Here is a 61,131-nt window from a genome sequence, read left to right on the forward strand (position 1 = left end):
TTGGTCCCCTATATAATATATTTCAAGCAGGAATGGCCATGATATTTACAACAGATGCTGAATTATTCTGCCTTCATAGCAAGATCATATCATTGAGTTTTGGTAATACCAGCTAGCCTTGCTTTAAGCAGCTGTTTCCATGTCTTGGTGAAAAGCTTAGGTATGTTACCAAAGCTAGAAATAAAAAAGAGAACCAGCAGAGCTTGTTTAAACATCTAATAAATAAATAAATAAATAAATATGAATGGTTGGAGACATATATGAATATGGTTGAAACTACTTTTAGCTCTGTTTCCTTTTCTGTTGTTTTTTAATTTCATGATTTTAATTTCTTTGGCTTACTGTTTCTTGCTTACCTTGGAAGGGAGTAATGTGTGTGTGTGTGTGTGTGTGTGTGTAAATATGTGTTTCTGAAAAATGATGTTGATAATCTAGGATTAGTTATTAATTCTCATTTGAACAGTCAATAGTGAATCAGTAAGCTGAAGTCTTTGCTTTAAAATGCCAGTTATGTTCCGCAAAATGCTGCAGGTTTGACTATTTTTGGATTATAATTATTCCCTCCGCTAGCCACAGCCAATTTCATATGAAATGCCATGAAATCAGAGAAACCTTAAGGCACATACTTAAAACAACTCAAGCTGCCTGCTAATGTGTGATATTTTTGGTTCAGTGCTTTGGATTTGAGCACTATGAGAAAAGCAGCCCTGAAGCCAGTGGAAGTTTTATCGAAATGAGAATTGCTGGATTAGATCAGTGTTTACCATTAAATTTGTCCCCCCCCAAAAAAACTTGTGTGTGTGTGTGTGTGTGTATATAATGAATAGAACCTTTTCACATTAAAAAATTGATATGGACCACAAGGTTTAGATTTAGCCTTACAGTGCTGTATTAATCTAATGTTCTGTTTATAAAAGGAATCGAATAGGATAACATGCAAGTAATTTATGTTGACTAAATTCCCTTCTACTGACAATATTTTATTCTGTGGGATTGGGAAACATCCCATTTAAGATCCCACCAATCTGCAGACAGAGAAATTGGCCCCTGGATCTATAAGCAGAGAAAATATAAAAATATGATACGGAAAAAGCAGAAGGAGGATGTTAAAGCTAAAGGTAAAATCTGAGGGCAGACTTAATCAAAGCATTAAAAAGGCAAACAACTCCTTAACTGCCCTCTTGAGGCATATCCTGAATCTGAGCCACAAAATGGCTAAGGTTAAGATGGAATACAATTTCCATCAGTCAAATCTTGGCTTAGGTGAAGTAGTGGCAATGTGGAAGACCACTGTTGTTTTGAGGAGTTTAGTGACATATTTTGATTTCTCCTTCATATTAAGAAAAGTTAAATTCTGAGCTAAGCTTGTTTTTTGTCTCTGTTTACTGAATAAAATGAGGGACACGATGGCTTAGTGGCTAAGATGTTGAGCTTGTCGATCAGAAAGGTCAGCAGTTTGGTGGTTCAAATCCCTAGCACTGCGTAATGGAGTGAACTCCTATTACTTGTCCCAGCTTCTGCCAACTTAGCAGTTCTGGAAACGACAGCACGTATGTGTGAGGGGAACTTTTACCTTATTGAATAAAGGACAATGGGTCAGTGGTGGAGGAATCTTCACATAGCTTTCTTGCTGTGAAAGAGACTTTCAACTGTCATTCCAGTCATGTGCAATCCAGTGAAGGTCAGGTCTTGTAGCCTGTTGATCATAGCAGGGCCATGAAGTCACGGAGCCACATTTTTATAAAAAAAACCTTGGGGTTATTGTTTGTTAGAAACTTCTGCGTGGAACCTAGTACTGCGTACTGTGGAAATTGGCCACTTTTGAGGTATCTTTGCTGTCATTATTAAGGAGATCCTGGCAGTTTGTAAGAGACTTGGGTATTATCTTGCTTGGTATGTATGCTTTTTATATTACCCTTTTAACTTTGTTTACTTGAACTAATAATAACACTTAGAGCCCCTTTATTTACTGACGTGCTTATTGTCTCTGGATCCAAAAGAACCAATTGCCTGGGCACCTGAGCACTTCCTTGACACTTGGCAGAGCAGGTGGCATCAGTCCATTCTGGCTAATTAATATTGAGCTGTTATTAGTAATAACGTTAGTTCTATTTTAGTTATTTCTTTCTCAAGTTTCTACACTGCCTATCTCACCTAAGTGGCTCTGGGTGCTTAAACAACACCATAAATTAATATAAAAATGTGACTAAAGCACAATTAAAAGAAGAGTTCCAAACAAAGTTAACATTTACAAGTTAAAAAATAAAAGCCAAAGTTAAAATGTTAACAAGGCTAAAAAATTAACAAGGTGGAGGGAACTCCTTCCAGGCTTCAGCCATTCCCAAGGTTGCATAACACTCTTGGATTCCCTTTGCCCCAAGCTAATTGGTAGAGTCTGAATACTTTTCCTGAAGACCAGGAAGGGCGGGGTTGTGATGACCCGGGGTGTGGCACAAAGGCAACACAGTCACATAAGCAAGAAGAGTCTCTTTAGTACCTCCAACAGTTGCCCCCAATGACCAGGTTTCCTTCGGCTGGAGAAAAAAACTCTTCCAAGAACAGTCTTTAAGTGGAGGAAATTCAGTCCAAAAACAAAGTACATACAAATCCAGTACCTGTCAATAGTGGTGTCCCTCAGGGCAGTGTTCTAGGACCAATTCTCTTCATACTCTACATAAACGACCTCTGTGATCATATTAAGAGCAATTGCGTTCTCTTCGCTGATGATGTAAAGCTGTTCAATACCACAGACAATACTGCTACCCTACAAAAAGATCTTGACTATGTATCTGAATGGTCAAACAAATGGCAACTTCAAATCTCAACAAATAAATGCTCTGTCTTACATATTGGCAAAAAAAATCAGAAAATAAAATACAAGCTGAATAGTCAAGATCTTGTTGATGACCCAAGCTCTGTAAAGGACCTTGGAATACTCACCTCTAATGATCTAAGTGCTAGAGCTCACTGCAACTACATAGCCAAAAAGGCATTAAGAGTTGTTAACCTAATCCTACGTAGCTTTTTCTCTGGTAATATCACACTACTAACCAGAGCATACAAAACATTTGCTAGACCAATACTCGAATACAGTTCATCAGTCTGGAACCCTCATTATGTATCTGATATTAGCACAATTGAGAAAGTCCAGAAATATTTCACAAGAAGAGTTCTCCACTCTTCTACTCGTTGTAGAATACCTTATTTATTTATTTATTTATTTATTTATTTATTTATTTATTTGATTTGCCAATTGTTTACAAGATAATAAGTATAAATGTATACATAGTTGTGAATACATGAAATGGTTACATATAAGAAAAATAAAAGAATAAGAGAAACAATAGGACAGGGACGGTGAGGCACGTTGGTGCGCTTATGCACGCCCCTACAGACCTCTTAGGAAAGGGGTGAGGTCAATAGTAGACAGTCTAAGGTTAAAGTTTTTGGGGTTTGGGGAAGAAACTACAGAGTCGGGTAGAGTATTCCAGACATTGACCACTCTATTGCTGAAGTCGTATTTCCTGCAATCAAGTTTGGTGCGGTTTACTTTGAGTTTGTATCTATTGTGTGCTCTTGTGTTGTTATGGTTGAAGCTGAAGTATTCATTGACAGGTAGGACATTGCAATGTATGATTTTGTATACCATGCTTAAGTCAGACCGAAGACGGCGTAATTCAAGGTTTTCTAGTTCTAGAATTTCAAGTCTGGTGGCATAAGGTATTCTACAGCGAGTAGAGGAGTGGAGAACTCTTCTTGTGAAATATTTCTGGACTTTCTCAATTGTGCTAATATCAGATACGTAGTGTGGGTTCCAGACTGATGAACTGTATTCGAGTATTGGTCTAGCAAATGTTTTGTATGCTCTGGTTAGTAGTGTGATATTACCAGAGAAAAAGCTACGTAGGATTAGGTTAACAACTCTTAATGCCTTTTTGGCTATGTAGTTGCAGTGTGCTCTAGCACTTAGATCATTAGAGGTGAGTATTCCAAGGTCCTTTACAGAGCTTGGGTCATCAACAAGATCTTGACTATTCAGCTTGTATTTTATTTTCTGATTTTTTTGCCAATATGTAAGACAGAGCATTTATTTGTTGATATTTGAAGTTGCCATTTGTTTGACCATTCTTATGCCACCAGACTTGAAATTCTAGAACTAGAAAACCTTGAATTACGCCGTCTTCGGTCTGACTTAAGCATGGTATATAAAATCATACATTGCAATGTCCTACCTGTCAATGAATACTTCAGCTTCAACCATAACAACACAAGAGCACACAATAGATACAAACTCAAAGTAAACCGCACCAAACTTGATTGCAGGAAATACGACTTCAACAATAGAGTGGTCAATGTCTGGAATACTCTACCCGACTCTGTAGTCTCTTCCCAAACCACAAAAACTTTAACCTTAGACTGTCTACTATTGACCTCACCCTTTCCTAAGAGGTCTGTAGGGGGCGTGATAAGCGCACCAACGTGCCTACCGTCCCTGTCCTATTGTTTCTCTTATTCTTTTATTTTTTCTTATATGTACCCATTTCATGTATTCACAACCATGTATACACTTATACTTATTATCTTGTAAACAATTGGCAAATCAAATAAATAAATAAAATAAATAAATAAAAATCCACACAAACCATGCTGCAGCAATTAACTTGACAGGGCAGGAGAAGGAATTCCACACTTGAAATCAGATTCTGACAGGGGCATGACAGGGGGTTTGCCTCAAATTTTAATCGAAGTACCCTGGAATATCACTTAAGGTAATTTCTGAACAGTGACTTATAGCATCTTCCTTGTATCACCTAACTAGTATTGAAGTGGTTAAAAACCTGTCGGCATTACTATATTACTCACACATTCCTAAATTATCCAATACACAAGGGAGAGCGAATTGAATAAACTTTATCATATCTTTGTTCCCCAGTACACATTCAGAACTGAAGCCCTTTGGTAGAATGGCTTGTCCAGGTATAATTTTGCAATTAAAAAGAAAGGTTAATAGATCTGTCTTTTGTCATTAAGCAATTTTCTGGTTTGCTGACTCAATCTATGGGCAGAGACATTATTTCTAAATGTTCTAACCTAAAGGATGAAAAAGACAGAAAGAGAAAAGAGAAAAAAAAAAGAGAAAAAAACCCCAAAGCTGTGATTTATGGAAGGCACCTCCAATTTATCAAATTAAATTGAGAATTATGATGTTCAGAAAAGTACACATCTGCCTTCCTGAACGATTTGTTCTCTCAGAGATGATAAAGAGACCAAAAGGATATTATCAGATGTTATCACATATCCCAGAGTTCCAGATAATTTTGCTAAAACAGATTTATAAATAATAATAAGCAGCAATCATAATTTTGTTTCTCATGCACGATGGTAAACATGAACATATGTAGGTGTGTACCAATCTCACCAGGATTTACTTTTACACCGAGATGTATGCAATGCAGCAGTATTGATTTAACAAGTCCTTTGAACCTGTTGTAGTCATTGCCAATGTTGATAATTCAAGGCAGCCAAAGTCTCCTATCCCTTGGAATTGTCTTACCCTGGGAAATTCATAAGATGCACTCCTTTTTTGTTGTTTAGGAAGATGATGAAAATGAATATTTTTCGTAGTCTTTTAATTCACAGTCTGCAGGTGTTCATGGTGGGTACATTCAAGATCTTTTGGACTATAACTTCCAGAATATCACCTCTATTGGTTGCAATTAAGGAATTAGGGAATTATATCAGCCTATCTCAAAGGCAGTAGGTTGGGAATACATACTCTAGTCAAAGCCACCTGTTCAGTGAGATGTCAAAGAAGTGCCCTTGCACAAGAAGGCTTCTATGACTGTGTTTTGTTGTAGAAAACCCATTCATAAATTAGTTCATTTGCTTCTACTATTTTAAACCATCAGATGTACTGTAACGTTGGACGACTTACTGTCTAGTAAGGTGTTGATGACAAAATCTTCTGCCTTAAGTAGGTATTTGCAAATTATAACAAGTAGGGTGTATTTGCATCTCACTTGAAGAGAAACAAAGCATGCTTTATCTTCAAGTATAATGGGAAAAGTAGTCGTCAGAGGTTATTTTTATATTTGGTAAACCAGCGGGTCATTCCTTCTTTCTGCTTCCTTTTAATAACCTTGGTTGCTGGGAATTAGTCTCTGAGTAAACCAGATGAGATTTTGCAAAATAAGCTTGAATGGTCAGTCTGCAGTAAGAATTTTAAAAAATTGAAAGTGGAGATTAAACAAATACACAAATTATGCTAAGTGTACATTGTATAATAAAGTTTGTGTGCACACAAGTGTGTGTGTATGTGTGTGTGAAGCTACAATGTTGGAACGTAGCATTGGTTCTATTTCCTCTGCATTTCTGTATTTATTATTTTATTTATTAAATTTATATGCCACCCATCTTGCCGAGGCGGCTCTCTCTGAGCTGTCCCTAACACGATCACCATAAACCATTTGCCACAGTTGTTTAAATGGAAAACATAGGAAAACTGAAATGTAAGTTTTATATTAGTCTTAACACATTAAAGCAAAGAGAATGATCTGAAGATCTGGCTCTTTTCCACCGCCTTTGGTGTGGATGCCTGAAGCTGCATTTTAATCTAGATTGTTTTCTCTTGTTCCACCCAGCTGTATTCTGCCATCATTACCCATTTTTCCTTTTTTTTTTTTTGGCTTGTTGTTTTTGGTGTCTTATTTTCATGTTCCAAATCATTTGTAAACCACTCAGAGTCACTGGAAGTTGAGCATCATACTGTACAAATTTAGTAAATCTTCATCTTATCAACCAGGATAATATTGTGCATTTTGGCCTCACGCATGTGATATTCACAGCTCTAGCTATATAATATCACCAATCCATTACAACACTCTTTCTGCACAGATTTACACTGGTGTGACACAGGTTCACATTGGTATAATAGAAATTTACAGTTCATGTGTAGGAATCAGACTGAGATTTTTAAAAAAATGCTGCATTTCAAAAACTTAACCTTCAATGGCTCTGTACATGTCACAAAGACACTTTGGAGGATGCTATGACAAGCCAAATAGCTTGGTGACATCTTTCCAGCAAGATGGCCAGTTCAGTTATCATCAGCTGCTTTCTTTTAGCCACTCTGGCCTTGCGGCAGCTGCTTTTGCTGCCTAAGAAGCATGTAAACAGGATCGCAAGCTATTTCCTCACTTAATAAGTTATGACTTCCTCCAGCCACTAGTGGGACAGTGTGACCTCTGTTTTCACTATTGCTATATTGGCACAGGGATAGTTGGATGGCACCTTGAGATACTATAAATTGCCAGTGAGGAAATGGCCCAATCATTCCATTATATTTGGCATGATCAGCTTTTTAAAAATTTACTACAGAGGCCTTCAATTGGTTTTGGTTGATAGACATACCTGAAATGTTGAGAGTATATTGTGGGCTTTTTCACAAAATGATTGGGTATGGGTAGCATGACTTGTCCCAATCTGATGTTCAACTCATGAGGAAGCTTCCTCTCCTGCTATCTAGATTCGGATCTAGACATAATCCTGTCTTTCTTGTCCTGTGCTTAACCCCAGCTTTTTTTTTCTCTTCAATTCAATTGTGTCCAATATTCAGGGACTATCTGGAATAGTCCCTGGAGTTTTCTTGGCAAGGTTTTTCAGAAAAGATTTGCCCTTGCCTCCTTCCTAGGGCAGAGAGAACATGACTGGCCCAAGGTCACCCAGCTGGGTTTAGGCAAGAAGCAGACCAATTCTGGAAAACTGGTAGTGGAAATTTTGAATAGTTTGGAGAACTGGAAAATACCACCTCTGACTAGCCCTGCCCCCATCTATTCTCTGCCTCCTGTGTCCCAGCTGATCGGCTGGGTCTTCTTTTGTTGCCTTGCACAGGAGAACGGAGCTGGAAAGCTGGTTAGTTGGGTGGGGAGGGAATGGGATTTTGCAGTAACCATCCCCAGCCAGGCCCACCAAGCCACACCACGCCCACCAAGCCATGCCCACAGAACCAGTAGTAAAAATATTTGAATCCCACCACTCGCTAGAAGTCACAGTTTATTTATTTATTTATTTATTTGATTTGTCAATTGTTTACAAGATAATAAGTACAAGTGTATACATAGTTGTTAATATATGAAATGGGTACATATAAGAAAAATAAAAGAATAAGAGAAACAATAGGACAGGGACGGTAGGCACGATGGTGCGCTTATGCACGCCCCTACAGACATCTTAGGAAAGGGGTGAGGTCAATAGTAGACAGTCTAAGGTTAAAGTTTTTGGGGTTTGGGGAAGAGACTACAGAGTCGGGTAGAGTATTCCAGACATTGACCACTCTATTGCTGAAGTCGTATTTCCTGCAATCAAGTTTGGTGCGGTTTACTTTGAGTTTGTATCTGTTGTGTGCTCTTGTGTTGTTATGGTTAAAGCTGAAGTATTCATTGACAGGTAGGACATTGCAATGTATGATTTTATATACCATGCTTAAGTCGGACCGAAGACGGCGTAATTCAAGGTTTTCTAGTTTTAGAATTTCGAGTCTGGTGGCATAAGGTATTCTACAACGAGTAGAAGAGTGGAGAACTCTTCTTGTGAAATACTTCTGGACTTTCTCAATTGTGCTAATATCACATACGTAATGTGGATTCCAGACTGATGAACTGTATTCGAGTATTGGTCTAGCAAATGTTTTGTATGCTCTGGTTAGTAGTGAGATATTACCAGAGAAAAAGCAACGTAGGATTAGGTTAACAACACTTAATGCCTTTTTGGCTATGTAGTTGCAGTGGGCTCTAGCACTTAGATCATTAGAGGTGAGTATTCCCAGGTCCTTTACAGAGCTTGGGTCGTCAACAAGATCTTGACTATTCAGTTTGTATTTTATTTTCTGATTTTTTTACCAATATGTAAGACAGAGCATTTATTTGTTGAGATTTGAAGTTGCCATATGTTAGACCATTCAGATACATAGTCTAGGTCTTTTGAAGGGTAGTAGTATTGTCTGTGGTATTGAACAGCTTTACATCATCAGCGAAGAGAACGCAATTGCTCTTGATATGATCACAAAGGTCGTTTATGTAGATTATGAAGAGAGTTGGTCCTAGAACACTGCCTTGGGGAACACCACTATTGACAGGTACTGGATTTGATAGGCGTTCCCGATTTTGACCATTTGTTGTCTGTTTGACAGGAATGCTTCTATCCAGTTATTTAGTTGTCCAGAGATACCATAAGATTTTATTTTTAGGAGTAGTTTGTCGTGTACCACTGAATCGAAGGCTTTACAGAAGTCTATGTAGATTGCGTCTATTGCTTTGCCCTGGTCGAGTTGTGTAGTCCATATGTTTTTGCAGTGTAAGAGTTGCAGATTACAGGATAGTTTTTTTCTGAAACCAAATTGTTTATTGGAGAGTAGGTTGTTTGTCTCTAAATGGAGGATGATGGATTGGTTAATAATTGATTCCATGACTTTACAGGTGACGCAGCATAAGGAGATTGGTCTGTAATTTTCAACTAGGCTTGGGTCTCCTTTTTGAAGATAGGGATGACTGTGGCTTGTAACCATAGGTTAGGCAAGGAGCTGGTCCTGAAAGATTTTTCAAAGATTATGCTTAGAGGTTTGGCTATGGCAGTGGATAAACTTTCTTAAGAAGTAGGCACATATTCCATCCGGTCCAATAGATAGAGATGGTTTTAGGTTGCGTAGTGCTTTTTCAACGTTGTCTATTGTAAAATCGATATGTATTAGATCATTGTTGTTATCTGTGGTATGGCTAGGAAACATTGGGCATGATCCATTACTGTTTACAAACACTGAGCCGAAGAATGTGTTAAAGATGTTGGCTTTAATGGTGTCGTCGCTGCAGTCTTTACCATCGGGTCCTATCAAGGGAGGGATGGACCTTGAGTCTTTTAGTTTGTTGTTTACAAAATTGTAAAAAGCACGGTGGAATTGGTGCTTAGAAGGTTTTCCTCTTGTTTAATGTGATAATTGGTGCATTCGGTCTTTATCTGGTGGCATAAATTTTTGTATCGGTTTTTGAAATTAGCAACGTGACCAGATTTGTTTTTCCGCCAGAGTGATCTCTTTTTGGATTGAAACCAGTCTCCTGGTTTCTAGCCAGGTGCTTTAACCACTACACCAAACTGGCTCTCAGCCCCAATTTACATTTTTCTTTATTTCTGGGCATAGCATATATCCCAACAAAGCACCAGCTCACTTTTATTTTTTCAAGAAATGTATACAGGAGCCGAATATTTTGCAGTAAATAAATACCAATGTTTACCAATAAATAAATAAACAAGCCTTTGTTACTGGAGGCTGCTTTAAAAACTGGTTTCTGGTTTGCTTTTTTAAAAAAATTAAAATTAAACAACAAACATGTAATTTTGTGTTGGATAATGTAGGAACCTTTATAGATGCCATAGATAATGTTATAGGACCCCAATCTATCAGATGGACCTCTTTTTATTTTTTTAAGAGCTGGGAAAACAGCTTTTAAAACTTTACATCAAACCGTCATGTATCAATTATCTTTGCTAATTTCTCAATTCTGCATTTGGACATTAGTTTGAGTTTAAAAAAATACATTGTGTGTAACTGGGGACTCTAGTGCACTTTATCTCACCAAACCCATACAATACGTGATCAACCTCAACCTATACTCCAAAGTATCTGAAGGCAGGATAAGAACCAATGGATGGAAACTAAGAAGGAGAGAGCCAACCTAAAATTAAGAATAAATTTCCTGACAGTTACCCTAGAACAATTAATCAGTGGAATAGCTTGCCTTCAGAAGTTGTGAATGCTCCAGTACTGGAAGTTTTTAAAGTAGTGATTGGACAACCACTTGTCTGAAATGGTATAGGGTCTCCAGAAGTGACTTCATTAAACCCATGGTCCATGTATTTAGTTATTGGTGACACTAAATGTGACAGAAACCGAGATTAAATTCAGTGGAATAAGCAGCTCTTTGATCAATTCAAAGGTGTCTGCAGAGTAGGATACAAAAAGTCAAGATGATGGCTTGACACGATCAAATTGCTGCTGTTTTTATGCACAACCCAGAGGTTTATCACTATGATGTGGTCACCATGCTTGACTTTTTTGACCATATATTTGTCTCTTGGCTGCTGAGAAGATGAAATAAGAGCCTCGATAGCACAGTGATTAGCGTGTTGTACTGCAGGCTGCAGTTCAAATCCCACCAGGCTCAAGGTTGACTGTGTTATGTATTAACATACTTACCTGCAATTGGTCGGTCCATGGCAGCGGGAGATTTGAAGAGCCGTCACTGGACACAGCCGCGAGCAGCCCAACTATAAAAAGGGCTGCCGCGGTTTCTTCGGCACTCAGTCCTAGACAGAAGTAAAACAATTGACAATCATGCTGGTGTCCTGAGTCTCATTCCCGCAACCTAACAGCCTCAGCCTTCCATCTTTCTGAGGTGGGTAAAATGAAGACCCAGATTGTTGGGGGCAATAGGCTGACTCTATAAAACTGCTTAGAGGGCTGTAAAGCAGTATATAAGTCTAAGTGCTATTGCTATTGCAAGTGCTATTCCAGTTATGCTCACGTGTTGGAAAGACAGCATATGAAGGAGTAAGCCAACAAGAAGGGACGAACACTTACCATATTGGGGAAGAAGAAAACAACAGCATTCATAATTTCAAAATCTCTTGATATATCTATCTCTCTATTTATGCCCATTATAGCTTTGTGAATAAATGTTTTTCCTCTCCAGATAAAATTATATGACTAAGAAGGAAGAATATTTTAAGACGTGTAAACCACATGTTTTGTGTTTTTTGGGGGGTTGATTTAGGCAGTTATTTATAGGATCGTGGCTCAATTAATTATTTTGTTCAGAGCAGCCCACAAGTGACATTAATTATCTTTCTAACAGGGTTTTTTTGTCCACTTGCAGTGTATACATCCTCATCTCGCTTGTGCAAAGAAGAGTGTAGGTATATGGGCATGGTGTTACTTATTTTGATTTGTTTGTTTTGATACCCTGGTGCAGTAAGGACTTTGGAGAGCGTGTGGAGAAAACCAGAGGGTGAAAATACAAATGCATCCATGACAAGAGGAAAACAAGTGTGTGTATATGCGGACGATGGACGACGGTGTGTCAGTGGGAAATAAAACAGCTCTTTAGATCAGGAACTTGGCTTCTGCCTTGTGAAGCGTCTAAATTATGTATCTATCCATCTCTGTGACTAGCAACGAGCAGGCAAGATTAGGCCTCCAGGAAAACTAAACAGGCTTAGTGGGGAAGAATCTGCCAGGATGATACAGATGGCATTTCTGAATCCTTTCCCTTTTCTGAGGGTGTCTTTTTCCTGTTTCTTCTGGAGTTTGAGCTGTCTTGGTGAAGTGTCCCAGAGTTGGTAATGGTTTGTTCCCTGAGCTTGTTGTTTAGTTTCTGAATGTTTTATCACCAGGCTAGGTAACAAATGAATAAGTGTCTTATTTCAGTTCTCTTCTGTTTTTAGTAGCAGTATCCCAGTAATAGAAAAGAGCAACTCATCCATGCCAAAATATACCATTTAGTTTCCCTCCCACCATGCAGCTACTTCCTCTAAAAATGCTGTCCTTGATTATCATGAGATCGTGGCCCTTCCCTCTATCTGAGTGCAGGCTTGGATGATGTGAGGGAGACAGCAAAAATAAAAATACATCCATTGTCCAGTAAAAGAATGCCCATGCCTTGGTTGGATCCATTATGTTTTCCTCCTTTGCCCCAAAGTGGTTAGTTTTTCATCTATCAACATTTGAGGAGAAAAAGAAGAACATTCCTCTACCTAATCATATAATGACCCCCCTGGTTCCTGAAGAGCATTTTGGAATAAATTCAGTCTTCACTGAGGGAAGGATTTTACAAGGGAAAACAATCATGGGTGAGATTCTACTGGTTCGGACTGTAGTTCATGAACCAGAGCATCTGGTCATCATTTGGCCCTGCCCACCTGTCCCTGCCCTTTTCCTGTGCTTTATTTCCTTGTTTTTGAGCACAGCTGATTCGCGCGGCAGAGCAGTTTGCCGCGCATCAGCTGTTTTACTCACTGGAGCTGCAGCAGAAAGTAAGTATTATAGCTAAAAATAGTCTTTTCTAAATGCTGGAGGCACACACACACGCTCTCACCAAACCGGTTGTTACACTGATTGAATCGCACCACTGAAAACAATCTCTAGTCCTAGAATAAATTTGTGTCCCTTTTGATAATTCTTAGACTCTGCTGACTCTAAGAGTTGAAAACAAATAGCAGTTCCCTGTATTATCAGGCAGGGAACATAACAACCTCATGAGAAACATGTACGGAGACTTACCACAGTCTAAGCCAGCTCCCAAAATTATTCCTCCCTAAAACACAGCTTCACCCACATATTACTATGATGGTGCTATTCTGGATCACCTTAAATTTCTTCTCTATAATAACAGGAATTCACAATCAAACTTCTTATCCATCGCCACTCCTTTGAAAGGCATGTGGAAGAAACCTTGATTCGGTGTCCAACACAATATTTCACAGAAAATCAGTTTTGTAACCATATCCAAACCCTTCTGAAGTCTTCCTTCCTCTTGCAGCAGTCTAGGCCAGATGTCTGCACAAGGGTGCCATAATGGGAGATATACTTTGGGATCTCACATTGTGTGAAGCCTTGGTTTGTTTTAATTTGTTGAAAATGGTATAGTGCAATAGTCTATATAGAATGCTATATAAAAGTCTATATAAAATGTAAAACAGCAGACACGAACTGCTATTCATATAGTATATCTGGAGGTAAACATCACTGGAATTTAATGAGCTCTTAAGTTTTGCATTTTCTCAATCAATGTCATTGTTGAGATTTCATTATAAAGGCACATTTACTGTAAGTGCACAAATGTTATCACTAATTACTCGTAATTGAGCTAGAGATCAGTCTGTATGCATGCACACATAAGTTACATTTTTGGTTCATTGGATATAAACACAGATAGCCAAGAATGGGTCATGTTCTTCTTTGAATTAACTACCCAAAACAAATTTTGAGTAGCAAAAATCAGTAGTCTGGTACCAGCCTTTTTCTGATACATGTTTTTTTAAAATTAAAATGCATACATTTTCATGAGCTCATTTCATCGGTTATATAGATGTTTAGCAAAACAGATTTATTAGAACCAGAAAAGAAACAGTTCAAATGCACTGCAAGGGATGTGAGAACTCACCTGGAGAACACAATACATTAAAATTGTGTCATGCATGATAAGTGTAGCCTCCTGCAGCGTAATGATAGTTTGTGGGTTTTAAACAACTCCTCTCCATTCGACAATGATTCCAAAAGAAGCTAAGAGTGTCATCTTGGGACCTGTCAATTCTAACTGCATAAGTAAAGACCAATGAAATTGCCCATTTAATTAAGGTATTGCAAATTAGTTCATCAAGGCAGTAAAATCAACATAAGGGAGTTAGATCGTGCATGAGGCGAACTGAAGTTAGGATTGTGACTAGGCTCAAATGGTAGGTGATTGCTTTGCTCACACCAGGACACGGGGAAATGCTCTTCTCCCTTCCTTAAGATAGTCATTGTGCCTATGGACTGGCACTGGGGAAGGCATATTAATCCCCCCCCCCCCCCATTATGTCACATATAATAAGCAGTAATGTTTTCCTTTTAAACAGCCCTTTTTTCTCCAGCTTCAGTTTCTTCCAGCCTCAGAGATAAATGCCAGTCGTTTAAGACCCTTCAATCTATCCGGATATTAGCCAGATCCGATTGTGTTTTTCCCCAGATCTTGAAAGAAAAGATCATGAAGTAGAAAACTGTGCTGTCGATGCTTTTCATTTGCAGTACAAAACGTGCTTTTGCTTTATTCCACCAGAAGAGGGTGGTATTTGGAAAGAACTTTGCGTCAGCCTGGGATTCCTATTGTGCTTAAAAACAGGCGAGGGGAAAACAACCACAACTTTTCTCCTTGGCACCTTGCTAGACCTTGCCTGGAGCAGATGGTGAAAAACACCCAAAGTCCTTCATTACAAAAGGAATGCAACAGATTTTCCCCTTTGGAAGCTGGGAAGCCACGAGATCGCAAAAGCTGCCAGGGGAACTTAAGGTTGTTTTCCTCTCTCTCTCTCTCTCTGTGCCAGAGCTGTCCTGTGTGGGTACTTTTTATTCTTCAGGAATACAGCATTTTCTCTAGCAAGGATGATCTGCTTCTGATGGGGAATCCATGGCCCTTTGGAAAAAGACAGAGCAATTTCCCAACACTGGGTGAGTTTCCTTAAGCATTTTTTTCTCTGCGTGGAAATTTTTGTCAGGACCATTCAAATAAATGTGCTCTGGCTCCAAAGCAGCCAGATGATCTGTCTCTTTACCGAAGCTTGTCGCACACTTTCGCAAGGCTTCACAACCTGCAGATAGATTTGGGTCCCCTTTCCTAGCCCTGCTGAAAGTTGTTGGACTTCAGATTGGCTAAGACACTGCGAGTGTTGGCTTTTTGCAGAATTACTCAAGGTTTGTCCAAGGGAAGAAGCTGTTAGAAACACAGCTGCAATATTTTTTAAAAAAAAAAATGACCGAGGATGTTAGTTTGCAAGAGCTGGACAGCGACAGGTCGGAAAACAGTGAAGAGATGAAGATTATTGTTAATGTTGGGGGAGTAAGGCAGGTGCTGTACAGGGATCACCTGAACCTGTATCCCGACACAAGGCTGGCAGAACTTGTGAACTGTTTATCAGGCGGTTACGATAGGATTTTTTCACTTTGTGATGACTACGATCCTGGGATAAGAGAGTTTTACTTTGACAGAGATCCAGATGCTTTCAAATGCATCATTGAGGTTTATGATTTTGGGGAGGTTCACATGAAGAAAGGCATCTGTCCCATTTGTTTCAAAAATGAAATGGAATTTTGGAAAGTGGACCTGAACTTCCTGGACGATTGCTGCAAAGCACATCTGAGTGAAAAAAAGGAAGAGCTAGAAGAGATTGCCCGTCGGGTCCAGTTGATCTTGGATGACTTGGGAATGGACTCTTCCGAAAACAGCTGGGCAAAGTGCAAAAAATGTATCTGGAAATTCCTGGAAAAACCTGAATCATCCTACCCGGCTCGAGTTACAGCCGTCACATCTTTTCTACTCATCTTGACCTCGTCTGTAGTGATGTGTGTGGGAACCATCCCAGAGCTGCAGGTGCTGGACTCTGAAGGCAAACCAGTAGAGCACCCAGTTCTGGATAAGATTGAAACCGCTTGTATTGTCTGGTTTACTCTTGAGTATGTCCTCAGGCTCATCTCTTCTCCTAACAAGTTGCACTTTGCTCTTTCTTTCATGAACATCATTGACGTTTTTGCAATCCTTCCTTTCTACATCAGCCTCATCCTGACCCATTTGGGCACCAAACTGATGGAATTAACCAATGTACAGCAAGCGGTCCAAGCCCTTCGGATCATGAGGGTGGCCAGGATTTTTAAACTGGCACGCCACTCCTCGGGACTACAGACACTGACCTATGCGCTTAAGAGGAGCTTTAAGGAACTGGGGCTTCTCCTGATGTATCTAGCCGTTGGAATCTTTGTGTTTTCTGCCCTGGGTTACACAGTGGAGCAAAGTCATTCTGAAACATTGTTTAAGAGCATCCCTCAGTCCTTTTGGTGGGCAATCATCACCATGACCACCGTGGGTTATGGAGACATTTACCCAAAGACAATTCTGGGGAAACTCAACGCTGCTATCAGTTTCCTTTGTGGGGTCATAGCCATTGCCTTGCCCATCCACCCCATCATTAACAACTTTGTGCGATACTACAACAAGCAGAGAGTGCTAGAGACAGCTACCAAGCATGAGTTGGAACTGATGGAGCTCAATGCAGGGGATCAGAAAGGCAGCGGCTCCCAAGATAAACCAGCAGACCTTCTGGGGAATGGAAACGAACATTCCCGATGGAGCAGTCACCAGAAATTCTCCCATAGTGACACTTTCATTCACCTTCTGTCAGATGACAACTATTACCGAACCAGGCTTCAGAGTTGCAAGTAGTCTGCCACTATTCAGAAGTCTGGAATAAAAGAGAAAGAATAGAGAGGACTCCTTTGAAGTCAGACTTTTTTTTTCTCTCCCACAGGCTTAAAAACATGCAAATATCTCAGCGTCTCCACTTTCTTTTGGTAAGTCATGGATTAGAGAAAGAGAAAGAGTCATGGAAGAGTGCAGAGAATGTATAGCCTGCCCTGCTGATGCAGACTGCCACTTCAGAAGCCAAAAAGAGAAATAAAAATAAAGATCTGTGAGTCTCTTGGGCCAGTTTCATGTTTCATGATTGCTAATACAACCGTATAAAATCTCAAAAGATGTTCTGCAGAATAATAAAAGCGAAAGTACATGAACTGGTCAAAGATCTCTCTGAGTTGCTTCATGGAAAAGTCATTTCAACATTGCTGAAGACTTGGTATGTACAGCACAAATGCAACCTAAGATTTTTACAAGTGAAATCCAGTTGAATATGTAATACTCTGAGAAATGTATTTTTAAAAACCTGTAAGATTTGGTGATACAAAACTTCCCTTTTTAGCAAAGAAAAAAGATTGCTCCTGAAAGAACTACAATAAAATAATATTTATGCCAAATAAGATGATCTTCATTGGATATGTTTTTCTTGTTATGATTTCAGTTCCTTGTAGGAAAGTTCCTACTTTAAAACCTTACACCAGCCTTTAACCCTTTTATAACTACTACTGACATTCATTTGCCTTCAGTCTTGCCATACAGGAAAAATAAAAGTGATCAAAGGAAAACTTGTCACAACAGCATGTATTCTATTTATAGCGGTAAGATGTTTGTGCGGTTTCTAGCAATACAGCATTTGATTTCTTAACAAGGGGACAAATCTCACATGTAGCCTAGGTTCTGAGGGATGCCTATACAGCTTGGAGAATGTATAGTGATATCTATGGATGTAGCCAAATATAGTCAAACAAAACATTTGATAAACCGACACACTGTATGTATATATATGTATATGGATGATGGCTTGATGTTTTTATGTTTTGTTTGTCTATGTTTGTCTCAAAAACCAATAAAAATTTAAAAAAAAATTTTTTTTTGATAAAACTAAGGGACTTTAAATGGACAGAGCCATTTATTTCTGGATGGGGTGGCTTTATTGTGCTTAGAATTTCATGGTACCATTCAACCCCAAAGTGTGATTGATAGTTTACATTTCAAGAGTGGCAGAAGAGAACTGAGTAACTGAAATTCTGGCAATATCAAAAAAGGTGCCCTAAATAGGTAGATTTAAGCCACTGTCCCAACCCGCCCCCCAATTCTGGCAATATCAAAAAAAGGTGCCCTAAATAGGTAGATTTAAGCCGCTGTCCCAACCCCCCATCCGCTAAACAGAATTGCTACAGTTGCGATGAAATTTATTGGAACTGGAGTTTGATATCGAAAACATATATTTCACTCACCAGCACTGCTTAGTTTTACAAGTCATGTGATAAGAATGCCTTGGATCCTTTTCTTATGTGAAGACTGCTGACATGTTTTCTGAGAAGTTCAGTCACATTGCCCAATGCTGAATAGCTGAGGCAAATAGAAAACAATGACAAACTTTTAATTTTGTAACACCCTTTTGACAGATGTCATAAGAGGAATGCAAATGTCCTCTGCCACTGTACTTGCTCTCTTGTGTTCAGTTCTGATCCATCAAATTGGAGGGTAATTTTTTTTAAAAAAATCCTCGTGCTTCTACTTTCTTCTATTACTCGGAAGATCTCAGTAAGATGGCATGCTATTTGTGGGACAAGTAGAAAAGGGTATGAGGCAATATTTAAACCCCTCAATTTTTTTTTTTAAAAAAACAATCTTAATAGATTGTATGAAGAACAAATGAAGTTGCACAGAAGGTGTTCCCTCTTTTTCTAGTCTGATATCCACCCCACAAGATCAATAGAAGCAGAAGCAGTGATTCAGTAAAGAACATCTCACTTTAGACTCGTGACCAAGTGGGATTTTGAATCATAGTCTTAGGCAATGGTGGGATTCAAATATTTTTACTACTGGTTCTGTGGGCATGGCTTGGTGGGCGTGGCGTGGCTTGATGGGCCTGGCTGGGGACGGTTACTGCAAAAACCCATTCCCTCCCCACCCCACTAACCTGCTCTCCAGCTCCATTCTCCTGTGCAGGGCAACCAAAGAAGACCCGGCCGATCAGCTGGGACACAGGAGGCAGAGAATAGATGGGGGCGGAGCCAGTCAGAAGCGGTATTTGCCGGTTCTCTGAACTACTCAAAATCTCTGCTACCGGTTCTCCAGAACTGGTCAGAACCTGCTGAACACCACTCTGGTCTTAGGGTTGCTAGACATTCCCCCCCCCCACATTGAATGATTGTTATATTTGGAAACAAATAATTTACCACCAACTCAGAAACAGAAAATAGATTCTTGTGGATGGGGATAAAGATGTAAAGTAAATTGTAAGTAAAAGGATTTGGAATTCTCCAAATGCCCAAATACAAGTGCTAAATAAAATTGCCAACTAAACATTACTGCAGCCTTTAGTACAACTACTCTCATTTATAGCATTAAATTCATCTGGTAATGATTCCTTTTATTACAAGTAATTAATTCTTTAGTTAGAGGCCTGAGTAAGAAGCAACACAAACGTTTCACCACTCCAGAAACACCCTAGGAAGGTACAGGACTCTTCTAAAATAAAAGGACTCCTGTGCCATGTTTCTTGGGGCTTGGCCATGACAGGAGATAGCCTCCAAACTAGACCTAGTGGCAGATCTAGGTCCCTCACAACTCAGCCCAAATTCATCTCCACAAAAATCTAGAAACCTCTTCACCATAATGACAACCATAACAGCTGTCAGCTATACCAGGTAAACTAGACAGGAAACATGACCAGATAAGTTAATTCTACTTTTTTGTGAAGCTATATGAAGAGAATCTTGGAAGCCTGAAAGTATCATTTTCCTACTATCACCTTTACAGTCCAATAACTTAGGGGAGATCTCCTGTGCTTCTTGTTTTGCCCGCTATGCAACTGTGGGTTGTGTTGCCTCTTATCTGACCATTCCCTGGACAGCATCTTTTTGCCTAATATTCCATGGTCATTACATCAACAGAGGCTGTGTGTGTGGCCAAGGGGCACTTCCCCCCCCCTTTTTTTACTCCCTTCTCCACTTGTTGGGTACACAACTGGCATTGGTAGAGCATCGATTAATTATTTACTTTTCAAATTCACACCCAGATTTGAAAGCCAAGAAAGTCAAGCCCACTGTTCCTAGCTGATTAGCAATTGTAGTCTGAGGCATCTGCTGCTTCATCTTGGTTATTCATAAAGTCTTCCTTCATAGTTGTAATGCTGGATTTTGACTAAGTTGGCCCAGATTCAAGTCCACCTTCAACATGTAAGTTCACCAGGTGATCTTTAGGCCAGTCACTCCATCACAATCCAGTCTAGCTTAGAGGGTTGTCACTGTGGGATAATGGATGGAACTGGTCCACCACTAGAGGAAACAAGTTGGAAATTTATCACCAAACAACCTTGCCTTGAAGTATTCATTAAGCTGTTGGAACACAAACAGCAGTTTATAGTTTGTCTTGGAATAAAGATCTTGAGCTTCCCACGCTTATTCTATTTCTCCAAACAATGAGAAATTCAAGAGATACAGCACTTACTGAGATCTTGCTGTATTCGAAAGAAAGCAGCTGACTTTTTATGATTTTATAAATTTATAAAAAACATTGATTCAACACTGATTGATTGATGACCAGAGCCCACTTCTTCCGTTTCAAGTCCTGGAAGAAAGAGTTACTCCTCCAGATGCCTCTCTCAATTTTCTGTAGCTCTTCCCTTCTCTATTTTGTAAAAAGAACAGTCAACCGTAGCCCAGTGAGACAAATGCCTCATCTCCCTTCTTCCATATGATGGGAGAAGATTTACAGGTAAAAGAGATTGCTGCACCAGTCCAGCCAAGACCGCTGTTTAAATATAATGTGAATTGACTGGAAACAACCTCAGATCCACAAATCCCTATTTCTGCAATCCAAACATGCTGGAAAAAAGGCTCATACTTCTTTCCCTCTGCCCAGCTTTTCCACCTGCTTTTTGTCTTGTGGACAACAGTTCTACCGTGTGGCATAAATGTTAACTCTGGACTGAATCAAGAGATAGCTGTGTGATCATGTGAGTGGCAGGACCCCACAGCATCCCTGGACCCCCAAATTAAACAAAAATGCATGAACATAAAATGCATTAATATTAGAACTAAAAATAAAATAAAGGGAAGGCAGAATATTGCCATACATGGAATAGATTTTACCAATGGTTGGAATGGAGAGGTAGGAGTCGGAACATAAAATAGCTAGGTTAAGCAGACTCAGAATGTGACATTATATATGTACCAAAATGAGTATAAAAACAACTGTACAAAACTAGCAATGTATAAATAGTATATAATATTATCTGTCTTTTATTTCAGTATGTATGGCGGAGGAAAACACCAGGAAGGGCACATTGTGCTCGATATTTATATATGTAAATTAATATATATGTGTGTATGTATGTATGTATGTATGTATGTATGTATGTATATATACACACACACATACGCATGCACACACACACACACACACACACACACACACACACACTGTACATACATTAGAAGTGGCAGAGATCTTGAAAGATCTTAGACTTTTTCATAGCAGTTTACAAGTTTTAGGACATTTTTCATGTATTTTTTGGCTCCCTCACCTGATAATCCATAGTTCCTGTGGCTTCTTGCCTAAACCTGGCAGGGGAAATCAACTGTCCAGGTAGAAGCTGGAATGCGGGAGGAGTGGATTTGTTCTACCCATCTTTCAACAATTTCATTGGTGCTACTGCAAGTGAACTCCAGGCAAAAAGCTTGCTCAGGAGTCCACAACATATAGTAGACTATTCCATTTATAAATCCTCTCACCTCCATTTTCTTCCCTCTCAGTTCTTTTCCTGGCTTGTTTTTTCCCCCCTACTCTGTCTCCCTTCTTTCCATTCATGGTGTTTGGTTTCTGCTTCACCCTTCCATCATCACCTTTCTCCAGCTATTTTCTATCTCTTACTGTTTGAAAAGGGAAGTTGTGTGCTGCAACCAATGGAACCAGCTTGCCTTCGGAAGTTGTGGGAGTTTCATCACTTGAGATTTTCAAGAAGAGATTGGACTGCCATTTGCCAGAAATGGTGTAGGGTCTCCTGCTTGGGTGTGTGTGGAGGGTGGACTAGATGATCTACAAGGTCCCTTCCAACTCTGTTAATCTGCAATCTGTAACCATTACACCCAACAGCATTTTCATCCCTCCAGAAGATGAGAGGAGAGGAGGTGTGGGGGAGCTGAAGACAGGGTCTCTCTTGGTACTGATTGGGGCGAAATCATGGACCTCCATCTGGTGATCTGTGGCACTTCATAAATTTTCAAGTGAAGTTTATTTTTCTCAAAATGCTGACATTGGTTCAGTGCCACAGAATCGGCTTATCTGCTCGCAGAAGCATTATGGAAAAGCAATGTTAAGGAGTCCCATTTTAGGAAGTTCATTATGGAACCACCTCACGTCAGTAAAGAGGATTACAATCTCTCTTCACATGCCGCTGTTTCATTTCACCCTTCTGATTTGCCATATCCGTTCTCATTGTGAGAGGAGCGTGCTCTTCATCTGACCCCTTCAATTTGTATTCTTTCATTTGAAAATACTAATGCTTTACAATTGGACTCAAAGCAATCAGGGTGACATTTTTATGGAAATGAGTTTAAAATGAAGATGAATTCAGGATTTGTGTGGGAGAAGAGTAATGCTCTGCCAGTTTATATCACACTAAGATATTTACAAGGAAAATGAAACATGCAATCTTATGCATGTTATATTATCTGATGGAATAACTCAGGCAAGCTGTATTGGATGATCATTTGGGTCCTAAATTACCTTCTCTAGTAAATATACTACAATGTCAGTTTGGCCTCAGCAATGCAGCTTCCTGGGGAGAAGATTTCCCCCAGATCAAGTGGCAACTACTGTTTGGTAGGACAACCATCATAAAACAGAATCTTTTATATTTGTTCCATTTTACTGTTTTGGTTTAAGAAACCACAATATAATATGCTTTCTAAACCAACAGAAAAAACCTTTTTATGAAAGGAAACATATACATTTTTAAGATCAAATACTGTATAAATATTCGTTGTTGGGTTCAGGATTCATGCCGAGACTGGTAACTGCATTTTGTAGAGAAATTTCCCCCGGGTTATGCTTTTATCTTCAAAGTATTGAATTAGCATAGTTATTCAATAGCATGAGGATGGATGGGATGTAAGTCTATTGCAGGAAGGCAGGCACTTTGCCTCTCTCAAAATGTTTGGACAAGCTAATGTCCTATTCATGTCTTCTAGAAGCCTCTCTTAATTCTAAGTTAAAGTCGGTTTGATTGCAAAGCTGTTCTACTACCCTGATCAGTGTGCATTTCAACCAATCAGTCAGAATAGAGCTGGAAGGGACCAGGGAGGTCTTTTAGTCCAACCCTCTGCTCAAGCAGGAGACCCTATATCAGGGCTCTCAAACTTGTGGCTCGTGGACCAGATGTGTCAGAGGTGGGTATTCAGCAGATTCTGACCAGTTCCGGAGAACCAGCAGCAGAAATTTTGAGTAGTTTGGAGAACCGGCCAATACCACCTCTGACTGGCTCCACCCCCATCTATTCCCTGCCTCCTGAGTCCCAGCTGATTGGCTGTGTCTTCTTTTTCTTACTGCACAGGAGAGGACGGAGCTGGAAAGCAGGTTAGTGGGGTGGGGAGGGAATGGGGATTTTGCAGTAACCTTCCTCCAGGAGTGGGGAGGGAATGGAGATGTTATAGTATTCTTCCCCTGCCATGCTCACCAAGCTGTGCCCACCAAGCCATGCCACGCCCACCAAGCCACACCCTCAGAACCGGTAGTAAAATAATTTGAATCACACCACTGGGCTACATCACACACTGGCCATGCCCACACCTGGTTTAGCAAAGGGGAAAAAAGTCACGGGATGCCACCATGACTACACAAATTTGACACCCCTGCCCTGTATCATTTCAGATAGGTGGCTGTCCAATTTCTTCTTAAAAACCTCCATTGATGAAGCACCTACACCTTCTGAAGGCCAGCTGTTCCACTGGTTAATTGTCCTCACTGTTAGAAAGTTTCTCCTTAATTCCAGGTTGCTTCTCTCCTTGATTAGTTTCCATTCATTATTTCTTGTCTTACCTTCTAGTACTTTGGAAATTAATTTGACAGCCCCCACCTTCTTTGTGGCAGCCCCTCAAATAGTGGAATACTGCTATCATGTCACCCCTGGTTCTTCTTTTCTCTAGAATAGACATACCCAAATCCTACAACCATTGTTCATATACAGTATTTTAGTCTCCAAGTCTTTAATCAGTTGCTCTTCTTTGCACTTTTTCCAAAGTCACAGCATCTTTTTTGTAATGTGGTGACAAAAATTGGATGCAGTATTCCAGGTGTGGTCTTACAAAGGATTTATAAAGTAGTACTAATACTTCATGTGATTTTGGTTCTATGCCTCTGTTTGTGCAACCAAGAATTGTATTAGCTTTTTTGGCTACTGCCATACACTGATGGTTCATATTTAATTGATCATCCTCTAGGACTCCAAGGTCCCTGAATTTGAAATATATAGAAGAAACACATAGAGAAAGCTCATAGCTCTAATAAGATCCGGTCAAAACAAGTAAGGACAAGAAAAGATCTACAGCAGTCAAGTTACAGTAGGCAAAGTGAGACATAGCGGTACAATCAACAGCAAAAAGACAGAAAGGTGAGATGCCTGCAACTGGTCATCAGATCTACTGAGGAACTGAATCCAAGGCTGTATCTCCAAGCTGAGAGCTACCATCCTCTCTCTGGATAACAAGTTGAACATAGCGAACTTCATCCTGATCAGAATCGTGTCCAGAAGCAAAACATGGGGTGAAATCTGGACCAAATGAGGCTTACGAAAAGTGTGTACCATATTGAACTCTTCAAAATACAAAAACATAATCCCCAATATTAATGTGAAAGCAAGGAGAATGTCAATCCAGTCCAGTCCAGTCCAGCTGAGTCCAGTTTAATGCAATGCAATGCAATGCAACCCAATCCAACCCAACCCAATCATTTTATCAAATAAATTCAATTTTAATGTTAGCTAATGTTATTTGCAATTTTAATAAAGTGAAAGCAAGTGCATTTTATTTTGAGCCCACTTTATTTGGAGACTTGTGCCCCCTACCAGGAAATTCAAAATCAAATCCTCAGACATTTAAAAATGCCATATTCATGAATGAAGGCAAATAGACGTGTCCCAGGATAATGTTGCAAGATATAATCTGGGCCAGTCACCAGGAGCTCAGCAGACAAAATCTTTGGTCCCAGCAACCGGCCCAGATTGGATCCTGCAAAGTCATTCCTCATTGTTATCATGCCTAGGAGCGAGAATAGATGACATCTGCCACTGTAGCACAACTAACATTAAAAAAAAAAATCACTGATCTCCCTATGGCAGATGGTGTTGTAGCTCAGTGGTAAAGAGCATGCTGTGTTTTCGGCAAATCTCAAGATTTCATCCTTGGCATCTGAAGTTTAGAAAGACAAGGGGGCGTTGAGAAAGATCTGTGCCTGAGACACCAGAGAAATGTGGCTAATCAAAATAGAAAAGACGTGGACCAATGAGCCGGCTCAGTGGAATTCATTAGTACATGAAAGTGCCAAAAGCTGAGTTTGGGCCATGTTCTAATGACATCACTATGTTCTACAGATGAACCATCCTGTTGATAGATTCCTTGGCTGGTATGGGAACAAAGCACAACCCCTGCCAATGGAGTTTCTTTATGTCTGCTTCTGGTCATCATAAGCATTGCAGCACACACACCGTTTCCAGCCTCTCAGCTGCAAAAGGAGATTTTTCTTAGGAGAGTTATGCCAACAAATCAACCAATGGCTTTTCAGTCTCCAGGGCTTTTCCAAGTAGTTATTTGCACAGGGTAAGAGAAGCTAATTCCCCAATGTGGAAAAGGGAAAGTTTACCTTACAAGCAAATTCATTATTACTCCTGGGTGCCATTTTCCAGACTTGCTTCTCTCCCATTCTTCTACTGTCAGCGAAAGAAACAGAGATCATTTTGGCTTTGCAAATTTGTTCAGCTGTTGACCAAAAAAAAGGCAGCTTAGGAAGAGGGGCAAGCTTCCAGGATGAACTGAGCCAGTCTTCAAGATTTTAAAGCTTTCCCAGCTTCCCAAGCATTGTAAGCCAGGTGATTCTCCCACCTCAGTCTCACAGTGAATAAGATGGAAGAACAGCGTTAGAAAGGAACATACTGTATGACAGCCAATTTTCATTCTGCCATTTGTGTCTATGCCTTTCCATGGCCTCAGCTCTGAGTCATACATGGCTTCTCAGGTGAGAATGCCACTATACACTAGTTTTCTTATATTTTCAAGAGGTGAGTGCATGGAAGACATTTCTTCATTTCTTACAACATTTGTCTAGCTAATTTCCATTAGAGGAAACCATATTTTCCAGAATCCACCAACCATACTATTTCCAAACTTGTAAGAATTAGAGTTTTGTAAGAATTAGAGTTTTAAATTTAGTCAGGACTCAGGAATATATATACACACATACATACATACATACATACATACATACATACATACATACATAAGGTACACACAGACATTTCTGGGATATTGGTTTCATTTTTGCTCAAGTTGTTTTTGAAGACTTGGATCAAAATTTATTTGAGCATAGACAATAATATTGTCTTATCACTGCTATTTATAAATTACAGTATAACACGGTTTTTGGCTGTGAGACTGGTGGCTTAGTGCCCAGTGCAGACCTAATACTGGAAGTATTTTCTTCATGGGATTTTAAACATTCTACCAAAAAGTCTTGTGGTATCTTTTAAATTAGCTGAAGCTTTTTTGAATTAGTTTGCTTCATCTGATGCATGAAGTTTATGTCTTACATAAAGTGTTTTAGTGATTTTTTTTGTGGGAAAAGCCAATCATAGCTACTCTTTCTCCTCTTTTTCTCACACATGTAAATGGTGCTATTTGGTAATACTTTCTATCCAATTGTAAGTATGTAAATGGTGTTTTTTAAAAATTATCTGGCTCATTAATCTCTGTCATTATCCAACTACTACTAAGAGTTACCAGGAGCAAAGATTCAGCGCAAATACTGCAACAGTGTCAGTAACTAAGACAGTCCTAAAAAACAGTTCTGTGATTTCTTTCCATATCTAAATGTATTACATCACCATTTGGAACACAATAGCAACGGCAAAAGAAGAATATATGAATAATGTTGATATCAAAAAAGCATTATCATACTTGATCTCATCACTCCCACACCTCAACTTAAGAATGTTTCCTTGGTCCTTGAAAATACAATCCAAGACCTGTCTATGTGGTTCAAAACCTCATACTTGTTCCAAAATAGAGTGCAAATTACTACTGGCAAAACACTCTTTGTGGGATGGACAGAGAAGAATGACAGAGGAACAGCCTGAATGTTATGCAGATCCCTAAGGAGAATATGTGTATCTCTGTCTTGTTGGTCCACTGTTTTGTTCATTCTTGGGAGAGATTACTCAGATGAAACAAACAAAATGTTAAAAAGTTATGACATTTATGTAGTTACTTACCAAGCACGTCTAAATATTATTACAAGAGCTGCAGTGCTGCAGTGGTTAGAGTGCAGTACTGCAGGCTACTTCTGCTGACTGCCACCTGCCTGCAATTTGGCAGTTCGAGTCTCACTGGCTCAAGGTTGACTCAGCCTTCCATCCTTCCAAGGTGGGTAAAATGAGGACCCAGATTGTTGGGGAAAATATGCTGACTCTATAAACGGCTTAGAGAGAGCTGGAAAGCACTATGAAGCGGTATATAAGTCTAAGTGCTATTGCTATTATATTATTATTAAATATTATTAAAGTAACCAACTTTAATAATATTTAATAATAATACAATAGCGATAAATAAATAAATACATAAATAACCAATGAGCTTAAATGGATTCCGGAGGATGGTAGAGGACAGGAAGGCCTGGAGGAACATTGTCCATGGGGTTGTGATGGGTCGGAGATGACTTCACAATTGACAACAACAATAACAATAAAGTAACCAAAATATCCTTACAATCCCCAAGGCATGTCACAATTTTTGAACACCCCTAATGAAATTGAAAGTTGAAACATTTGACCCACCCTACGTTCGTCCTTTTATTCCTGATCGGATGATAGTGATAAATGTAGAGTTTTGAGAAGCAGACAAATCCACGGAGAATGAAGCTATCGCAGCCTGTTAGACCATCTTCAAAGGCATCTTACTCTACTGTGCTCTTGTCGTCTCTTTGCAAACTTCCAAAATGCCCATTGTTGGAACTATGCAACCTCAACAGACGAAGACACTGATTAACGGAACAGATCCTACCCATATATCTCTATTAGGGCTGTTTGGCTAATGTCCTTATTTTTTAAACTAGCACAAGAAATCCTTTGAAAATATAACAAAAGCTATAGCACTGTCCTCAGGGAAGGATTATGCTTCACAGTGCTTCTAAAAACACTAAAATTACATCAATACGTCACCTATTTTCTTAATAAAACATTTCTATTTCATTAAACTTTCTAATTAAAAAATGGCATTAAATAGGCTTTGGAGTTGACGGGTTTATTAATATACACAGCTTGATAGCAAAGATTGTTTTTCTTCTGTCAGTGCAATGATGGCATTCCAAGTACCTCTGTCTGAAATCATGTGGAAATCTTTCTTACTATTATTTAACAACACTGGAAGGTATTCTTTTCCTGTTTTTTTTAAACACAATGAGTCAAGCCTAGATGGAGAAAGAACAGCTTTCTAAATTACGAATACATGAGGGCTCAGTTTATTTGTTTATTATACAGGTAGTCCTCGACTTAAGATCACAATTGAGCCCAACATTTCTGTTGTTAAGCGAGACATTTGTTAAATGAGCTTTGTCCTATTTTACCCAGGAAGGCAAAAAACAGAGCCGGGGGGAGCAGGGGGCCACAAGAGGATGCTACACCCCCCTCCCGTGTCCGTTTTTTGCCTCCTGGGCCTCAGGGAAGCCTCCTGGGTGAAGCAGTAAGACAGCAAGGGGAATCCCAGTGCAGCTGATCATTGGAACAGCTGATCGTCTGGAGGGGGGAAAAAGAAATACCTTAAGGAGTGACTGGGCAGGGAGAATGAGTCAGTGATGTTGGGCATACACACAATGTCATGCGATTAGGACTGTTTGCCAGGCATGCACATAACAAATGGTTCTGTAGCCAGTCTGAATCAGCTCACCCTGTGCTATTCCAATAAGGCCCCAACTGACTGGGAGGGTGGAGGATCTAGTGCAGGGCCCAACCACGGCCAGCCAGGGCCATCATTTGCCAGTTCTCTGAACTGCGCAGAATCATAACAAATGGTTCTGGTTGCTTCCGGTCCGAAAGTGCCAGGTTTTTCAGTTGATGCCACCCGCGCCTTAGTTTTATTCCAATAAGGCCTCAACAATGGCGGTGGAGTCTCACGATCAGGTCCGGTCCGTGGAGTGTGAAACCGGTGATATGGATCTAGTGGGTAACCATATCCTACAGCCAAACCATGTAAAGCTTCATAGGATTAATACCAATACCTTAAATTGCCCTTCAGAAGCTAATTGGCAATAAATAACAGGCCCTGAACCAGAGATCTCATGGGTACCCAGTCATGATTGCCAATGTATCTGTATTTTGTATTGGCTTTCTGAATGCTTTCTAAAGGCATATCCACATACAGTTAGATGTAATCTAGTTGGATGGCAACAAGAACAGGGCCTGGTAATGGCTCAGAGTTCCCAGTTTTACACAGGTCTCCTGGTCAGACCAATTCTTAAACCCTGAATGTGTCTGCTCTATGAGTTAGACATTTTGCTCAGCTTTAGAGCTACCGATCAAAGCGGGCAAATCAAATATAGGAAACCGACTCAAGCAATATAATATTTAAAATTAAAACACCAAAATGATGGTCTAAATAAACCAATCAAACATGGCCTGGTGTGCCAACGATAGTAATCAAGGTGCCAGGTTGATCTGACTAGAGAAAAGCATCCTCTCCACTCAATTTTTACTTATTTCCATCTGGTGTCATGGTCGTACAAGAGGAGAACGAAAAGGTGTTATTGTCTCAGCTTTTAATCAGTCCAACCTTCTGAATAAGATGGCGATCCCATTGTTTACTTGATAGCAAAAGAATAATGCCACCCCTTTCCCCCTCACAAAATCAGTACAGGCTTGTGCTAACTTAGATTTTAAAAGTGATATGGGAGATGTCTCCAAATCAATGTTACATCCGGATCCCTATCATGGGCTGAATTTCTACATTCATTGAAGGTATGTATGTGATGTTATCCAAATGTTGTCTGTTTATATCATAAAGGTGGGAAGCTCTATCCATCAGAAGCTGCAAATCCAACACCTGCAACTCATTTCAGCAGCCCCAGGTGGAAATGTATTTTCAGGTGGCTCATTTTTCAGTACACCTGGACATCAAGGAGAAGATTTGCTCCTACTGATTTCAGCGTCCATCTCAGTCAATAGCCGCTCTGTTTAGGAGCACAGCATGCCCAACTTGAGTCTTTTCCAGTTCCAGGCACCAAAACTAATTTACAGTGTTTTTAATTGCTTTCTTTCAGTCCCTCCATTGGCATCCTACTCTGTACTTCAGTCCTGGTGTTTGACGTTTGAGTTTCTGAAAATTAAGGCAGCACTCAATATACAATACTGTTTTATCCCATCACTGTGACAAGTCATAAATTAAGCCTGCTACTCATGATTGATTTCTTTCCTCCAAACTTTCCATCATTGCCAATAATTAGCATTTATTCTTTTTTTTCTCCACATTGTTTGCTCTTTTTTAGTCTCCCCAATCCTTAATGCTTTCTTTAAAACTGCTATATTTATTTTTGCAGGCTGGAAGAACTCTAGCCTTTCTTGGACTGAAGGCCGAGTAGTGCAGCCTTCTCCCATTTCCTTGAAGGACATTCTAGCTAAGGATTATGGAAGAAGTAATCCTGCACATATAGATTGGTCATATATGGAATGCAAACATCTAGATCAGGGGTGTCAAACTTCATTGAGGGCCTCATCAGGGTTGTGTTTGACCTTGGGGGAAGGGTCGGAGGTGATATTCAGCAGGTTCTGACCAGTTCTGGAGAACCGGTAGCGGAAATTTTGAGTAGTTCGGAGAACCGGCAAATACCATCTCTGACTGGAGATTTTACACTATCCTTCCCCTGCTACGCACACCAAGCCACACCCACAGAACCAATAGTAAAAAAAAATTGAATCTCACCACTGGGCAGGGTGGGCATGGCCAGCTTGACGTCACTCGTGTCAGGGGCGCCTGTGGAGGCCCGAGTGCTCTGCCAGCAAAAACAGGGGTTTGGGAGGCTGCGATGGCCTCCTGCAACCCTCTGCCAGAGAAAACAGAGCTCATGCGTGGCCCTCCCGAGCTCCATTTTTGCTGACAGAGGATTGCAGGAGGCTGTTCCAGCCTCCCAAACTCCGTTTTCATTGGCAGAGGCACCACAGGCCAGTCCTTCATTGTTTCCAGGGTGGCCCTGTGGGCCAGATCTAAGCACTCCACAGCCCAGATCTGGCCTGCGGGCCTTGAGTTTGACACCCCTGATGTAAATTATATTAAACAGGACCAAGGAATTTTCTGTATCTCTTTGCTGTGATCCAATGGCATCCAGTAGACCAGTGGTGTCAAACTCGCATCATTATGGCATCATCACGTGATATATCATGACTTTTTTCCTCTTTGCTAAACTGGGCGTGAGCGTGGGCAGCGTGTGACACATCTGGCCTGTGGGCTGTGAGTTTGACAGCCCTTACAGCCCTGATTTGATAGCCTTTACCATTTTAGATTGTCTATGGTCCAGAAGTGTCCCTAGTCCTCTACACTACCCAAACTACACTTTTCTTAACAGTACAAATGGTCTTGATCTGAAGCACCTGGTAGCAGTCCTGGTTCTACAACATACACAATTGGACCAATGGGGGAGTCGGGAGGTTCTATGCTATTGGGTACAGCAGAAAGACATCCATAGGCCTGGTATTGTAAATCAGTGCTTCTCAACCTTGGCAATTTGTAAGATGTATGGACTTCAACTCCCAGAATTCCCCAGTCAGCATGGCATCTGGGGAATTCTGGGAGTTGAAGTCCACACATTTGAAAGTTGGGAAGGTTGAGAAACACTAATCTAAATAATGGAAAGTAGATGTAGGCCAAATCATGCCCAACCTTGCATAGGGTAAACCTAACTCCACCCAGTTACCTACGGTATATGTCCCAGGAATACTAAATCCTATTTGGTCTACCTAGCCCTCCAAGAAAAAAAAAAGAGCTGGAGAGAAAAAGTAACTAAAAAGCTAGTTTCCATTAGAGAACTTTCTGACCATGCCCAGCAACACAAGTACAATTCCCATGAACTCTCAAGCCACATCTATTGCTATGTGGAAAGAGCAAATGCAGAGCAAAGGGAAAATGCCAGTATCACACCCTTCTCCTTTAAATCTGTCCCTTCTCTCTCTGTAGGGCATAGGCCTCTGCAATGCTTGATAAAGTGGAAGTGTAGAGGCCACTGGTTTAATGGGGTGTAACAGAGAAAGGAATGTGGTATATGAAAGAGAGGAAGAAGTTGGAGAGCATCCATGAGCCTGTCTGCAGTGGTTGAAGGCTCAGTTCAAGAGCAAGATGAGGGCTGCTTCTACTGGAGAATTGCCAGAGGGACAGACAATGTAAAAGGTCAGTTCAGAAGGATGGTGGCAACATGGACCCCAAAAGTGGTTGCATCACACCAAATAAAAAATCTGAGCTACTCCCATCGCCATCCCTTCTAAAAGTACTAGCAAGCCTCATGACAGCCCAGAGCCTTAGCAAACTTAAGGAAAGCTCAAAACACTGGTAAAATATAATAGGGAGAAGTTTTTCTACACCAAGAAACTTCTTGAATAAGGACAGCCTTGTGCTTTAAAATTTATGTTGTGCATGTCTGCCTTGCGTTATCCTGCCAAGAACTTGTGACACATTGCCGGTATGTATCTTACTCCTCTACAAAGCCAGTTTATTCTCAAAGTCCCCTCTAAATGCCTCAAACATGGATAGGTCTGGGATCATGATACCAGTCCCACCATCTTATCTCCCCTTCGCCCTCCCCTCCCCGAACATCTCTGCATTATTAGCGGAATGTTTTTAATTTGATATGCTGAGAAGAGGAAGTTAAGTTCAATTTCTCATCCCCCAGCTCCTATTTTTAGTAATTGGCTCTGTTTATGAAATATTTCTAGGTAGGAAGAGCCATGGTGGCGCAGTGGTTAGAATGCAGCATTGCAGGCTAACTCTGCTCACAGCCAGGAGTTTGATCCTGACCAGCTCAAGATTGACCATCCTTCCAAAACGGGTAAAATGAGAGCCCAGATTGTTGGGGGCAATAGACTGACTCTGGAAACTGCTTAGAGAGGGCTGTAAAGCACTCTGAAGTGGTATGTAAGTCTAAGGGCTATTGCTATAGTCCAGGGGCAAGCCAAAAAGTCAAGATGGTGACTGCAAGGCTTTGATTGAGAGTCATAGCCATCATTTTGTACTAATGCTATTGCTATTATACTCTAGGGATCAAGGATTCTTGCAAGAAACGGAAGGGAGCAACCTCAGAAAATCAAGATGCACCAGCAGATAGTCATCTTAGATACCAAGGCTGCTTTGTAATTGTGAAGTTGGCATTTTATGATAGCATTCCTGCTAGAGATGCCCTTATGAACTTGTCACTCTTTCATTCCTTAAAATTAATTTTAAATGAATAATAGTAATGCAGGGGACAGCAATTCAGAGGCTTTTACTCATTTTATTATATTTGTTTGCTATCCATCTCACCATAAGGTGACTATGCATGATTTTTTTTTAGAAAAATAAATAAATAAATATCTCCATGGGCTTCTTTGATAAAATAATTCCACCCTAATAATCTTGACATAGTGAATGCTGAGAAGGCCATTTCTTCCAAAAAATACTGCTGTGACACTTCCTGCAATTCTACTGGGAACGTGAAAAGATTGACAGGATCCTGCATTAAGCAAAAACATTAAGAACTTTGGGATATCTGAAAATCTTACGTGCTATAGTAATGGCTGTCTACAATACCCACATTCTTAACCTTGTCCCTCAAACCTGTGCACTCTGAAGCTGATCTGGGAGTAAACTTGGAGTATAGAGAGGAGGAGAGAGGATGACTTGTCCCCATTGGTGTGAACTGAGGTCTACCAAAGCACAACCATGTCTATTACTGGCACCAGTGTTTATGAATGATCAAGTGTTCAGGAATGTTGTCCTCCAATGTCTGAAGCAGTTCCAGCTATGCTCGGCTTGGGGTATTTCAGACGCCCTGTCTACTCTCATGGCTGCAACATCACTTTGCATTCATTTCATTCATTTAAGGTTAGTTAAACTTAGACGCTTCCTCCTGAGGATCTTGTGCCAACTTGAAAGAAGAGCCTTCCACAATAGGAGAAGTGTTAAAAAGCCACGCCGGTTTATTTCCGATTCAACCACCATTGCAGTCAGACCCACTGCAAACCTACCTTATCCTAACAGCTGTTTTGGAAGCTGTTTTTGCCATTGGAACAAACTCTGCTCTCATTCCTCTTTCTTTCTTTTTTAAAGTCAAGTTTTTTAATTATATATAAGTATTCTGAATCCAGTGTATTGTCCAGGCATAGCATTTTACAAAAGAAAAGAAAAGAAAAGAAAAGAAATAATAACATATATACTGATAGTAATAGTAATAGTACAACAAAATGATTCTAAGCATATTTATAATTATATTAGCTTATTTGTAATCCTATTGATTATATTAGCATACTTATAGTTATAAACAACATTCAAGTTTAACTTAAACATAACAATGCTCTTTCCTCATCTAATTTCTACCTCTTATCTCTAACCATTAACAGAACCTATTCCACGTTAAGTAATTGTACCTTCTTTATCTTTTATTTTCAATGTCAGTCTATCCATGTATCTTATTTTAACTTGGAACAAATAAACTAACTTTGTATTTCTTCCTTTTATCTCCAACAGCCTTAATCTTTAGTTTGTCCAAATAATTGGGAATACCTGGAGCAACATCATGAAAAACGAGCTGTATCAATTTTCTTGGATGCCGATACTGTCTTTGACAATTGTATTTATTATTTTTATTTTATTTATCAAATTTAGAAACTCCCCATTTCTCTTATAGAAAGATTTTCACTGAGCTTTCCTGTTTAAAGATTGGGAAGATATGAACTTTGGAAAGAATTTTATTTTCTTTATACTAATTTTTGTTAAAAGTTTTTTCCCTTAATATAACATTCAAATGAAAATAAAGACAATGGGGAAAAGGTAAAAACAACAAGGTAGAAAATTTTGGGCTCAAATACATACAGAGGATTATAAATATTAAAAATTGAAACCACAGCTTTTCCTCCTTGGACTGACAGATAAACCATTAGAAAAGAGCAATGGAACATTGTTTTTATATATGATAACTGCAGAAAAATTATATGCACAACGATGGAAAGATATGATAATACTACCGAGGAATGGTAAATGAAGATCAGGGAACTTGCTGAAATGGCTAAATTGACTTGTTTTATTAGAAAAAAAAGACAATATCTACATTCATTGGTGACTGGAAACCCCTTATGGACTTTTTGCATTAAAAAAATGATTTATGGTTTTGATGATTAGACAGGATAGAGTACAGCAAGAAGAAAATCATGTAGCTTTAGTGAGAGACAGCTCATAGGGAAAGATAAGTTAAAACATAATTATAATGATAACTACTATGAAGATCAGAAGCCACTTCATTTATCCTTTTTCTTTTATCTTCTACTCTTTTTCCTTCTGTTCTTTTAGCATTTCTTTTTTTTTCTTTCTCCTTTTTCATTCTATTTTTTCTTTGTATTAGTCTGTATTGTTTATTATTTAATTATTATTGTTTATTTATTGTTGTTAAAATTTTCAATAAAAATTATATGTATATACAATATGTATCTGGGTGTGGAGAGATCTTCCCTACAATTTTTTCCAGCTACTCTTGAAAGTTCACTCATTTAACCTTCTTAAAGGTAAAATGCCTGCAAAGGAGTACTTCCTGAGGTTTTACTACACAGCATATACCAGGGGTGTCAAACCTGATTTCATTGAGGGCCACATCAGGGTTGTGTTTTACCTCAGAGGGTCAGGGTGGGCGTGGCCAGGGTGGGCATGGCCAACTCGACATCACTCCCGAGCTCCGTTTTCAGCTGCCATTGCCTCCTGCAACCCTCTACCAGTGAAAAAGGTGCTCAGGGGGCCTCCCAAGCTCTGTTTTCATTGGCAGGGGGTTGCAGGAGGCTGTGGCAGCCGAAAACGGAGCTTGGGAGCCCGTTTTTGCTAGCAGAAGCACTGCAGGCCGGTCCTTCACTGTTTCCAGAGTGGCTCCATGGGCCAGATCTAAGTACCCCACAGGCCAGATCCAACCCCTGGACCTTGAGTTTGACACCCTTGGCATATACATACACATGATGGGTCTATGCTGGGTACACAGAACTGGATCATCAATGACTTTTGTGCACTGTGCTGTGATCTTTTTGCTAACAAAGATGTTATCCGTACATCCATATTTGTACTTTATAATTAATTCTAATTAAAGTTTCAACCTTCCAATTTTCTCTGGACTCTTAACTTCTTCATAACTTTGTAAGATCAAAATCTTATCTAGCTTTTTGCTGTTTATTTCAGATTCTTTAAATTCTTAAACTTATAATTAAAGGTTTCTTTCAGTCAGGATTCTTTCAGTCAGGATTAAAAGCAGACTCACTCAATGTTTTCAGATTTGTCATTTTGAAGGTCTCCAATAGCTTAGAAGTAGTTAATGAGCAATTTCTGAAAGTGATTAGAAAGTGAGGTATGCAAACTTAGTGTCCTTTAAAACTCCCTGTTCTGGTTGCCAGCAAGGGGACTAATCCTGCCTTCTCCTGAAGCACAGGCCTGCAGAAAACTGCTATCCACTGGTCTTCTCACAGGGAGCAGCTATCTGGAGCACAAGTGGGTAATCTCCCACCCTTTCTTATCTGGAGAAGTACCCCAAGGAACCCTTGGTCTTTACCTTCAGCCATCAGCTTTACTTTCACAGAATTGCCATACCTCACCTAAAATGGTAAATAATGTTGTGTGGACTCTCCATAAAATGTTATAAATGAGGCAGAGTAAAACCTTGCCTGGAAATATTTTTCTACTGTTGGAGACCTTTTCCTTGGCAAAGGTTTTGTACTATTAACAGACAGATGGGAAGTTGAAATTCCACAAATTAAAACATGTCCTGGCACAGCAAAGTTTGCAATTGAAAAAGCTGCACATTTATATATTTCTGCACATTTATATATTTCTGCACACTTCCAGAAGGCCTTTGAAAAGAAACATCCTCTCTCTGCTAAGGGGGTAGGATGGCAGTCAAAATTACTCCATGTGCTCAAACAGTCCAGTGTTAATTTGGACAGATGTCACTAGGAGATGTGTGAATAGGAAAAAAAGATCTCATTCCGATTCATAATTAAACTTGGAAGCCAGTTTCACTATGTTTTGATGTTTTGAATGTTCACTTATTTCTGCTCTTGATTGACAAATGCCTTGTTGGCAAATATTAGTACAACTGCAGTTTTAAAAACAAAACTGTTTCTGCTAGCAGTTGGTTGTTGATGAAGGCCAGATTTACTAATGCTTTTCCTTGCTTTTCACAATATAATGATGCTGCTTGCATTCAAATTGTTAACCATATTGCTTAGTCAGACCAAGGAACAGAAAGCTTTAAATATAACAAAACAAAACAGAAGTGTCTTTGAAAGTCATTGAACATTTGGGTTATAATTTTCCATTAAAATAGGGAGTCTGTCATTTAATACATCTATGCATGTATTAAAACTTTCGTTTAGAGAGCTGAGTCAAAGCTAGTTCAGTCCAATTTCATCACTTTTCCAAATCAAATCGGAAAATCAAATTTGAGCTGATTAGAATTTTTGAATTGATTTGAATAATTCTGCTTATTCATGTAAATTGGCTTTTTCCAAATTGACCCAGGAATCAGAATTAGTCTGAATCAAGTCACCCTGAGTTCCACAAAGCTATGTACAACTAAAATAACAAAATCTAGTTATCAACTATATGAAATATAGGTAGCATTCAGAGAACAAACACATCATTTTCCTCCAGTATTTTCTTTGTAATACTATTATTGCTTTACCTTTAAGGTAGAGTATTTTTGTACAATTACAGAACAGGCTCTTAAAAACACCAAGGACTGCAGAGGCGTGTTTATGATGGAAAGGTGTCAATCACCACAGTGAATCATCTACACTCTAGAATAACGCACCTGTATTTTTCACTAAGAATCCACAGGTGAAAATTCCGCAGTCTGGAAACATATATTATCACTTATTTCTACATTTTTATTTTTAAACCATTTTAAAGCTAAATAAAGCTAATAGAGGGAACTTGTGGCTTTGTGGGAAAAGAGAAAGAGTTCTGATGCACTGAGAATGTGGGACTACAGGGATAATTTATTTTTGGGCCGGCTATATGGAGGAGAGTGGGGGGACTAACCACCAACTTACATACAAAAATAAGAGAACTGAAGCATTGAATACAGGCAGTGGAAAGGATAGGAGGAGAAAAATAAATGCTGCATTTTGGACCATGCATGATTTTTAAAAACAACAACCAATCCTCTGTAAATTGACTTGTACAGAACACTCTCAGGAATGTCCTTTTTCTCAAAAGGTAAAATTTGGTGACCCACAATGCATTCATGTTTGGATGTCTCTGATTTTTAAGTAAGACCAGCTCATCTTCTTATTAAACTGTAATTCCTAAATAACAGCTGCATTACTTATTCCTTTCCAGCTAGGAAATGCATTGTGTTGCTAACTCTGCTGTCACTTCTATTTTGGCTGAGGTTCTTTTTTTTTTTTTTTTGCCTTTCTGAGCTGAGGAATCCCATCAAAGCCACTGTTGATTTTAAAAGGAGCCTATAAACTGCAAATTGGTCAGCCAACATTTTAGAATCTGATTTCAAAGTAATGTGGAAATTGTCTGCTAACAGTGTGTCAGCAAGAATATGGAAGAAGCAGAGACATATTTATTATTGATCACAGAGGATCTCTCTCTCTCTCTCTCTCTCTCTCTCTCTCTGTGTGTGTGTGTGTGTGTGTGTGTGTGTGTGAAAATGTCACAAAATGATGACTGTGACTCTCAATCAAAGCCTTGCAGTCACCATGTTGACTTTTTTGCCTTGCCCCTGGACTATAACAATAGCATTTAGACTTATATGTCGCGTCACAGTGCTTTACAGCCTTCTCTAAGGGGGTTTACAGAGTCAGCCTATTGCCCCCAACAATCTGGGTCCTCATTTTACCAACCTCAGAAGGATGGAAGGCTGAGTCAACCTTGAGCTGATCAGGATCAAACTCCTGGCAGTGGGCAGAGTTAGCCTGCAATACTGCATTCTAACAATTGCTCCACCACAGCTCCTATTTTAAATAAACTTCTTCGAATTTCATCCCCTCTCTTGAGTTCTTTGCATGTTTTGGGCATCAAGCTCTGTAATTCATCATGAAACAGCCAGTCCAACTTTCTGTAGCTGGGTGCATCAGCTTGGTAGGAATACTGGTCTTCTCTATACAACACATGTATCCAAATTACATAACACACTAAATCAGAAGGTGTTACAATGTGCATAGATTATTACAGCTCTTTACTGTAATAAATGTTTTACTGTAATAAATGTTATTACATAAATGTAGTATTTATTTCTATAGTTGAAGCCACTTAAGACAGCCTTTTAATTTCTTTGGCCCCCAGAAACTTTGGGATGCACAATTTACATATAGATAAATAAATTGTAGACCTATTATCAGATAGACAGACAGACAGACAGACAGACAGATGATAGATCTGTTCAGAATGAGACGGTAAATCAATTTGAATACCATTCTCTGATTAAAAAGAAGCAAGGAATATAAATTAAAGAAATCCACTGTAGGAAAAAGAATCTGACAGAATGCCAGCCCCTCAGTTAAAAGAACTGGGGTTGTTGTTTTTTTAAAAGCTTTTTATTTGACATGATTCTGAAATTAACAAGAGTTTTTAGCAAATTCTGGACATGTGACAGAAGATAGATGTTTCTACCAGTGCTTTTTGCTGTAAATCAACCATTAAGTTGTGTTAGTTTGGCATATATCAAGGACCTAGAAATATATAGTACTATTTTTAATACAAGCCATTGCTTTGTTTATCAGCAACTTGTGCATTGAACTTTATGATGGATGGTTGCTCCTGCGACACTTTGCGGACAGTGTGAATATGAGGCCCATAATAAATACTTTCTCCTTGAAGGAACTGAAGTTCACTCTGTGGAAAGTAATTTGGTTTGATAATATATATTTTTCCTGAAGACCCAGCCTGGCCTTTTATTTCCACCATTTTGTTCTTTTTCCATTATTGCAATAATTACTTAAAATTACAGCTGCTTCCTCTTTTCAACTCACAGTTTCACATAATCCTATTTCAATCAACATTTTTATCATAACCCAAGAATGGCTGTGATCTTCAGCACAATCAGCAGGGGTTTGTGTATGTCACCCTGGGGAGTAGAATTTCACTGAATCCAGTGCAACTTGTTTAAAGTGTCTACTTGTTGTGCCATCAAGTTGTTTTTGAGTCTTGGGGACCACCTAGATATATTTCCTCCATGATGATCTATTCCTAACCTAATCGTTCAGCTCTTTCAACAGTGCACTTGTTGCTGTTGGAACTCTCTCCATTGTTGTTGGTCATCTTCTTCTACTCTTTCCTTCCACCTGTTCTGACCCAGGCTTTGTCAAACGTAGTTAAACACAAACTTGTTTTAAAAGCGAAACCTATTTTAATGCAACGCTGGGAGTTATTTTCATTCACAGCCAAAACTAACTGAAACAGTTCTCCAAGATAAGCACATGCCTGTCAATGCTATGGAATGCTGCCAAAAACAGAAGTCTCCAAAGCAATTATAATATTACCAGAAAAAAAACGACCAGAATACGCAAAGCTTCAAGAAGGACTCAGAATCTAATTGAACTGCTTTGCTTCCTGCAAAGCGTTTGTCATTGAGGTCTGACTTTTATTCCTTATGGGAGGGGCAATCACCTCCCAGCCTTACTCCCGAATCGCCCCTTCTGCTTCAGTTACTCTTGCCTTCTAGCAGCTCTGTGCACATGTGCACTGGGAACAGGCTCCCCTGAGTCCTCTGCTTTGCTGCTACCAGACTCTGAAGGCTCCGGAGGGAGAACCCCACTCCCAAATGGTCCTGGCCCCAACCCTGCAGGACCCTCATCCAAGTCCTCTCCAGACTCCCTGACTGTTTCCCTTTCGTCCTCACTGTCCGATACCTCTTTCATCTGCACCGGCTGCTGGTGAACCACAACAACACCTTTTCCAACATTAGAGCCTTTTCCAGAGAGACTATATCTGCATCTAGGGGGCTACCACAAAAAAGAGAGGTTCAACAGATTCTCCAAAACACCCAAAGGCAGGACAAGAAGCAATGGATGAAAACTATTCAAGGAGAGGGTCAACCTAGAACTAAGGAGGACTTTCCTGACAATTGGAACAATGAATGAGTGTTTAATTGTTAAATCAATACGTAATCCAGAATTTGTATGTGCTCCAACACTGAAGGTTTTTTTTAGAAGAGATTGGACAACCATTTGTCTGAAATGCTATATGGTCTCCTGCTTGAGTAGGGGGTTGGATTAGAAGATCTACAAGGTCCCTTCCAACTTTATCAATCTGTGCTTCTGTTATACATGTTTGCAGAACCCAATATTATTATTGTCAGTTGATTAGATTTTTTTTTCTAAAAAAAAGAAGAAGGAAGAAGCAAAGAAGATAACTGTGATGTTCGTATATTTGAAATAAATAAATAGAAGGACCTATAGCACAAGGGCATCAGAATAATGCTTTAAGGTTGAGAGTCTATGTGCAGGGAGCTGTGATCCTTTTGAAAACTCTGAGATTTATTTCTAAGGAACCTGAGGTATTTTTCCTTCTCTCTTTGAAACATTTAAAGAACAGAATCAACAGCTACATGAAAGGGGGAGAAGAGGGGAAAACATTGTGGATGAACAATAAAACATCAGTAAATAAACAAAGGATTTACAAGTATCCTAACATTTAAAAAATCAATACTCCATTAAGTCATCAGTTAATTAATCAATTAAATGTGTAGAACTACATTCATTATAGCCTCTTAAGACATGGCTAAAAATATCTATAAAACCCTAGATTTTAATACTGACATTGCTATTACCGCTATTTGTCATTATTCCCCAAATAAAACACACATATAATTATGTAAAGGTAAATAACAGGAAAAGGGAGGAAAAGAGAAAACAGTCGAAAAAAGCAACAAACTAGTGAGAACCATGGTTTCTTTCTCTCTTCCCTTCCCCAACTGCCTTTGAATTTAAAACAACTTATATCATCTATGCTGACACTTCAGCATTTAAACTTATTTTTGTCTTTTAAAGCATAATTTGGAAGCTTTCCTCCTGCTTCTGAGGCCTTTAGATAATTATACTGTGTCTCCCTAAGAGAGAACGATTTGATGTGCAAAACAAGGAGCCTCTTTATCGTGTATCCCAAATTACACCACTTTGGTTTCAGTGTGATGCTGTTTACAAAGTAAAATAACAACAAGGAAAAAATATGAAAGAATTGAAATGGTTTTGTGGCCAAGCAAGGGGGAGATTTGCTGATGCTAAAAGCAATAATCAGGTATTATTATTGCTACATATTCTTGCTGATCAGTCCAACACAGTATTTTAGATTAATTATATTTACCAGGTGGCTGGAAACATCTTTAATTGGTATGGACTCTAATATTTCTGCACTAATTTATGTGTGTAGGTTTTTAAGGATGATATTCTTTTGCCCTTGTCTGATAGGGTCAACTGAGCCTATTTCCTATATTTTATTGTGGCACCTGTTTTGTCAAGTTTTGTGCCTTGACCTGCAAACTCTCAGCTAGCTAATTGTCCAGTCAGGTTGGATGAAAAAAATGTAATCTTCTTCTTAGCTAACCTCTCAGCATAACCCTCTAGAAGGGTCAAAGAGTGTGCTTTGCTTGCAAATGTTAAAAGGCAGCTAGTTCTTTAGATCCGACAATGTTGGAATAGTGGCACAGATAATTACATGACTAATTAAGTTTAACTACTAATATTTTTTAAATAATTTCCCCCCCTTTCCCTTGGTATATTAAGTAAATTGCAGCTTGGAAAAAAAATCTCAAAATTGAACCTTTGGCCTTAGCTACCATTTCTTAAGGATAGAGCCAATTTGGTATAGAAGCCCCAGGCTCAAAAGCAGGAAAGTTTGAGTTCTAATTCTGCCTTAGGCCCAACTCTAGCTGGGTAACTTAGGGCCAGACACTTTCTTTCAGCCCTGGGAAAGAGGTAATGGCAAACAATTTATTAAATCTTGCCAAGAAAGCCAAAGGGACATGTCCAGGCAGTTGCCAGGTGTGAAGACACATTTGAAGATGCATATGTGCATGCACACAAATACCTGTTTCTTAAACCTAACTGAATGAATTAAAAAGGCAGGATAGAATATTTTTCCTAAAGGAGAAATGTGGGGGGGAAACCTTAAGAGAAACTAGCCCAAGTCTCCCTGCCCCAAACAGAAACTGAGGAGGCCAGCTTTTAGAAATGCAGATTTGGTAATTCGTTCAGAAAGACTGGCTAAGCCAGAAAAGCAACACGATAAGCAACACAAGCCAAAGGTTGACAAAATTAGCTCAGACAAACACCTGGGATTTGTATTTTAGAATTTGTATTTCCCCTTTTGCTTATAGAGCCAGCCATATACACGACCCCTACACGATACAGAAGGTATAAAAACCCATCTCCGCTAAACTCCATTTTGTCAGCTGTTCCAGAATCACATGTGGTTGGTGGTTCTGTCATCAATAGATGGACCTTCTTTCCAATCAGCCTCCAGAAGCCTCCATGTTGTTTCCAGTGTCTTTCTCCCAGCTTGGAACTGAACCGGATGGATTTTCCTTCCAGCATCTTCTTACAACTTACAGTAGAGAACTTACAATCTCCATTAGTAGTTTTGATCTGAATTAGTACCTCTTTTCACAGATGCTCATTATCAAAATTTAATGGAATATGAATTGTAGTGTCTAATATCTTACTTTACTCTTAAATATATATTTTAGACAATTTTCAGGTATTGTTATGCCAGAATTATCATAAGTTTCCAGCAAATGATTTTTTGAATGTTCCAGCTATACTTCAGTGCTGATTATATTATGCCAGGTATTCACAAAAATATCTGTATGGAACAAGTGGATTTTGTCCAACAGAGATAACCAGGCTACTGTTTACCTCAGCTTTCCTTATTTGGCTGAGAATTCTGGGAGATGCCGACCCAAAATATGGATGCCAAGATTGGAGAAAGCTACTTTATATAATGACAAGGCCTCCGGAGTTTCTAGGGATAGTCAGAACAGCTGCATAATTATATATATTGTGATAAAAATAAATTAATGCATTTTCTGGAAGATTAATTTTAATTAAGATTGGTACTCTTCTAATTTTGGCAAGTTAAAGACTAAAGATAAAATTAGCACAAGAGCTAGTTTTAATTATTCTAGTAAGGAAGGATTATAAAGAACAAAATGAGGCTATAATGAGCACTTCTGGCAAAGCAAGCTGCAGAGGCCCCCATTTCATTTTCTAGGATTAGTAAGGAAACCAGAATACTAAATTGTGGACAAACATGATTCCCTTCCACTTAAATGTAGATGGCAAGGAAAGAATTTGCTAGAGGATTTTGTTCTCAGTATCATTTGTAAAGAGCAATGCACTGATGGAGGAAGACAGAAGGAATCTAACTTTACTTCAGGATTGCCAGGTATAATTCTTCTGGGATTTAAGAAGGAAAATTCAATGTTTCCCTACTTCTTAGATGGAGTAGTTAAGCAAATAATTTGCATTAGTTTATATCATTTTATTTTGAATGTGGTCCCATTATAGCAATTTTCCTTGAGGCTCAATTTCCATTTTGGATAAACCTATCCATTGTTTACCCTCACTCTTTGAATTCAATCTCCTTTCTCTAAACTCAATACCTACCCATGTATCAACTTCTTGCTTTGGATGGATGAATACAAATAAATACAAATTTAAACCAACATTTTTAATGCACCCACAGTCACTTATCTGAGATAGACAAGGCGACCGCACCCCAGAAGGCTCTCCAATCTGCAGCGGGGGGGGGGGGGGGGGGGGGGGGGGGGGGGGGGGGGGGGGGGGGGGGGGGGGGGGGGGGGGGGGGGGGGGGGGGGGGGGGGGGGGGGGGGGGGGGGGGGGGGTTTTTTTAGGGGGGGGGGGGGGGGGGGGGGGGGGGGGGGGGGGGGGAGGTGATAAATAAATAAGTTAATGCAAATATGCATCTTGAGGATTGTTTTCTACTAGGCTTAGGTAGAATTAGTACATTTGGATTGCAAAACCTTGGCAACCACTAGGCAGAAAAAAAAAATCTATCTCTTTTCTGCCACCTTTTGGCTATGTGGATTTTGCAGTTTAGGGGCAGTAGTTTCAGTCTAGGAAGGTCTTGGCAGATTAACTGCTAATGCTAGGCTTAAACTCCTTTGTGTTTTTTAATCAGCAGAAAGGGGAAGACACAATTCTTCTTTTAATCATGCTCCTGTTTGAAAAGAAGAACAGAAAGTATCCAGTAAATATTAGTAAAACATTAACTATTCTAATGCCCTATGTATGGTGGTGAAATATTTTTTTAAACAAAAGCTCAGTATTGTAATGTTCATCAATACATTACAGTAATATCATGAGAAAGTGAAAACAAAGAAGGTTTAGAAAAAAACAACAACCCCAAACCCACCAACTCAATATTTAATAATATTATAGGAAAGATAAAACTACAAAGCAATAGAAGAGCTAAAAAGGCAGGCAGGTTAATTATCCCAAATGTAATATTCTGCACTAATTGTTATGTTATATTTGTTGTAAGTTCTTTGTTATGGGTAACTCCTAAAATCACATGTGAAGAGGCTACTAGAGTTAAAGGGCTGCTGAAAAGTCAAGACTTGGTCATGCCTTTCCTGAGTTGTCTGTTCGGAGTCTTTCTTCATCCATGATCACGAAGTGGACCAATGTTAGAAGTCCTGACTTTATAACAATCAGCAACTCTTTCTGAAGAACCTATCAAAAAGAAGCCCCAAAAGAGAGAGAGTAATGTAAAGATAGTTGCACAGCTGTGTAAATCTGATGTTCACAAGTTTTATACACTGCTCAAAAAAATAAAGGGAACACTTAAACAACACAATGTAACTCCAAGTCAATCACACTTCTGTGAAATCAAATTGTCCACTTAGGTAGCAACACTGATTGACAATCAAGTTCACATGCTGTTGTGCAAATGGAATAGACAACAGGGGGAAAGCATAGGCAGTTAGCAAGACATCCCCAATAAAGGAGTGGTTCTGCAGGTGGTGACCAAAGGCCACTTCTCAGTTCCTATGCTTTCTGGCTGATGATTTGGTCACTTTTGAATGCTGGCGGTGCTGTCACTCTAGTGGTAGCATGAGACGGAGTCTACAACCCACACAAGTGGCTCAGGTAGTGCAGCTCATCCAGGATGGCACATCAATGCGAGCTGTGGCAAGAAGGTTTGCTGTGTTTGTCAGGGTAGTGTCCAGAGCATGGAGGCGCTACCAGGAGACAGGCCAATACATCAGGAGACGTGGAGGAAGCTGTAGGAGGGCAACAATCCAGCATCAGGACCGCTACCTCCGCCTTTGTGCAAGGAGGGACAGGAGGAACACTGCCAGAGCCCTGCAAAATGACCTCCAGCTGGCCACAAATGTGTATGTGGCTGCTCAAATGGTCAGAAAAAGACTCCATGAGGGTGGTATGAGGGCCCGATATCAACAGGTGGGAGTTGTGCTTACAGCTCAACACCATGCAGGACATTTGGCATTTGCCAGAGAACACCAAGATTGGCAAATTCACCACTGGTGCCCTGTGCTCTTCACAGATGAAAGCAGGTTCACACTGAGCACATGTGACAGACGTGCCAGGGTCTGGAGATGCCATGGAGAACGTTCTGCTGCCTGCAACATCCTCCAGCATGACCAGTTTGGCAGTGGGTCAGTAATGGTGTGGGGTGGCATTTCTTTAGGGGGCTGCACAGCCCTCCATGTGCTCGCCAGAGGTAGCCTGACTGCCATTAGGTACCGAGATGAGATCCTCAGACCCCTTGTGAGGCCATATGCTGGTGCAGTTGGCCCTGGGTTCCTCCTAATGCACGATAATGCTAGACCTCATGTGGCTGGAGTGTGTCAGCAGTTCCTGCAAGATGAAGGCATTGATGCTATGGACTGGCCCACCCATTCCCCAGATCTGAATCCAATTGAGCACATCTGGGACATCATGTCTTGCTCCATCCACCAATGCCACGTTGCACCACAGACTGTCCAGGAGTTGGAGGGTGCTTTAGTCGAGGTGTGGGAGGAAATCCCTCAGGAGACCATCCGCCACCTCATCAGGAGCATGCCCAGGCATTGCAGGGAGGTCATACAGGCACGTGGAGGCCACACACACTCCTGAGCCTCATTTTGACTTGCTTTAAGGACATTACATCAAAGTTGGATCCACCTGTAGTGTTTTTTTCCACTTTAATTTTGAGTGTAACTCCAAATCCAGACCTCCATGGGTTGCTAAATTTGATTTCCATTGATAATTTTTGTGTGATTTTGTTGTCAGCACATTCAACTATGTAATGAACAAAGTATTTAATAAGAATATTTCATTCATTCAGATCTAGGATGTCTTATTTTTGTGTTCCCTTTATTTTTTTGAGCAGTGTATCTGCTTGAGATGTTCCTTGTTTTGGTTCTTTTTTATTATCCATTTTTAATAAAAAGTCACGGTCTTGTTCACAGACTCATTAACTCACTTTTATTAACACATCTGCCTTGGTATGATGTTTTATTGGTTTCAGAACAAGACTAATTACAGGAAAATATAGTGAACTATAGTGAACTCCAGTCAGACTGGGGCAAACATCATAGAAGAAACTGGGGACGAAGCATATGATTTTATTTATTTGTATCCTGACTTTATTATGTTCATAAATAGCTGAAGGCAGTGAACATATCTAATACTCCTTCTTCCTCCTATTTCCCCCACAACAACAGCCCTTTCAGGTGATTGTGCTCCTTCTGGATTTGTTTCAACCCAGAAAGAGTTTCAGAGAAAGCTAAATCTTGGTTGGACTAAACTGAGCAACTGCATTTCTTTTTCTCTCCACACAGGCCTGTTCAAGCGATGGCCGCCTCCTGAGACTTGTCTATTATCAAAAGAAAGCCACCCCTGGGGGCAGAGAGAAAAAGAAGAGGAATTTTGTAAAATCAAGGCAGAATATCCTTCTCATTTTCTTTGCCCAAGTTAGAACAAGCTGGCTGAGTGAGTTCATTGATCTTTCTATTGTGCGATTAGAGTACATTAGAGTAACATTAAAGCAAATTTATATTTGAAACGCCTGGATCTTTTATGACGAAACTCCGCACAAGTGTGGGGGAAGAGAACTAGGATTGCTTAAGCAAATTAACCCAGTAGAGGTGATAGTGAAACAGTGAGGATCTCCAGCATTGTGCAGAATGAGGATTGAAATGTTTTTTCTTCGTAACAGGAGATTGTTCAGGTTGACATTTCCTGGGATTTGCATTACCTTCTCAAAACTGGAAACAGTTTTGTCTTTAACAGCACCATTTTACATTTCTAAAACTGAACCTCCCTCCACAATTACCTGCTTGATATTTGTTCTTGGCAAGTTTTGATGTAGCCCTTGCTGCACTTTCATAACATTTCTGTACATAATCCAAAATATACAGAATTTATGTCTGCAAATTCTTTAGTACTGTAGGAAGTTAGCACCCACCCTTCTCCTAGAAAAATGAAATATCCTGGGAAATACTAAAAAGGCAGAATATTTCCCCTAAAAAGAGTAGAAACTCAGAAGCAGAAACTCACCTCAGAAGTAGAAACTCACCCCCACCTTTGTTAATGGGTGGGCCATTAAGGCCTGGGCCAGAATACTTTACATAACAAAGATCTCCAGGTAAAACTATAGCAATTGCCCAAAGCTCTTTCAGTGCATCATCCAGCAAGGCTCAACCAAGCCTGGAACCCAGGACAGCCTACAGCAGACTTGTCCAACCCGCGGCCCACGGGCCGCATGCGGCCCAGGTCGCCTCGTAATGCAGCCCAACGCCCACCCCAACCTTCATGAAAGATCCAGCAAGGAGGAGGAGGAGAGGCAGGCACGAGGCAGGGCGAGGAGAGCAACAGAAAAGGCGGGCAGCCACAGCCCAAAAGTCCCGCCCTGCCACCTCCTGCTGTTGCCGCCGCTGCCGCCGCCGCTGCTGCTTCTGCCCCCCCCCGCCGCCACCGCCGCTGCTGCTTTTGCCCCCGCCGCCGCCGCTGCTGCACCCCCGCCACCACCGCCGCTGCTGCTTTTGCCCCCCACCGCCACTGCCGCTGCTGCTTTTGCCCCTGCCACCACCGCTGCTGCTTCTGCTCCCCCGCCGCCACCGCCGCTGCTGCTTTTGCCCCTGCCGCCGCTGCTGCTGCTTCTGCCCCCGCCGCTGCCGCTGCTGCTTCTGCTCCCGCCGCCACTGCCGCTGCTTTTGCCCCCGCCGCCACCGCCACCGCTGCTGCATTTGCAGGAGGAGAGGTAGGCGTGAGGCGGCGAGCTTTCTTCCCCGTCCCCCCGCAAAATTTGGCCGGAAAATTAATAAAAATAAATAATTTGCAGGAAGAGAGGTAGGCGCGAGGCGGGCAAGCTTTCTCCCCCTCCCTCCCCGCAAAATTTGGCCGGAAAATTATAAAATAAAAAATAAATAATTTTTAATAAATAATAAATAATTATTTTATTTTATTTTATTAATTTAATTTAATTTAATTTAATTTAATTATTTAATTTAATTTAATTTAATTTAATTTAATTTAATTTAATTTAATTTAATTTAATTTAATTTAATTTTTTAATTTTTTAATTAAATTAATTATTTAATTTAATTATGTGCGGCCCAAACCAAATTTTCATCTTCTAATGTGGCCCAGGGAAGGTGAAAGGTTGGACAGCCCTGGCCTACAGAGTTGCCCCTGCGTGGCCCCATGGGAGTCTGACAACCAATCAGAATACAAGCTCCAATTCAAATCCCAACAAAGGTTATAAAACCCAGGCACTCTCAGCATCTCAGCCTTCTTGACCTTCTCTTCTCACCTTGAAGCATGTGATCATCCATCCTTTTCACTTTGGAGCTTCAAGTCTGCTGTCCACCGTTAAACCATCTTTCCTAACAGCCTCTATGTTTCTGATGTCTTTTCCCCCACTTGGAACGGAACCCAGAAGGATATTTCTTTCAACAGTACTTCACTAAAAAAGCCAGCTGGTGTACAGATAGGGCTCAAACATAGGTTTTATCCCCTCTTCCTTGGATGTCTGGCCATCTTCCTTGATGAGGTGTTGGAAGAAATGCCCATCTGGGTTCAGATCCAAGTGGGGAGAAAGACACTGGAAACATGGAGGCTGCTTGGAAGGATGGTTTAATAGTGAACAGGATCACTTGGGTTTTAGGTCACAGGCAGCTGAACACACGGAATGGAGAGTATTATTTATATCCTCTCTTGGTCTTTGAACTTGAGCTTCCTATTCCTTTGGCAAGGGCAAGTATCCTATTGGTGTCAGACTCCCAGGGGGCAGAGGTCTTAGCTAACTTTGCAGGCTGTCTGTGTCCCAGGCTTGGTTGAATCTTGCTGAGTGATGTAAAGAAGCTACATAATCCTATTATGTCCTGGAGGGTCATGTCTTAATCCCATCACCCTATAGCTGAGGTCTTTTGTTTTGTATCAAATATTTGCTGGGGGCCGGGAGCTGCTCTTTGTCTTTAAAACCCTGTTTCTCCTTTTCTCATCCAAGGAAATACAATATTCTGCCTTGCATGCTTTTATTTTTAACTTGATCTGAGTTCTGATGCTAGCAGCCAGGATTGCTAATTGAGCGATCTGCCCCTTAAAGTTTGAATTTATATCATTATTTCCTCAATGGTAACGAGCTAACTAATCGAAATTCTGCTGGGGAGACAAAGCAGCCAGCTTTGCAGAAAGCATGTTTGACACCTATTACCTAGCTTCAATCCTGATTTTCATAAAACCTTGTTTCTAGCTTTTCAGACTTGAAAGAAAAACTAAATATATGTTAGTACTTCTCATATTTCAGCTGTTGCAACATTGCCTCTTTTTGGGGAAAAAAGTTTGCTGGAATCTAGAATGGAAAGCAACGCCTGATTCATTCTCGCTTCCTACCAATGGCGTTTTTGTCACAGAACCAGAAGGCTTTACTTATGCAAATAAATGCTAAAAGGAGCAAACTGTGGAAAAGGAAACAGTATGCTGAGACTATTTTTTACCATAAAATGTTTTCTAATTACAGATGAAATTTGCTGGCCTAGAAAAAAACACATCATTGACCAGAGTTGTAGCCTTCTCCAGCGTGGTGCCCTCCAAAGTACAATTCTCATAATCTCTAGCCAGAGTGATGAAATAGTGAGAGTGGTGGACTGCTCTGCTTAGACTGCAGGGGTGTCAAATTGGTGGCCCACAGGCCAGACACGTCACACACAGGCCACACCCACCTCAGCAAAGGGGGGAAATGTCACGATACGTCATGTGATGGCAATGTGATGCCACGAGTTTGATACCCATGGCTCAGAGGCCATAGGGACTTCTAGGGAAGGTTTTCTCAACCTTGGCAACTTGAAGATATGTGAAATTCAACTCCCAGAATTCCTCAGGCGGAACTCTGGCTGGGAAATTCTGGGAGTTGAAGTCCACATCTCTTCAAGTTGTCAAAGTTGAGAAACATTGATGGGGGTGGTAGAGGCAGAATGACAGAATTCTGATGGTATTGTATGTCAGTTAGTCTCTATTATTTTTCCGAAGAGTAACCTTAAGTGACAGCAAAGAATTTTGATTGTTTTAAAAATATTCTGTTTTTGTTTCCTAACTTGAGTGGTCATTTATTCAATTTAAATATTGGAGGCAGATCAGATATCTTTTTATGTTTTCGGGAGCTTAAATATGAAACAATTCTGCCTGGAAGTAATTTAAGCTCTTAAGAAGTGCACCTGATGTGGTTTCCAGAGAGATATTTAGGTTAGACTGTTACTGGGAAATCAAAACAATATCCTGGAAGAAGGCAATGACAAACTGCTTCCATAGCGTTGCTGGAAATATGTATGTCCATAAGATTTTCATGCATTTGATTCAAGGGGACTCTACTCTTCCTACTGCAGCAACAAAACAATAAAAGGTATTCCATATATCCCTATTACTCAAGAAGAGAATCCATGATAGTCTAGTTATGATCATGATGCCAAAAGAGTTCTTATGGGATGAAAATGCCTTCTTCCTTATTGCTTCTGCAAGGAAGGAAAGTGTTGCGTTGTGGGAAATGACGACTCGAGACCCAGTTGATTCTTTGTTCTCTTTTATTTTTCTAGAACTGAACAACTGCGGAACCGCGGCAGCCTTCTTTATAGCGGGCTGCTCGCGGCTCGCGGCCAATGACGGCTCTTTGAATTTCCCGCCATCAGGACTAACCAATCCAAGGTGAGTATGTAAATATATAACAGAAAGATTCCCTAACTTGCCTGAAAACTCTCCCTGTACTTCCATGGGAGATCATTCCCACTTTATTGTTTCTCCCACATCTAGTGGTCACTTTGCTACTGGAATGAAGCATCTTCTCGGCCTACTGGTCCTCACTTCCAGCATCTTGAAATTCAGCCTCTTGTTCTTGGAGCTTCCACTGTGTATGCGTTCATGTGTGTTCCTTCACCTTCTCCTTCCTTGTGGCTATTGGGAAAGGAGCTCAATTGTAACATTGCTGGAATGGCACCATCAAAAGTTGCCATGGCAACTAAAAACCTCAAGAATTTTCAATATGAATGTGTGTGCACAACTTATCATCCCAATGCAAAGTTTCCCCCTCAAACTTTTTCTGGGATGTTTTGTAAAAAAAAACATGGACAAATGTATACAAATGTGTCGGTGGAGAGAAAGAGAGAAAAGGAGGGAGGGAGGGAGAGAGAGAGAGAGAGAGAGTAATTTTTTCCCTTTTCCTTTTATTGTACGTGATGGGAAGGTGTGGTGGTTTAATCATGGACTTGAAACTCCTTGAGGAATGCAATAGGACAGTCCATGCCAACTTGAAAAGAGAAAAAAAATGAGCATTAAGATTGAAAACACCTTGCAAAGTCTAGCTAAATTAGGATTTGAAATTCACCTTTCCTCTGGATGCATTTCATAAATAGAATTGGCTGCCTTGGATGATTTCATCAAAGCAGAAATTTTTAAAAATGTCATTTCAAATGTCACATAATTTTCAATATGTGTTCATGTCTTTTATATTGGGAGTAAACAGTCTTTGTATGTGTTTCATTTTCATCAGCAAGAAAATCATGCTGTGGTAAGTTACCTTTTTAATAAGTCATCTCTCTGGAGCAAGTAAAAGCAAGTTATTAAGTTTTTATTTCATACTCCGAAAAACTGAAATATAATTATACTCTATAATGGAAGTGTCTATTTTATTTTAATAATTTATTTTATTCATATTTTCTTATTGTCAGAACTTACGTATCATAAGTTGTATAAAGCAGCAGCTAATATATGGATTCATGCTTCATTTAATGTGCAACAGAATAAATCTAAACTGTTAGAACAGTAAGAGACCTTAGTATTGAAGACAATTCATTTAAGATTTTGTCTAGCTTTGTTTCAATATGGAAACCATTTTGGGGCTTTTTCCTAGAAACCAAAAGAAATTTTTGAATTTGATCATTAGAATTGTTTATGGTTATGTAGAAATACTGTGTAATATTGAACTTTAGATCAAAAGGTTAATGTATTTTATATTTGTAAATGTATCAAAAAAGTTGGAAGTCCCAATTTTTCTATTTTTTTCTTATTTCTTGGTATCTTCCCCCTCCCTATTTTTTTCCTTTTTAATTATTTATTTCTTGTTTCCTATATTTTATCCTTTTTTGCAAAATTAATTAAAAAAATTAAAGAACAATGATTTATTTCAATATTTTATTTCAACATCATTCAACACCCAATCACATTAGAATTTATTATACTATAAATGGAACACTTGTCAACATTCTTATTGCTTGTGTTTTAATGTCATATTCTGGATCTTCTTTCCTGCAGCTGCTTCATTGACCTCAAATTAGGTGTGCCAAGAAAGTTGAAATAAAGTCAGATGCCACTTATTCAGCAGCTATGTACAGTCATCTGAATTCACCTTTGAACCATCAGTGTGATGCAGCTGATGAAAAAATAATGCAATTCTAATTGAATCAACAGAGGTATAGGTCCAAATAAAGTAATTCAATATTTGAAGTTTCAATTTTGGGCGCTACACTTAAAGAAGAATTCATACCAATAGGAACAAAGGTTATCAGTGAACTGGAAACTTATATGCAGGGAGACTGAGGTATTTATCCTTGGAAGAAGACATTTAAGAAGGAATATGATGGCATTCTTCAATCACTCAAGACACATTACACAAAAGAAGGCTAGTCTTACATTAATGTCCAAAGTGCATGACAAAGAATAAGGGATCTAAGTTACAGAAGACAGAATAACACTAGTGAATGTTAGAAACCAAATCTTAACATAAAATATCTTGACGATGTAATTGGTTATCCAAAAAGGTGGCATGTTCCTCTTCCCTGGATATGTCCAAATGGAAGTTAGGCAGTCATTGTCTGAGATATTTTAATATGGTTTCCTACACTGAGCAGAAGATTGAACTTGGTGTTTTGAACAACCTCTTTCAACTCTATGATTAAGTCCAGCTTTGGTACAGCTTGAATGATATTATTGTTGTAACTTTCCATTTCTAACATCACAAAAACAACACAAAAATAAAAGTCTTCAAACTATAAATATTTTCACTATCTCCAAATCATATCCATAGAGCAATTTTTGCAAAGATGTACTGTATGTAGATTATTTTATCCATTGCCCTTAGTTTCTTGAAATGCTGATAGGCTACTGAGCTCAGGCTGAGTCATGGCTCATATTTCTTTCTGTAAAACATGGTTCTTGCTTATCAGTCATTCTGTACTCAATGGAACAATTTTTTGACATTAACAAGTGTGTACTAAACTATTGGCATAATTGCAGAAACACATGTGCCACAAGTTGTCAGTTCAAATGCTTTTGATGTGGTTCCAAATATTTTTATTTGTTTTTCCTATAAATCACAACATGATTCCAAAGATAATATGGAATCTTTAAATTCTCATAATTAAACATTGCATATATACTAAGTCCCACTGTCCACTTGTTCAGGGTTTTATGTTCTCATTGGTACCACATTTCCCAATGGTGCTACTTTTTCCCTGTAAGCCATAAATGCACAAGCTTGTATTCTTTAGTGGTCATTTTAATGCTTTGTCATATAAAAAATGTTTGTGTCAAAGTTCCAACTAACGAACCCAAACAAATCAGAACTCTGAGACTGGAATCTTCCTCAAAGGACTTCTTTATTGGGTGTGTCATATGGGCACAGTCAAATGTAAAACCAACTCTTAACTCTTTCCCATGGTTTCAGTATAATTAAAATAGGAAATAACACACACTGCACCCCCATTGTCACAGATCACAGTTGGGTTAATTGCCAGGTTCTCCAGGCACTCCTCCCTGATTTTATCCATCACCTGTGGAGATGACCTTGGTTCTCATGAGAAAGCTCTGTGTTGTGTCTAGCAATGCATTCCATCCTCCGTCCCTTCTCCCCACACTATGTAGCAACTGAGGAGCAGGAAAATGGCCCCTGCCAGGTTTGTTTCAAAGTTGATAGTTTGTGGGCCAGGTGGCTTCAGTTTTTAAAGACATTTTTACCATCTGTAGGATGCCTTTCCCTAGCAAAACATAAGATGCCAAAAGAATCTCTAATGATCTTATAAGATAATACATCTGATGTGAAATTAAAATAAAAGCAAAATGGCAGCCTTTTTGGCCATTGGAAAAATAGCTCACATTTCTACTGGTGAAGCTACTGGTATTTACACTGTGTTGTGCTTCATTTATCTTGTTTAATGAACTAACCACAACTAGTTCACACTGTGTTAAAACATTAATCCTGGTCTCTAAATCATATCTTGCTAGGATCACACAAGGTGCTAAACCAAAACTAAACAAGTTACTCTATGGTTTGGTGCAATGTTTCCCAGTTTATTAAACTAACTGGAGTTTATAGAATATGGCTATTGTAAACTTTTGAATTTCCAAGAATTTTTCAATGAACAAGATGATCAATGAGGAAAAAAAATGAGATGGAGGAATTCGATTGATGTCTGAATCATATCCATAGCAGGAAAAACTACCGTGTTTCTCACAAAACAAGGCCGGGCCTTATTTTTTTTTGACCGCCGAAAAAACGGCTAGGCCATCTTTTCCTCCCCCACCTAGAGCAGGCCATACACACGTACCTCACTGCGAGGCCACTTCTATCAGCCGATGAAAGCTCCCCAAAGGCAGAGTCCCCAGCCGCTTGGGACAAGGCGTGGCTGCCCGTGTCCCCTCGCCTTCAGGCAGTCTCTTTCGGGCGATGGAAGCTCCCCAAGTGCAGTCACCAGCCACTTCTATCGGCCGGTAGAAGCAGCCTCGGGGTGAGGGGAGTGTGTGTGTGTGCTCACCGCGAGGCCGCTTCTACTGGCCGATCGAAGTGGCTGGTAACTGCACTTGGGGAGCTTCCATCACCCGAAAGAAACTGCCTAAAGGCGAGGGGACATGGGCAACCATGCCTCGCCCTGAAGCACTGGGGACTCTGCCTTCAAGGGAGCTTTCATCGGCTGATAGAAGCGGCCTCACGGCGAGGGAGTGTGTGTGTGCCCTCACCCCGAGGCCACTTCTACCGGACGATCGAATTGGCTGGTGACTGCACTTGGGGAACTTCCATCGCCCGAAAGAGACTGCCTAAAGGCAAGGGGACATGGGCAGCCATGCCACGCCCTGAAGTGGCTGGGGACTCTGCCTTCGGGGAGCTTCTATCGGCTATCGGGGTATTCTAGCCTAGGCTACCTGCAGGGCACTCCTAAAGGCAAGTTTTCTCCCCCCACCCCCACCCTTCCCCCTCATTTCTCTTCATCTCGTGTAGTTCTAATGAACGATGTGAGAAATGGCGGGGAAATGCATGCTTTAAATAGGTCTAAATTTTGGGGGCGGGGCTTAATTTCACCTCATACCTAGAAATCATGCTGGGCCTTCCTATTGATGGAGGCCGTATTGTTGGAGAAACACAGTATTGCATAAAATTCTGGAGAGCCATCAGATGTGCAAGCATAATCTCAGCATAATCTCAGTTGATAAAAAGCATACATGATAGCTGTTTTGCATCCCTGATAGGATGGTATTTGTTTTTACTGTCAACAATATATGACCATTACTTTCAATGTACCTACTTTAGTTGCTCAATATTCAAATTCTGGGCATGAAAGAGAAGGTGGTATCCATCCTCAAATCACTGTATCTAATTTGGCTGTGGTAAGTCATCCTTTTGCTGGTCAAAGTTCCCACATTGGTTTTGTAACCCATGGTAGAAAAATGGCTGGGTGCCCAACACACATTTTGAGAAAACTGAATTTGGATTGCTTGTGGTAGGTCCTTTTTAATAGGAATATATAACCATCTTGGGACATACAGCTCGATTTTCATGGTGACTAACTAACAATTCCAGAGAAACCCAGTCTTCATATCAACGATCTTGGTATGAAGGGATTCCAAGAGCTATCAAGAGGGAGTTTAGGACTTACGAGAATCTCTTGGACTGCAAATATCTCATGCTTGACCTGAGATAGTGTCTTATCCCTGGCTTTGTGAATGTCAAGACTATGTGGCTGTTCACTTGTCTGATTTTTTTTAGGCTCTTTTACTGAACTGCTACTACATACAGGAAGCCCATACTTAATGGCCCTAACTGGGACCAGAATTTCTATCGCTAAGTGAAGTGACCACACTGTTTAGCTAAGGCAGGGTTGTCAAACTTGATTTGATTGAAAGCTGCATCAGGGTTGCATTTGACCTCGGGGGGGAGGTGGCCGTGGCTGGAGTAGGCGTGGCCAGCTCAACATCACTCACCAAGGCTCCGTTTTCAGATGCGATGGCCTCCTGCAGACCTCTGCCAGTGAAAATGGAGACCAAGGGGACTGTGTCCGGGCTCCCCGGGCTCCAATTTCACTGGCAGTGGCACTGCAGGCTGGTACTTCACTGTTTCCAGGGCAGCTGCACAGGCCAGATCTAAGCACCACGTGGGCCGGATCCAGCCCGCGGGCCTTGAGTGTGACACCCCTGAGCTAAGGCCATTGGTAGTCCTGGTTATGATTGTTAGGTGAGGACCATGCTATCATTAAGTGAAACTTCTCCTGATGCTTCTCCTGCCCTACCACACTCACTTCAACTCCCCATCCAACTGTGACCTTTTGGCTATCCCGCATCCTCTCATCACTCCTGCACTTGGTAGCCTCAGCTAACAATCTGTTTCCTCTCACTGCTGGGGAGGTGTGGCCAACCAAGATAGCTGTTGAGCCTTTGCAAGGGAGGCCTCGTGTGGTTGCGCAAATAGCCAGCAGCTGCCTTGTTCAGGCACGGTTCATCAGCAGTGTGAGAAAGATGACAGCGAGCTGGCTGCCAAGCAACCAAATTTTGATCACATGACCACGAGGGCACTGTAACCTTGAGGACTATCCATAAATTCCTTTCATTCAGCATTGTCATAACTTTGAATGGTTGCTGGACATAGGGTCATTAAGCGAAGATTACTTCTATTTGAAGGGATTCAATTTGCACTTCTTGAACATTAACAAAAATGCTTCATCCTCCCTGCTTTCCTCCAAATTTGTATCCATTTTGCCTAATGAAGAAACTTGAAAGCCTGCAATTATTTTATAAACTTTCGGTTGGCCTGATAAAGCTATTGCCTCAATAAGATCTATGGTATATTATTATACCATGGATCTTATTGAGAAATTACACATGAGAACTTTTGAAACAGGAAGATATTAATAAAATGGTTAGATGTGAAAAATATTTAGAAAATAAAAGATACGGGGTTTTAAAATCCTTTTAAACGAAACATTGTTTAATCAGTTCACATTTCCTCAATATGGTAATTTGGGCAATTGTAAACAAAATCAATTAACCATCTGTACAAAGTGTCCTAGCATCATTTGATACCCAATTTCTCTGAGTGCTGGTGGGTAAAACAAAATTAGCCCAGAAATTAAGCATTCAAGCCATTCATGATGACTGGAATTAGATTGCCATATGTATTAGGCAGACAGGAATTGCTAGTAGTACTTACACTTTCTATATATAGAACATACCTTCAGTTGGTCTGTAATTTTTAATTAAATTTACAGCATGAACCATAAAGAATGTTTTTCATTTTAAGCATCCAGAATAAAACAAATTCACCAGGGAAGAGTGGATGGAAGATATCTTCAAAGCATACAACTTAGCTGCTTACTTAATTTGAGGTAAGGCTTTCTGTCAAAACTGAAAACCAGTGAAAAGCTCTGGAACATACATAGTTGTGTTAAAAAAGACAACTGTCAGCTTTGGAAGCCATATTCCACGCTGCCACATAGCCTTAGAAAGTGGGAGGGGGGTGATTTCAACTGAGTAGTTCTAAGTAGACAAAATAAAATTCTTTTCTTAGTTCAAGGTTATTAAGTGTGGTGCAGCAGAGGAAAAGGATCTTACACTGAGAGAGATCGTGATTGGTCCATGTGATGTGATGATGGGATTAAAGGGGATGCATTGTAGTTTGGGACATTGTGGGAAGTCCGGGAAACTTTCAAGATTTCACAGATGTGCCAGGTGCCATTCCAATAAAGGTACTTTTGAGATAATGTCAGCGTTCCAGCAAACCTCCATTCCAATCTGTAATCTCAAAACTGGTTGTATTTGATATGAAAGGTCCTCCCTTTGCTTGCTTCCTTAGCTTAGTGCTTGCAGAAATTGTTTCATAGCAACTACCTGGAACAAAACACTTCTTCCCTGCCTTTAGAAAGAAACTTTGCTACAACAATTACCCAGAATATTCTGGTAGCTTAATGGGTTTTTCAAAAGCTTTTTTTTTTAAGGCATTTTTCTTGCAATTGTTATATGTTGGATATTTTGCATAGGAAATTAATAGGGTCCATTTATATTCTTTCAGTCTGTTTTTCTCCCCAGAGTTTTGAAAATCATTTAAAAGAAAGGTTGCTGTCAGGATTTAGTTCTTTACTCATCAATGCAAACTTTTTCCCCTACTCGTTGCAACAACCAAAGATGAGATGCCTGCCTCTCCTATTTCTAGTAAAGTTGAAATCCCACATTTTCTGAGAAATCATCCGTATCCAATCTCAGGATTAAGAGATGTTGCTCAGTGACAGGATATTCTTGGGCCATATTTTCCAGCTTTGCCATTTTTTATGGACACAGAAACTCTTATTTAAAATATTTAACAGAAATGGGAAAGAATCATTTCCCAATCATTGCATTGAAAACTAGAAAAAAACTTTATGTAGAATCTCTGCGCATATTTTGTCTGGATGCAGCAAGACATATTGCTGTTGCTCTGCATTCAGACATCTAATAATTGTAAAATATTAAAATCACTGTACCTAACTGTGATGATCCCTTATCTTGTATACATTATGTCATGTTGGTTTTACAATTCATACATCTTCAACACAATTTAAAAAAATGTTTTCCAAGGGAAAATACTTTATTGTTGCAAGTTTTAGCCTTTCAAATGATTTAGGAATAAATAGTTTGAAGGTTGAGAAGATGATCTCCTAAATAAGAATAAAACAGCAGAAT

At 39.9% G+C, this 61,131-nt stretch overlaps 1 protein-coding gene and 1 long non-coding RNA gene across 2 annotated transcripts; both read left to right on the forward strand.

The window, feature by feature from the left end:
* Nucleotides 1–15,250: 15,250 nt before the first annotated feature.
* KCNF1 (potassium voltage-gated channel modifier subfamily F member 1) lies at nucleotides 15,251–17,777 on the forward strand. Its single transcript, XM_026674284.2, has one exon. It carries the CDS (start codon nucleotides 15,555–15,557, stop codon nucleotides 17,016–17,018), a length of 1,464 nt encoding a protein of 487 aa, XP_026530069.1. The 5' UTR covers nucleotides 15,251–15,554; the 3' UTR covers nucleotides 17,019–17,777.
* Nucleotides 17,778–32,658: 14,881 nt separating this feature from the next.
* On the forward strand, nucleotides 32,659–34,331 carry LOC148133006 (uncharacterized). The gene is made up of 3 exons (XR_015747030.1): nucleotides 32,659–32,854; nucleotides 33,397–33,509; nucleotides 34,289–34,331. It is a non-coding gene; the product is annotated as an uncharacterized LOC148133006 (long non-coding RNA).
* Nucleotides 34,332–61,131: the final 26,800 nt, after the last annotated feature.

The sequence above is a fragment of the Notechis scutatus genome, chromosome 1, assembly GCF_049901735.1.
Source record: "Notechis scutatus isolate UNSWTSFEM ecotype Mainland chromosome 1, rNotScu1.2, whole genome shotgun sequence".
In the NCBI taxonomy this organism is placed as follows: Eukaryota; Metazoa; Chordata; class Lepidosauria; order Squamata; family Elapidae; genus Notechis; species Notechis scutatus.

What these genes read in the sequence shown, in the direction of transcription:
- KCNF1 (XM_026674284.2), top strand. Translation starts at nt 15,555, where the DNA reads ATGACCGAGGATGTTAGTTTGCAAGAGCTGGACAGCGACAGGTCGGAA.